This window comes from Triticum urartu, chromosome 7 (genome assembly GCF_003073215.2).
Source record: "Triticum urartu cultivar G1812 chromosome 7, Tu2.1, whole genome shotgun sequence".
NCBI lineage: Eukaryota > Viridiplantae > Streptophyta > Magnoliopsida > Poales > Poaceae > Triticum > Triticum urartu.
This window is the reverse complement of record NC_053028.1, coordinates 163,107,501-163,179,589: the sequence shown is the minus strand read 5'-3', so window position 1 is coordinate 163,179,589 and position 72,089 is coordinate 163,107,501. Positions and strand designations below refer to the sequence as shown.

General features: G+C 47.4%; 2 protein-coding genes across 5 annotated transcripts; one reads left to right on the top strand and one right to left on the bottom strand.

The window, feature by feature from the left end:
• Nucleotides 1-33,711: 33,711 nt before the first annotated feature.
• Nucleotides 33,712-37,125, top strand: LOC125523423. 4 transcript variants are annotated; one of them, XM_048688459.1, is made up of 5 exons: nucleotides 33,713-34,279; nucleotides 34,389-34,413; nucleotides 34,546-34,632; nucleotides 34,738-34,766; nucleotides 35,188-37,125. In XM_048688459.1, exon 5 carries the CDS (start codon nucleotides 35,508-35,510, stop codon nucleotides 36,945-36,947), a length of 1,440 nt encoding a protein of 479 aa, XP_048544416.1. In that variant the 5' UTR covers nucleotides 33,713-34,279; nucleotides 34,389-34,413; nucleotides 34,546-34,632; nucleotides 34,738-34,766; nucleotides 35,188-35,507; the 3' UTR covers nucleotides 36,948-37,125. The 4 variants fall into 4 exon arrangements, with proteins under 4 accessions (XP_048544417.1, XP_048544416.1, XP_048544418.1 ...); XM_048688461.1 differs by having other exon boundaries at nucleotides 34,389-34,475; XM_048688460.1 differs by having other exon boundaries at nucleotides 33,712-34,475.
• A 1,489-nt stretch (nucleotides 37,126-38,614) lies between these two features.
• Nucleotides 38,615-43,662, bottom strand: LOC125523422. The gene is made up of 6 exons (XM_048688457.1): nucleotides 42,979-43,662; nucleotides 42,548-42,883; nucleotides 41,593-41,651; nucleotides 41,372-41,500; nucleotides 40,228-40,363; nucleotides 38,615-39,179 (listed from the first exon to the last, which is right to left on the bottom strand). Exons 1-6 carry the CDS (start codon nucleotides 43,342-43,344, stop codon nucleotides 38,859-38,861), a joined length of 1,347 nt encoding a protein of 448 aa, XP_048544414.1. The 5' UTR covers nucleotides 43,345-43,662; the 3' UTR covers nucleotides 38,615-38,858.
• Nucleotides 43,663-72,089: the final 28,427 nt, after the last annotated feature.

Sequence of the window (72,089 nt, the reverse complement as noted above, 5' to 3'; positions counted from 1 at the left end):
AGCGGCAGCCTACGGTCTCTCGTTCCAGTGCTGAGGCTGAGTATCGTGCGGTCGCCAACGTCGTCGCCGAGTGTTCGTGGCTTCGCCAGCTGCTTTAGGAGCTCTCTTGCCCTGTTGACCGTGCCACAGTGGTCTACTGCGATAATGTCTCAGCGGTCTACCTCTCCGCTAACCCGGTGCATCATCGATGGACCAAGCACATTGAGTAGGATATTCATTTTGTTCGGGAACAGGTGGCCCTTGGTCATATTCGTGTTTTACACGTCCCTACTTCCCAACAATTTGCCGATATCATGACCAAGGGCTTGCCTACGGCGTCATTTGAGGAGTTCTGGACCAGTCTTTGCGTCAGCCGCGGTGCCGCTTCGACTGCGGGGGGGTGTTGAGTATATGTGTTATGTGCATATTGTGTATTGGGCCCGCCCCCTAGTTTCTTGTATAGTGGAGGTCCGTGGCCCACCTTTGTACATCATATATACGTGCCTATGCACGAAGATCAATACGTCGTGCAATTCACATATTCTACACGAAAGAGGCACACCCGTGCCTCTCGCGAAATCAAACCCGTGCCTCTCGTGGAAGCAAACTGTGACCCTCGTGGAAGGAAAAAAACAAAAAACATGTTTTTTTTCGTTTCCGAGAGGCACGGCCGTGACTCTCATGAAAGCACAACCGTGCCTCTCACGGAAGCAAAACCGTGACTCTCATGAAAGAAAGAAAAACAGAAAACGCGTATTTTTCCCCTTTCTAAGAGGCACGACCGTGACTCTCGCGAAAGCACAACTGTGCCTCTCGCGGAAGCAAAACCGTAACTCTCACGAAAGAAAAAAAACAGAAAATGCGTTTTGTTTTTCCCTTTCTGAGAGGCACGGCCGTGACTCTCGCGAAAGCACAACTGTGCCTCTCGCGGAAGCAAAACCGTGACTCTCGTGAAAGAAAAAAAACAGAAAATGTGTTTTTTCGTTTCCGAAAGGCACGGTCGTGACTCTCGCTAAAGCACAAGCGTGCCTCTCGCGGAAATAAACTGTGACTTTCGCGAAAGAAAACGCGTTTTTTTCGCGCAATTTTTTTTTATTTTCAATGTTTTTTATCGAAAAGCTAAGGAAGACAGGAGGAAAACCAAAACGTCAAAAAACCGGAAAAACCATTTAAAAAGACGAAAACGCGTGCGGAAAAATAAAAAAATAAAATCCAGAGGGAGCGTCCAGAGCGCGACACGTGGCGAATGGCTGAGAGCGCGCCAAGTGGCACTGATCGTTGCGGGGCTCCCGAAGGAGCTCTCATTAACTAGTTGCTCCCCGATAATCCCTATTTGGGAACACGCTCAAGGTTTAAAATAGACTGGGGTTAAAGAGTTCGATGTGCTGATTTTCGGTATTAAGAGTTCAGGGTTCGGATGAGCTTCCATCTACAAGTTTAAGGTTTATTTTAGCTTTTTTTGCCTTTTTTAGATCTACAGGTAGAGCTGCCTGGCTTCCATTTCCTCCAGCTGCTTTTCTCTACAAGGTCTTCACAAGTGGAGTAACTCAAAAAAACTACCACATTAAGGTTCGCGTCTCACTGAACTATCACTTTCAAAAAAGTGACCAGAAACTATCAAAATTTTAAATTTTGTGACTAAAAACTATCACTTTCAGACAATGACCAATTTAGATGATTTAAACATGTTTATGACATATGGGACACACTGGTCAGTGTTGATGTAGCGGCAAAGTCAACTCCATTTATTTTGACTTTTATTATTGATGGGGCCCACGCGTCATTCTTTCGACAAGAGGAGCGATGTCACCGCCGCCTCCATCGTCGAGCTCGAGCTCCTCTAGGGGTCCGGGCAAAGGCAGCATCAGCGTGGGGTCGCCGGCAACTGGTGGTGTCGTTCGAGCATGCATGTCAGGTGCGGCCATGGGCGCCGCCACAGGAGCGAGCGCCACCGCGGCCATTGGCGCGGTGCTCCCCTAGACCACGAGCTGGAGTAGCATCCCATGGTCGGTGTAACGCCCACAATGCGGCTATATCTCCCACGTGTCGAAGCACGACCTAGAGGCATAACCGCATTGTAAGCAATGTCGCAAGAGGGGTAATCTTAACACATCCCATGTAATGAAAAAGAAAAGAGGTACATAGTTGGCTTACAATCGCCACTTCACACAATATCATAAATATAACATTACAATCATCCAGATACAATCACGGTCCGACTACGGAACCAAAATAAAGACAACCCCAAATGCATAATGTCCCCGATTGTCCCAACTGGGCTCCACTACTGATCGTCTGGAAAGGAAACGTAGTATCGTCCTGAGTCCTCATCGAACTCCCACTTGAGCTCAGTCGCATCTCCTGGAACGGTATCATCGGTCCCTGCATCTGGTTTTGGAAGTAATCTGTGAGTCACGGGGACTCAGAAATCTCACACCCTCACGATCAAGACTATTTAAGCTTATAGGTAGCGTAAAAGGTATGAGGTGGAGCTGCAGCAAGCACTAGCATATATGGTGGCTAACATACGCAAATGAGAGCGAGAAGAGAAAGGCAAGGCACGATCGAGAATCTATGATCAAGAAGTGATCCTAGAACAACCTACGTTCAAGCATAACACGAGACCGTGTTCTCTTCCCGGACTCCGCCGAAAAGAGACCATCACGGCTACACACGCTGTTGATTCATTTTAATTAAGTTAAGTTTCAGGTTTTCTACAACCGGACATTAACAAATTCGCATCTGCCCATAACCGCGGGCACGGCTTTCGAAAGTTCAAATCCCTGCAGGGGTGACCCAACTTAGCCCATCACAAGCTCTCACGGTCAAAGAAGGATATTCCTTCTCTCAGGACGGCCCGATCAGACTCGGAATCCCGGTTTTAAGACATCTTGACAATGGTAAAACTAAACTAGCAAAACCGCCCGAATGTGCTGACAAATCCTGATAGGAGCTGCACATATCTCGTTCTCAAGGCACACTCGGATGATACATCCTACGAGTAAAACCAACCCTCAAGTTGCCCCGAGGTGGCCCCGCAGTCTACTCGGTTCGGACCAACACTCAGAGGAGCACTGGCCTAGGGGGGTTTAAAATAAAGATGACCCTTGAGTCTGCGGAACCCAAGGGAAAAAGAGGCTAGGTGGCGAATGGTAAAACCAAGGTTGGGCTTTGCTGGAGGAGTTTTATTCAAGGCAAACTCTCAAGGGGTTCTCATTATAACCCAACCGTGTAAGGAACGCAAAAATCAAGGAACATAACACCGGTATGACGGAAACTAGGGCAGCAACAGTGGAATAAAACACCAGGCATAAGGCCGAGCCTTCCACCCTTTACCAAGTGTATAGATGCATTAAAGTAGACAAGATATAATAATGATATCCCAAAAATAAACATGTTCCAACAAGGAACAAACTCCAATCTTCACCTGCAACTAGCAACGCTATAAGAGGGGCTAAGCAAAGCGGTAACATAGCCAAACAACGGTTTGCTAGGACAAGGTGGGTTAGAGGTTTGACATGGAAATATGGGAGGCATGATAAGGCATGTGGTAGGTATCGTAGCATAGGCATAGCAAAAGAGCGAGCATCTAGCAAGCAAAGATAGAAGTGATTTCGAGGGTATGGTCATCTTGCCTGCAAAGTTCTCCGAGTTGACGTTAGCTTGATCCTCGTAAGTGTACTCAACTGGTTCCTCGATCATGTAATCATCTCTTGGATCTACCCAAAGCAAGAACACAAGCAAAGGAAGACACAATCAACCACGGTGCAATGTGCAAGCAACATGATGCAAAACATGGCATGATATGCGGGATGTAATATGCAATGCATATGCATGTTTCGAAAAGGAAAGATTGAACCAGGCCTCAACTTGGAAAACCAAGAGTGCCGCTGGAAAGATGAGTTGATTTTGGTCGAAATCGATATAAAGATCACCGGAATCGGATGCACGGTTTGCAAATGACAAGCAAAACGATAATGGCACCAAGCTGCGATTAACAGCACGAGGTCATCTAAATGCATCAAGAACAACAAGCTACTGCACTCTAACATAACAACAAAGCACGTGGCAGTGATCCACTCAAGATGCTTGAAAAAAGATGAACACTGAGCTATGGCTAAATCACTCGATAGCAGGTTCAAACAAGCATGGCAAAAGTGCAAAAGATATCAGGTTACAGACTTAGTAAAAATAACATGCCGGGAATTTAACATCAGGAAGCAATGTTTAGAGCAAGATATCAACATGCTACATGAACATATCATAGCAAAGCAAAGCATGGCATGAAGCTACTCAAAGCATACAACAAAATTCCCTTACAGACCATAAGCCAAAAGGGATCAGAAAATACAATGGCAACCATTTGAACATAGCAAGTTTCGTTAACAGATTCAGACTTAGCAGAAAACTGGAACATGGCAAAACAGATTCACGTAGGCATGTTTACGAGCTCGATGCACTCACCACAAGGCATTGCATGACAAACTAAGCATACACCCAGCAAGTAGACATGAAGGATAAGCTAACCATGGCAAGAACACTCTCATAGCATGCACGGATAAACTATAACAACCTCGGCAAAATTGCTTAACATGTAAATAATCTGCCAGGAACATTTTATAGCAAAAGTAGAGAATGATTGATTCATGCTAGGGTGCTCCATAATTGGAAACAAAGACATGGATGGATAGAGCATAATAATATCTCAAAATCATCCTTACTGAACATGGTCAAAAGAGGCATGGATCACTCTGTAGCAATAAGAATACATGGATAAAAATATTATCAGGGAAAAGACTTGGAAGATTTCAAAGTCCCTGAAATCAGCAACATCACGAGAGCTACTTTGCATGCTTGTGCTAGTCACCACAAAGATCAGAAAAATACATGGCATACACCCCTGTAAAGATGGCATGGCATACTTCAAAACTCATGTAGGGCTCAAGATCATAGGAGGCACACATTAAACATGGCAAAAATGACAAATGTCCAATATCTGATAAGAATCTGAAACTAACATTGCATAGCACTCTTGCAACAGCATTTAGGGCATCAAGATGAACTCAAATGAACACGGTGCAATGGAATGAAATGAAGTACACATCAAGGCGAACAATTTGATTTGCTAAACGCCCAAAACGGAGCCACGGATGCAAAGTTATGGCATGATGAAATATGCTAAAAATATGAAAACTTAGGGAAAAAGTCAACCCTAATCTCAGATCCAGATCGGGGCATGCGAACCGAGGACGACCGAAGCTCTCACCGGAGTGGAGGGGAGGAGGCGGATCCGGCCGGGGAAGTCGTCGTCGAGGACGGGGAGCGGCGAGGCGGCGCCGGTCGGCGACGGGGTGGCGAGCGGGCGGCGGGGCAGACGCAAGGCGGTGCGGGCGCGGCGAGGCGGCGGCCGAGGAGGCGGCGGTCGCCGGCGAGGGTGGCAGGCAGCGGCGCGGCGGCTGAAGGCGGCGGGGTCGATGCGCGGGCGAGCGAAGGCGGCGGCGGGCGCGCGGGCCAGGGAGGGCCCGACGTGGGCTCGGCGGGCCAGCGATGTGGGGCGCAAGCGGCGGCGAATGGGGAGGTGCCATGTGGCGGCGGCAGCGCGGGTCTGACACGTTCGGCCGGCTGATTTTCGTCCGGCGGCACGAGGAGGGGGAGAGGTTAGGGTTTCATCCGGAATTTGGAATGGGGAGGACCTATTTATAGGTAGAGGGAGCTAGGAGGCTCCAAATTGAGCATGGTTTTCGGCCACGCGATCGTGATCGAACGACCGAGATGATGGAGGGGGGTTTTGGTGGGTTTTGGTCCACTTTGGAGAGGTGTTGGGCTGCAACACACACGAGGCCTTCACGGTTCCTCGGTTAACCGTTGGAGTATCAAATGAAGTCCAAATGGCACGAAACTTGACAGGCGATCTACCGGTAGTATACCAAGGCCGCTTGGCAAGTCTCGGTCCAATCCGAGAATGTTTAGCACCCGCACACGAAAAGAGGTAAAAGGGGACACAAGAGGACATAGGAGCGCTGGAATGCAAAACGGAGAACGGGGAAAATGCTCGGATGCATGAGACGAACACGTATGCAAATGTGATGCACATGATGACATGATATGCGATGCATGACAAAGACAAAAGCAACACGGAGACAAAACCCAACAACGAGGAATCTCATAACTTAGTGCCGAAAATGTCAAGAGTTGGAATACAAATATGGCAGGTTACATACGGGGCGTTACAACACTCCACCACTACGAAAGGATCTCGTCCCGAGATCTAGGACTGGAAAACCTCCAGGTATTCAGAACGGAGGTGGTCCTCGCGTTCCCTAGTGGCTTCACGGTCGGAATGATGTGACCACTTCACTTTCAGGAATTTGATAGACTTGTTGCGAGTCTTGTGCTCAGTTTGTTCAAGAATAGCAACGGGGTGCTCATGATAAGACAGGTCTTCTTGGAGGTCAAACTCTTCAAAGTTGATGGTGCGGTCAGGAGTCTTGAAACACTTGTGAAGCTGAGACACATGAAACACGTCGTGCACGTTGGCACAGTTGGATGGAAGCTCAAGTTGATAGGCGAGATCGCCTCTTTTGCCAATGATCTTGAAAGGACCCACGTATCTAGGGGCAAGCTTCCGTTTGATACTGAAGCGACAAGTACCTTTCATTGGAGAGACGCAGAGGTAGACATGGTCTCCGATCTCGAAAGCCAAGTCATGATGCTTGCTATCATAGTAACTCTTCTAGCGCGATTGCGCGGCTTTGAGATTTTCACAAATGACTTTGCACATTTCTTCAGCCTCTATGATCAAGTCATTGCCAAGAAGTTGGCGTTCACCAGTCTCTGACCAGTTAAGAGGAGTACGGCACTTCCTGCCATAGAGAAACTCGAATGGGGCCTTGCCCGAACTCGCTTGGAAGCTGTTGTTGTAGGAGAACTCGGCATATGGAAGACAATCTTCCCACTTCATACCGAAAGAAATGACACATACCCTGAGCATATCTTCAAGAATTTGATTGACTCGCTCGACTTGGCCACTAGTTTGAGGATGAAAAGCTGTGCTGAAGCGAATGTTGGTGCCCATGGCCTTCTGAAAAGAATCCCAGAACTTAGAGGTGAAGATGCTTCCACGATCTGAAGATATCAACTGCGGAATGCCGTGCAGAGAGACAATCCTGGAGGTATATAGCTCTGCCAACTGAGCTGCTGTGATAGATTCTTTGATAGGAAGAAAATGAGCCACTTTGGTGAGCTTGTCAATGACAACGAAGATAGCATCATTGCCACACTTGGACTTTGGAAATCCCATCACGAAGTCCATCTCAATATGGTCAAACTTCCATTCTAGAATGGCAAGAGGTTGGAGGAGACCAGCTGGTCGTTGGTGTTCTGCTTTCACTCTTCTGCAGACATCACATTCATTCACGAACTGAGCAATCTCGCGCTTCATTCGAGTCCACCAATACGACTGCTTGAGGTCATGGTACATCTTTGTACTTCCAGGGTGAATAGAGAGGAGTGAATTGTGAGCCTCGTTCATACTGACTTTACGAAGGTCACCTTTAGGAACAACAATGCGATCCTCGAAGAATAGAGTATCCTTGTCATCAAGGCGATAGCACTTGTACTTGGGTTGACTCTTGGCAATCCCAATCTTCACATTCTTCACCATAGCATCAAGAAGTTGAGCCTCACGAATCTGATCTTCCAAAGTAGGAGAGACTTGGAGGTTGGCAAGGAATCCTTGAGGAACAACTTGGAGATTAAGCTTGCGGAAAGCTTCACAAAGCTCTGGTTGGTAGGGCTTGATAATCAAACTGTTGCAGTAAGCCTTCCTGCTCAATGCGTCAGCAATGACATTGGCCTTGCCTGGAGTATATTCAATACTCAGATTATACTCTTGAATCATTTCGACCCAACGAGTCTGCCTGAGGTTGAGGTTGGGCTGAGTGAAGATGTACTTGAGACTCTTATGATCAGTGAAGATATCCACTTTCCTTCCCAACAAGAGATGTCTCCATGTTAAAAGAGCATGGACAACTGCCGCCAACTCGAGGTCATGAGTGGGATATGTTGGAGATATGCCCTAGAGGCAATCATGTATGATGATATTTCCTATGTGTTTATGAATAAAGATAGTCCTTGGACATTATCAATGATATGTATCAGCAAGTACGTGACTTGTTTGTGGGACTATGCATTGTATGATGACTGTCCTAAAAGGTCCCTAGTCGAAAGGGCTGTGTGGACGCGCAGCCAACTAGACTAGCATATGACACGGTCGATGGCTTGGTCTCACTAGCCATGGAGCATTGGATGCTAACCGGATAATATGGACTTCAAAGGATCTGGTCAGATTCGACGTAGTCGGATCCGAGTCGAGATAAGGTCTGAGTCAGACAGGCCCAACTATGAGACGCAACGATATGTCATCTGTGAGTCTCTAGTACAACATATGTTCTATGTCCTAAGACCTGAGCTGACGCATGTACTCGGGATGGTGACAGACTTGCTTTGGGCCGACCAAACGCTACTCCATAACTGGGTAGTTATAAAGGTAGGTTTCGGGTTTGTCCAGAACCATGATGCGAGACGTGGTCGAGCAAGATGGGATTTACCCCTCCGATCAGGAGAGATGTACTCTGGGCCCCTCGTGTGATCCGACCAGGATAAGCATGGCCATGCGACAAGGATTGTGAGACAATCTGGTTTGTGGTCGGCATCACTGGAACGAGAAAGAGGTTGGGCTAGCACAAGGATGACAGACTCGCCTTGAGCTCGACAACATATATCATGTGGCAAAAGGAATGGAAGTATGATGTACAGGTTCACTAACCAGCTTCATAGTCTGCTTGGTGTTCGGCATGCCTTGCTAGAGGCCGCTACCAACCATGCAGTTCGGAGGTGATTCGATCTGCGACCAAGCCGACTTGAACCTAAGGGGTCGCGCGCTTAACGGAAGGAACCTATGAGGTCGGATCCGAGGACACTGGTCGGATGTGATCCAAACTGTATTCGGATTGTGACCGAGTAGACATATGGGCTTTAGGGTCCGTGCGAAGCCCAAGTGTTGAGCCAGCGACGGACGCCTATATGTAGTGGAGGTGCCGCACACTCATGCAACTGATCGCTTCGGCGTTGTCACTAGGGTTTGCATGTGTTGCGAATAGACACCTCCACTCGTCGCCAGTTGTGTGATCGGACCTAGCAGTCCACTGCACGACGTTCCTCCTGCATGCGCGGATACCGTTAGAGGCGGTGCACTTGCGCCGCTCCGGCGAACCTGTACGTGGGAACCAATCACCGGTTGTACGAGGGAGATCGGACGAGGAGGAGACGATCCACGCGGGCGCGCTGCCTCAACTTCCGCTGCACGGCACTGCGCGTCTAGTGGTAAGAACTGTGATCCATCTCCCATAGCATGTTCTTGGTTGTTCTGCGCATAGGAAATTTTAATTTGCAGTCGACACACCCTACCGTAGATCCCAATAGTGGTATCAGAGCCTCTGCTATAGGATTTCGATTCGGATCGTATGCATATTAGATATGTGGAGGCAATTGATGAGATCTGTTGTCATTGATAACATTGGCTGTGTGCACGGTTGATGAGATCAACTGCACATGGGGATCGATGTGGCTATGTTTTCTGTTGATTGGGATCGATGAGGTCGTGACAAGATCTACCCCTACCGGTCGGTTATCCGCCATCGGGGTTAACAGTGAAACGTAAATCCGAATCGAATTCACGATGATCGATGAGATCGGTCAGATCAGAGAATTCAGCGTGATCGGAGTTCAGATGTGATCTGTAATTTCCGAAAACGTCAGGCGCTGCCCGCACCCGCGAGGGGCGCTGCCCCTTCGAACCCCACCTGCTAACCGGCTAGTAGGACCGCCGTGTGCGTTGCGCCTTGTATTTCGTACACGATCACTCAAACCGGTAGAATACGATTCTATGCATAACTTTATTTTGCAGGGTTTGATGTGAATAGTATGGCTCATGTGTATGTGATGCATGTGTGTAAATTATACATGGCCTGCGTGTCATGTTTGGCAGCCGGCAGGAGCCAAAGTGTTGTCATTATAATTGTATAACAACCTGCGTGTCGACTTGTGACTCTATGTAAAATTCATTACTAGATGTAGTAGTTGGATAATAGAGATCAGGTTGGTGGCTTGGCGTCCCGGCGTGACAAACAAGATGGAGTTCCTAGATGGTCATCGGAGTCGGAGCCAACCTGGAAGAACATCCATGAAGGAGCCATACTATTTCAAAATATGTGTTTATTTGTGATTGTTATGCTTCCTTGTTTTCTATGCATGTTAGAATGGTAGAAAGATCCCTCATGGATATCAAGCAAATTGCCATCCCCGATGTTGCACCTTCGCACGTCAAGTACGTCTAGTAGTGGGCTCATAAAATTGGGGTGCTGCTAGGTGTCCTTGAACTGAAGGGTTCGTGTCGGACACAGACATGCACTGCATTAGGTTGACTTGACAAGGCTATCAAAATGGTTTTGGGCCTTGTGGCAAAAGCGGTCGGGAACCGGGGTATGAGATACCTACCCAACCGACAGGAGTTGTATAGAGATACGATTAGCAAGGAGTTGCTTACCGGATAGGCATGTTGTCTAGCAGTGATGCTAAAGCTCACTAGTCGCATGTGCTAGTAGGATCCTGAATCACTGAGAGTTTGCGGAGGGATGCTGACTTCAGTGGGAGTATTTCTGTTTAAGGCTAGAATTACTCTACATAAACACATTGCTTAGTGATTGCATATTTTTCTGTTGTAGATCAATGGCACCACCCGCTCAACCCAACTTTGCATTGAAATCAATTCTGGAAAAGGATAAACTGAATGGAACAAACTTTACTACCTAGTATAGAAATTTGAGAATTGTTCTCAAGCATGATAAAAAGGAACAAGTTCTAGAGGATCCGCTTCCAGAGGAACCTGCCGATAATTCTAGTACCACAACCAAGAATGCCTACCAAAAACTCGTTGATGAATCAAACGAGATTAGCTGCCTCATGCTGGCTTGTATGGAGCCCGATTTGCAGCAGCATTTCGAAGATGTTGGGGCTTTCGATATGATCGAGAGTCTCAAGAGCATGTTTCAGGTGCAGGCTAGGACCGAAAGGTTCAACGTCTGGCGATCCTTGGTGGATTGTAAGCTGAAGGAAGGTGATCCACTGAGCCCGCATGTGATCAAGATGATCAGATATGTTCAAGCTTTGGATCGGTTAGGCTTCCCGCTCTTGGATGAGCTGGCTACTGATGCAGTTCTGGGTTCTCTTCCGCCCAGCTATGGGACGTTCATCTCGAACTATCATATGCATGGCATGGATAAGAAGCTCCCTGAATTGCACGGGATGCTCAAAGTGGCAGAGCAGGATATTAAGAATGGCACGCATCAAGTGTTGATGGTGCAGAAATCGGTTAAGTTCAAGAAGAGTTGGTCTAAGAAGAAGGCTAAGGCAAAGGGCACGGAGATGGTAACCTCCGCCGCTGCGCCGAAGTCTGGACCGGACTCAAAGACCATTTGCTATCATTGCAAGGAAACTGGTCACTGGAAGAGGAACTGTAGCAAGTGGCTTGCAGAGCATGGCAAGAAGGCCGGGAATGCTGCTTCAGGCAAAGGTACACTTGTTGCATATGTTATAGACATTTACCTTGCTGACATACCTAGTAGCTCTTGGGTATTTGATACCGGATCGGTTGTTCATATTTGCAACTCGATGCAGGGGCTGGTAAGAACTAGGCGTGTGGCACAAGGGGAGATTGATATCAGGGTCGGCAACAAAGCAAGAGTTGCTGCGTTAGAGGTCGGCACGATGCAGCTCCAGCTTCCTTCTGGATTTATTTTGGAATTGAATAATTGTCATTACATTCCTACACTTAGTCGGAACATTATTTCTGCCTCATGCTTGATGAGTCAGGGTTATGAATTCAATTTAAAGGACAATGTTTGTTCGATTTATTTGAATGGTATGTTCCACGACTATGCACCCATTGTTGATGGGTTATTTATATTGAATCTAGAACAGGAACCGGTCTATAACGTGAATGTCAAGAGGCATAAGCCTAATGAGATAAATCCGACATACTTCTGGCATTGCCGGCTTGGACACATTAGTCTGAAACGCATGAAGAAGCTCCATGATGACGGACTCCTAACTTCGACCGACTTTGGGTCGTTCGAGACATGCGAATCATGCTTGCTCAGCAAGATGACTAAGTCTCCTTTCGCAAAGAGTTGCGAGAGGGCATCCGAGTTGTTGGAACTGATACACAGTGATGTGTGTGGACCAATGAGCACAACTGCCAGAGGTGGCTATCAGTACTTCATGACTTTTACCGACGACTTGAGTAGATATGGATATATCTATTTGATGAGGCACAAGTCAGAGACTTTTGAAAAGTTCAAAGAGTTTCAAAACGAGGTGGAGAATCATCTTGGCAAGACTATAAAACTTCTACGATCTTATCATGGAGGTGAGTACATGAGCCAGGAGTTTGATGATCATCTGAAAAGCAGAGGTATAGTACCTCAGCTCACACCTCCGGGTACGCCACAGAGAAATGGTGTATCAGAACGGAGGAATCGCACCTTGTTGGACATGGTTCGATCTACGATGAGCAAGTCGGATTTACCCTTGTCATTCTGGGGATACGCTCTAGAAACTGCAGCTTTCACACTTAACAGGGTACCATCAAAATCTGTAGACAAGACACCACATGAGATGTGGACTGAGAAGAGTCCCAGTTTGTCTTTTCTAAAGATTTGGGGTTGTGAAGCATTTGTCAAGAAACTTATGTCAGACAAGCTTACACCCAAGTCAGATAAATGCATATTCATGGGATATCCGAGGGAAACCTTGGGATATAACTTCTACAACCGGGAAGAGAACAAAGTGTTTGTTGCTCAGAACGGGGTTTTCCTTGAAAAAGAGTTTCTCAGTCGAAAGGCCAGTGGGAGGACGGTCCGACTCGAAGAAATTCGAGGACCACTCAGGGACGGCTCGGCTAGTGATGAGATCATACCGGAGTCAGTCAGGGAACCCGTAGTGGAAGCGGCACCGGAACCACGGAGGTCGGAAAGATTGCGCAGAGTGCGCGATGTATTGTTGCTAGAAAGCGACGAGTCAGCTACATATGCAGAAGCGATGGTGAGCCCAGATTCCGAGGCATGGCTGGAGGCCATGAGATCCGAGTTGAAGTCCATGGATAAGAATCAAGTTTGGGACTTGGTTGATCCGCCGCCTGGCGTAACGGCCATTGGTTGCAAATGGGTCTTTAAGAATAAAACTGATGTGGATGGAAATGTTCAGATCCACAAAGCTCGGCTTGTCGCTAAGGGTTATGGACAAGTTCAAGGAATTGACTACGATGAGACTTACTCGCCGGTAGCGATGCTGAAGTCGGTGAGGATCATACTAGCTATAGCTGCATATTTTGATTACGAGATATGGCAGATGGATGTCAAGACGGCTTTCCTTCATGGAAATTTAACCGAGGACGTGTATATGATACAGCCCGAGGGTTTTGTCGATCCGACTAGCACTAGTAAGGTATGCAAGCTCAAGAGATCCATTTATGGGTTGAGGCAAGCATCTCGGAGCTGGAACATTTGTTTTGATGAGGTCGTCACTGGTTTCGGCTTCATCAAAAGCGAAGAGGACTCTTGTTTATACAAGAAGTTAAGTGGGAGCTCGATAGTGTTTTTGATCTTGTATGTGGATGACATACTACTGATCGGAAATGATATTTCGATGCTGAACTCGGTCAAGGAGTCATTGAATGGCAAGTTTTCGATGAAGGACCTTGGTGAGGCAATGTACATTTTAGGCATTAAGATCTATAGATATAGATCAAGGAGGCTGCTCGGCTTAAGCCAGAGCACGTACATAGATAAAGTGTTGAAGAGGTTCAACATGAGTGAGGCAAAGAAAGGGTTCTTGCCACTCTCACATGGTATAAGGCTAAGCGAGACTCAGAGTCCTTCGACATCTGATGAGCGAAGCAGGATGAGTAGGATTCCATATGCCTCGGCAATCGGATCCATCATGTATGCCATGATATGTACGTGGCCCGATGTTGCTTTTGCAATAAGCCTAACAAGTAGATACCAGGCCAACCCAGGTGAGAGTCACTGGGCAGTGGTAAAGACTATTTTGAAGTACCTGAAAAGGACTAAAGAGATGTTCCTAGTTTATGGATGTGAGGAAGAGCTCGTCGTAAGGGGTTACGCCGATGCTAGTTTCCAAACCGACAGAGATGATTGTCGATCACAGTCCGGATTCGTGTACGTCATGAATGGAGGAGCAGTGAGCTGGATGAGTTCCAAGCAAGATACGGTGGCCGATTCTACTACAGAAGCCGAATACATTGCAGCTTGTGAAGCTGCAAAGGAAGGTGTTTGGATATGGAACTTTCTGGATGGTCTTGGTATTTTCACAGCCTCGGTAAAACCGTTGGACCTTTATTGTGATAATTTTGGTGCCATCGCACAAGCCAAGGAGTCGAGGAATCACCACAAGGTCAGACACATAGATCGGAAATATCACCTGATACGAACGATCGTAAAGAGTGGTGATGTAGAGTTATGCAAAATTCACACAGATGCAAATGTTGCGGATCCGTTGACTAAGCCGCTTCCACAACCCAAGCATGAGGGGCACGTTAGAGCTATGGGCATTCGATGTCTATTTGATTGACTCTAGTGCAAGTGGGAGACTGTTGGAGATATGCCCTAGAGGCAATCATGTATGATGATATTTCCTATGTGTTTATGAATAAAGATAGTCCTTGGACATTATCAATGATGTGTATCAGCAAGTACGTAACTTGTTTGTGGGACTATGCATTGTATGATGACTGTCCTAAAAGGTTCCTGATCGAAAGGGCTGTGTGGACGCGCAGCCAACTAGACTAGCATATGACACGGTCGATGGCTTGGTCTCACTAGCCATGGAGCATTGGATGCTAACCGGATAATATGGACTTCGAAGGATCTGGTCGGATTCGACGTAGTCGGATCCGAGTCGAGATAAGGTCTGAGTCAGACAGACCCAACTATGAGACGCAGCGATATGTCATCTGTGAGTCTCTAGTACAACATATGTTCTATGTCCTAAGACCTGAGCTGACGCATGTACTCGGGATGGTAACAGACTTGCTTTGGGCCGACCAAACGCTACTCCGTAACTGGGTAGTTATAAAGGTAGGTTTCGGGTTTTTCCAGAACCATGCTGCGAGACGTGGTTGAGCAAGATGGGATTTGCCCCTCCGATCAGGAGAGATATACTCTGGGCCCCTCATGTGATCCGACCAGGATAAGCATGGCCATGCAACAAGGATTATGAGATAATCCGGTTTGTGGTCGGCATCACTGGAACGAGAAAGAGGTTGGGCTAGCACAAGGATGACAGACTCGCCTTGAGCTCGACAACATATATCGTGTGGCAAAAGGAATGGAAGTATGATGTATAGGTTCGCTAACCAGCTTCATAGTCTTCTTGGTGTTCGGCATGCCTTGCTAGAGGCCGCTACCAACCGTGCAGTTCGGAGGTGATCCGATCTGCGACCAAGCCGACTTGAACCTAAGGGGTCGCGCGCTTAAGGGAAGGAACCTATGAGGTCGGATCCGAGGACACTGGTCAGATGTGATCCGAACTGTATTCGGATTGTGGCCGAGTAGACTTATGGGCTTTAGGGTCCGTGCGAAGCCCAAGTGTTGATCCCACGATGGACGCCTATATGTAGTGGAGGTGTCGCACACTCACGCAACTGATCTCTTCGGCGTTGTCACTAGGGTTTGCATGTGTTGCGAATAGACACCTCCACTCGTCGCCAGTTGTGTGTTCGGACCTAGCAGTCCGCCGCACGACGTTCCTCCTGCACGCGCGGATACCGTTAGAGGCGGTGCACTTGCGCTGCTCCGGCAAACCTGTACGTGGGAACCAATCACCGGTTGTACGAGGGAGATCGGACGAGGAGGAGACGATCCACGCGGGCGCGCTGCCTCAACTTCTGCTGCACGGCACTGCGCGTCTAGTGGTAACGAACTGTGATCCATCTCCCGTAGCATGTTCTTGGTTGTTCTGCGCGTAGGAAATTTTAATTTGCAGTCGACACACCCTACCGTAGATCCCAACAGGGTAGTTCTTTTCGTTGGGCTTCAACTTGCGAGAGGTATAGGCCACAACTTTCTTCTCTTGCATCAACACTGCATCGAGACCTTGAAGGGAAGCATCACAGAAAACCTCAAATGGTTTGGATTCATCAGGAGGAGTCAGCACTGGAGCAGTGACTAACTTCTCTTTGAGGGTGTTGAAAGCGATGTCACATTCAGGCGACCAGACATACTTCACATGCTTCTAGAGAAGGTTGTAAAGAGGCTTCGCGATCTTAGAGAAGTTCTCAACGAACCTTCGACAATAGCTTGTGAGCCCAAGGAAGCTGCGGAGTTGCTTCACATTCTGAGGCGGTTCCCAATTCACAATTGCAGACACCTTCTTAGGATTAACAACTATGCCCTTGGCGGAGATGATATGCCCAAGGTAGAGAACCTCATCAAGCCAAAACTCGCACTTTGAAAACTTCGCATAGGACTGATGTTCTCTGAGTTTATCCAGCACCAATCTCAAGTGCTTGGCATGATCCTCTTTGTTCTTGGAAAAGACCAAAATGTCATCGAGATAGACCAAAACGAAGTCATTTGTGTATGGGTTGAAGATGAAGTTCATCATGCGGGAGAATGTTGGAGGAGCATTGACAAGGCTGAAAGGCATGACAGTGTATTCATATGAACCATAGCTTGTTCTGAATGCTATCTTGGGGATATCTTCTTCACGAATGCGAATCTGATGATAGCCCATACGGCGGTCCAGCTTGGAGAATACTTGAGCACCTTTGAGTTGTTCGAAAAGCTCATTGATGTTGGGAAGTGGGTACTTGTTCTTTATGGTCTTCTTGTTCAATGGACGGTAGTCGACACAAAGTCGGTCCGTTCCATCCTTCTTCTTGACAAAAAGAACACCACAACCCCATGGAGAAGAACTTGGTCGGATGAGACCCATACGCTCTTGAATATCGAGTTGTTTCTTCAGCTCCTTCAACTCTTCCGGTCCACGCTTGTAAGGACGTTTGCAAACAGGTTCCGTGCCAGGCTCAAGATCGATGACGAATTCAACTGGCCGGTGAGGAGGCATTCCTGGAAGCTCTTCTAGAAAGACGTCTTGATATTCACAAATGACTGGAATATGAGAGATGGCATCCAGCTCGCCCTTCTCATTGAGAGAAAACAGTCGAATGGTATCATCACGAGCGGCAAAGACGATTACATCCTTAGACGAATGTGTTAATTGAATCTGGCTGGCAGCACAATCGAGCTGAGCCTTGTGCTTAGAAAGCCAGTCCATTCTGAGAATAAGATCAATATCCGAGTTACCAAGGACCACTAGAGAGGACAGAAACTTATAGTCGCCCAACATGATAGAGACATCGGGAGCAACCAAACTAGAAGTCATAAGCTTTCCGGGAGAAACAACTTGCATGACTTTGGGCAAAACCTCTGTGTCAACATTGTGCTTCGATGCAAAAGGGAATGACAAGAAAGAATGCGATGCACCAGTATCAAAAAGAACTCTTGCAGGAATATCGTTAACAGGAAGGTTACCCATGATCACATCTGACGAGTCCTCTGCCTGAGTTGCGTTCATCATGTTGACCTTTGCAAACTTGGGATTATGCTTGACCACTGCGGTGCTAGCAGATCCACAGGAGGAGGAGGAAGACGCATCTGATTGAAGCATTTGTTTGCATAGTGACCCTTTTGCTGACACTTGTTGCACGTGACCTCTGAAAGCGGACGGTGATACAGAGCACTTGATCTTGGAGCATGAGACGAAGTCTTGTTCTGAAAACCTAGGTTGGGTGGGTGGGAAGATCCATTGCCACCTTTGCTCTTCTGCTGATAAGGCTGACGGAATGGAGGAGGAGGAGGCAACCAATACTTTTGCTGCTTAGTTACCACTTGAGTTGAGGAAGAAGGAGTTGCATCCCTGACTCGTTTCTTGGAAGCATCGCACTTGAGCTGAGCAGTCTCTTGTTTCAGTGCCATATTTTAAAACTCACCGTATTTCTTCAGCTCAAAAAGCACGAGAGCTAGTTGGAGATCTTCTCTGAGGCCTCCTCTGAAATGATAAATCATGCTCTTCTCGTCAGGGACGTCTTGCTTAGCGAAACGAGTGAGCTTCTGGAAAATGATGTTATACTGGTAAACAGACAAGCTGCCTTGCTTCAGGTTGCGGAACTCCTCACGCTTGCTCTCAAAAACACTCTGAGGAATGTGGTGAGCTTTGAAGTCTTGGCGGAATTCATCCCATGTAATCACACGACCTCCTCTGGAATCTTTGTATTGCTGATACCACTCTGCAGCTTGGTCTTTGAGTTGGAACGAAGCAAACTTGGCAAAGTCCTCAGGCCTGACGTTGCTGCACTCGAAATGTTTGCAGATATCCACGAGCCAATCATCAGCGTCTGTTGCCTCGACACAGTTACTGAAGGTCTTTGGCTGGTTTGCGAGGAACTGGTTGAGTGTAGCAAACTGATTCTGATTGTTGCCATGGCCTTGATTTCCTTGGTTTCGCTCTTGCAAGAGTTGCATAAGCATCTGCGTGTTGGCATTGGTAGCGGCCATCACAGCTTGCCATGTCTCCGGAGGTGGAGGTGCTGGTGGCGGTTTAGGATTCTGACGCATTGGAGGAGCCATCCTGAAGAGGGTGACATCCGTTAGCATCTTGACAGACATATATTCAAGCTGAATCAAATGGATCGAAATTGCAACATATAGTCTCAACATTCGAACAAAAATGAACGAATGCAATCCAAATTAAATGGTCACACTTCCATAAATTGAGAAGCCACTTAGATAGAGGTAGATGAATAAAACAACAAGGTACGGACATGAACAAATACTTGGTGAGGATTACCCAATCACAAACCAAATATCTGCGGAAGAAATACTAGAGCTACATGAATTCCCACCTATGAAACTCCCGAATTTTCCTACTTATGCAATCAGGTGTTGGGGATACAGGGGAAGCAAAATATCTCACCCAAAGCTAGCAAATCCTACATCCAGCTGTATCCATCCTTCAACACATAACCAAGAAACCATCGGAAATCATTTACCTCAACCTTCGAAAAGCATCTGTTATACAAGTTATGGCAATACTCCCAAACTCCCGCCCCAGTACTGGGTGGCGTCGAGGTTATCTCACCAACAACTGCATAAAAGAGATTTTCGATGTCGGCGAAACTCAGGTATTCTAGAACTGCAACGATAAAATTGTGACGACAACACCTCGGAGCTCAACTCCCCGGGACATTGCCTCAACCCCTAAATGTCAGGAGGCACCAAGAACAATGTTCTCGTCACAAAACCATCGGAACGATTCCAAGATACCCGTGTGATCCTAAAAAAAATTTAGTGAAATTTGAGAAGAGAAGAGTCAAAACTCTACGTCAGAATGCCTCACCAGAGTGACAAAGGTACCGAGGAGTAAAAAGAATCCTACTCTCCGATATATATAAATCCTAAAAGACTCAAAACATTTTTCTAGACTCAACAACGCCAACGATTCGATCAAGCAGGGGGCTCCTAAGTCGGGGAAGGCTCTGATTACCAACTTGTAACGCCCACGATGCGGCTATATCTCCCACGTGTCGAAGCACGACTTAGAGGCATAACCGCATTGTAAGCAATGTCGCAAGAGGGGTAATCTTAACACATCCCATGTAATGAAAAAGAAAAGGGGTACATAGTTGGCTTACAATCGCCACTTCACACAATAGCACAAATATAACATTACAATCATCCAGATACAATCAAGGTCCGACTACAGAACCAAAATAAAGACAACCCCAAATGCATAATTGTTGGGGAACGTAGTAATTTCAAAAAAATTCCTATGCACACGCAAGATCATGTGATGCATAGCAACGAGGGGATAGTATGATCTACGTACCTTGTAGATCGACAACGGAAGCGTTTGGTTGATGTAGTCGAACGTCTCCACGGCCCGACTGATCAAGCACCGAAACTACGGCACCTCCGAGTTCTAGCACACGTTCAGCTCGATGACGATCCCCGGACTCCGATCCAGCAAAGTGTCGGGGAAGAGTTCCGTCAGCACGACGGCGTGGTGACAATCTTGATGTACTACTGCAGCAGGGCTTCGCCTAAACTCCGCTACAATATTATCGAGGACTATGGTGGAAGGGGGCACCGCACACGGCTAAGAATATGATCACGTGGATCAACTTGTGTCTCTAGGGGTGCCCCTGCCTCTGTATATAAAGGCTCAAAGGGGGGAGGCCGGCCGGCCAGGAGAGGCGCGCCAGGAGGAGTCCTACTCCCTCCGGGAGTAGGACTTCTCCCCCAATCCTAGTTGGAATAGATTCATGAGGTGGAAAAGAGAGAGAGAGAAGGAGGAGGGCCGGCCCCTCTCTCCTTGTCCTATTCGGACTAGGGGGGAGGGGCGCGCGCCCAAGCCCTGGCTGCCTCTCCTCTTCTTCCACTATGGCCCATTAAGGCCCATATAGCTCCCGGGGGGTTCCGGTAACCTCCCGGTACTCCGGTAAAATCCCGATTTCACCCGGAACACTTCCGATATCCAAACATAGGCTTCCAATATATCAATCTTTATGTCTCGACCATTTCGAGACTTCTCGTCATGTCCGTGATCACATCCGGGACTCCGAACAAACTTTGGGGTACATCAAAACATATAAACTCATAATATAACCGTCATCGTAACGTTAAGCGTGCGGACCCTACGGGTTCGAGAACTATGTAGACATGACCGAGACACGTCTCCGGTCAATAACCAATAGCGGAACCTGGATGCTCATATTGGCTCCCACATATTCTACGAAGATCTTTATCGGTCAAACCGCATAACAACATACGTTGTTCCCTTTGCCATCGGTATGTTACTTGCCCGAGATTCGATCGTCGGTATCTCAATACCTAGTTCAATCTCGTTACCGGAAAGTCTCTTTACTCATTCCGTAATACATCATCCCGCAACTAACTCATTAGTTGCAATGCTTGCAAGGCTTAAGTGATGTGCATTACCGAGAGGGCCCAGAGATACCTCTCCGACAATCGGAGTGACAAATCCTAATCTCGAAATACGCCAACCCAACAAGTACCTTTGGAGACACCTGTAGAGCACCTTTATAGTCACCCAGTTATGTTGTGATGTTTGATAGCACACAAAGTGTTCCTCCGGTAAACGGGAGTTGCATAATCTCATAGTTATAGGAACATGTATAAGTCATGAAGAAAGCAATAGCAGAATACTAAACGATCATGTGCTAAGCTAACGGAATGGGTCATGTCAATCACATCATTCTCCTAATGATGTGACCCCATTAATCAAATGACAACTCATGTCTATGGTTAGGAAACATAACCATCTTTGATTAACGAGCTAGTCAAGTAGAGGCATACTAGTGACACTTTGTTTGTCTATGTATTCACACATGTATTATGTTTCCGGTTAATACAATTCTAGCATGAATAATAAACATTTATCATGATATAAGGAAATAAATAATAACTTTATTATTGCCTCTAGGGCATATTTCCTTCAGTCTCCCACTTGCACTAGAGTCAATAATCTAGATTACACAGTAATGATTCTAACACCCATGGAGCCTTGGTGCTGATCATGTTTTGCTCGTGGAAGAGGCTTAGTCAACGGGTCTGCAACATTCAGATCCGTATGTATCTTGCAAATCTCTATGTCTCCCACCTGGACTAGATCCCGGATGGAATTGAAGCGTCTCTTGATGTGCTTGGTTCTCTTGTGAAATCTAGATTCCTTCGCCAAGGCAATTGCACCAGTATTGTCACAAAAGATTTTCATTGGACCCGATGCACTAGGTATGACACCTAGATCGGATATGAACTCCTTCATCCAGACTCCTTCATTTGCTGCTTCCGAAGCAGCTATGTACTCCACTTCACATGTAGATCCCGCCACAATGCTTTGTTTAAAACTGCACCAACTGACAGCTCCACCATTTAATGTAAACACATATCCAGTTTGCGATTTAGAATCGTCCAGATCAGTGTCAAAGCTTGCATCAACGTAACCGTTTACGATGAGCTCTTTGTCACCTCCATAAACGAGAAACATATCCTTAGTCCTTTTCAGGTATTTCAGGATGTTCTTGACCGCTGTCAAGTGATCCACTCCTGGATTACTTTGGTACCTCCCTGCTAGACTTATAGCAAGGCACACATCAGGTCTGGTACACAGCATTGCATACATGATAGAGCCTATGGCTGAAGCATAGGGAACATCTTTCATCTTCTCTCTATCTTCTGCAGTAGTCGGGCATTGAGTCTTACTCAACTTCACACCTTGTAACACAGGCAAGAACCCTTTCTTTGCTTGATCCATTTTGAACTTCTTCAAAACTTTGTCAAGGTATGTGCTTTGTGAAAGTCCAATTAAGCATCTTGATCTATCTCTATAGATCTTAATGCCCAATATGTAAGCAGCTTCACCGAGATCTTTCATTGAAAAACTCTTATTCAAGTATCCCTTTATGCTATCCAGAAATTCTACATCATTTCCAATTAGCAATATGTCATCCACATATAATATCAGAAATGCTACAGAGCTCCCACTCACTTTCTTGTAAATACAGGCTTCTCCAAAAGTCTGTATAAAACCAAATGCTTTGATCACACTATCAAAACGTTTATTCCAACTCCGAGAGGCTTGCACCAGTCCATAAATGAATCGCTGGAGCTTGCACACTTTGTTAGCTCCCTTTGGATCGACAAAACCTTCTGGTTGCATCATATACAACTCTTCTTCCAGAAATCCATTCAGCAATGCAGTTTTGACACCCATCTGCCAAATTTCATAATCATAAAATGCGGCAATTGCTAACATGATTCGGACAGACTTAAGCATCGCTACGGGTGAGAAGGTCTCATCATAGTCAATCCCTTGAACTTGCCGAAAACCTTTTGCAAAAAGTCGAGCTTTATAGACAGTAACATTACCGTCAGCGTCAGTCTTCTTCTTGAAGATCCATTTATTCTCAATTGCTTGCCGATCATCGGGCAAGTCAACCAAAGTCCATACTTTGTTCTCATACATGGATCCCATCTCAGATTTCATGGCTTCAAGCCACTTTGCGGAATCTGGGCTCACCATCGCTTCTTCATAGTTCGTAGGTTCATCATGATCTAGTAGCATGACTTCCAGAACAGGATTACCGTACCACTCTGGCGCAGATCTTACTCTGGTTGATCTACGAGGTTCAGTAGTAACTTGATCTGAAGTTCCATGATCATCATCATTAACTTCCTCACTAACTGGTGTAGGCGTCACAGAAACAGTTTTTGTGATGAACTACTTTCCAATAGGGAGCAGGTACAGTTACCTCATCAAGTTCCACTTTCCTCCCACTCACTTCTTTCGAGAGAAACTCCTTATCTACAAAGATTCAAACTTAGCAACGAAGTCTTGCCTTCGGATCTGTGATAGAAGGTATACCCAACAGTCTCCTTTGGATATCCTATGAAGACACATTTCTCCGATTTGGGTTCGAGCTTATCAGGTTGAAGCTTTTTCACATAAGCATCGCAGCCCCAAACTTTCAGAAACGACAACTTTGGTTTCTTGCCAAACCACAGTTCATAAGGCGTCGTCTCAACGGATTTCAATGGTGCCCTATTTAACGTGAATGTGGCCGTCTCTAAAGCATAACCCCAAAATGATAGCGGTAAATCTGTAAGAGACATCATAGATCACACCATATCTAGTAAAGTACGATTACGACGTTCGGACACGCCATTATGCTGTGGTGTTCCGGGTGGCGTGAGTTGCGAAACTATTCCGCATTGTTTCAAATGTAGACCAAACTCGTAACTCAAATATTCTCCTTCACGATCAGATCGTAGAAACTTTATTTTCTTGTTACGATGATTTTCAATTTCACTCTGAAATTCTTTGAACTTTTCAAATGTTTCAGACTTATGCTTCATTAAGTAGATACACCCATATCTGCTTAAATCATCTGTGAAGGTGAGAAAATAACGATATCCGCCACGAGCCTCAACATTCATCGGACCACATACATCTGTATGTATGATTTCCAACAAATCTGTTGTTCTCTCCATAGTACCGGAGAACGGCGTTTTAGTCATCTTGCCCATGAGGCATGGTTCGCAAGTACCAAGTGGTTCCAAAAGTCCATCAGTATGGAGTTTCTTCATGCGCTTTATACCGATATGACCTAAACGACAGTGCCACAAATAAGTTGCACTATCATTATCAACTATGCATCTTTTGGCTTCAACATTATGAATATGTGTATCACTACTATCGAGATTCATCAAAAATAGGCCACTCTTCAAGGGTGCATGACCATAAAAGATATTACTCATATAGATAGAACAACCATTATTCTCTGATTTAAATGAATAACCGTCTCGCATCAAACAAGATCCAGATATAATGTTCATGCTCAATGCTGGCACCAAATAACAATTATATAGGTCTAATACTAATCCCGAAGGTAGATGTAGAGGTAGCGTGCCGACTGCGATCACATTGACTTTGGAACCATTTCCCGCGCGCATCGTTACCTCGTCCTTTGCCAGTGTTCGCTTAATCCGTAGTCCCTGTTTCGAGTTGCAAATATTAGCAACAGAACCAGTATCAAATACCCAGGTGCTACTGCGAGCTCTAGTAAGGTACACATTAATAACATGTATATCACATATACCTTTGTTCACCTTGCCATCCTTCTTATCCGCCAAATACTTGGGGCAGTTCCACTTCCAGTGACCAGTCTGCTTGCAGTAGAAGCACTCAGTCTCAGGCTTAGGTCCAGACTTGGGTTTCTTCTCCTGAGCAGCAACTTGCTTGCTATTCTTCTTGAAGTTCCCCTTCTTCTTCTTCCCTTTACCCTTTTTCTTGAAACTGGTGGTCTTATTGACCATCAACACTTGATGCTCCTTCTTGATTTCTACCTCCCCAGCTTTTAGCATTGCGAAGAGCTCGGGAATTGTCTTATTCATCCCTTGCATATTATAGTTCATCACGAAGCTTTTGTAGCTTGGTGGCAGTGATTGAAGAACTCTGTCAATGACACTATCAACCGGAAGATTAACTCCCAGCTGAGTCAAGTGATTATGGTACCCCGACATTCTGAGTATATGCTCACTGACAAAACTATTCTCCTCCATCTTGTAGCTGTAGAACTTATTGGAGACTTCATATCTCTCAATCCGGGCATTTGCTTGAAATATTAACTTCAACTCCTGGAACATCTCATATGCTCCATGACGTTCAAAACGTCGTTGAAGTCCCGGTTCTAAGCCGTAAAGCATGGCACACTGAACTATCGAGTAGTCCTCAGCTTTGCTCTGCCAGGCGTTCTTAACGTCTGCAGTTGCATCAGAAGCAGGCCTGGCACTCAGCGGTGCTTCCAGGACGTAATTCTTCTGAGCAGCAATGAGGATAATCATCAAGTTACGGACCCAGTCCGTGTAATTGCTACCATCATCTTTCAACTTTGCTTTCTCAAGGAACGCATTAAAATTCAACGGAACAATAGCACGGGCCACGGGCCATCTATCTACAATCAAACATAGACAAGTAAGATACTATCAAGTACTAAGTTCATGATAAATTTAAGTTCAATTAATCATATTACTTAAGAACTCCCACTTAGAAAGACATCCCTCTAATCTTCTAAGTGAACACGTGATCCAAATCAACTGAACCATAACCGACCATCACGTGAAATGGAGTAGTTTTCAATGGTGAACATCAATATGTTGATCATATCTACTATATGATTCACGCTCGACCTTTCGATCTCATGTTCCGAGGCCATATCTGTATATGCTAGGCTCGTCAAGTATAACCTGAGTATTCTGCGAGTGCAACTGGGTTGCACCCGTTGTAGATGAACGTAGAGCCGATCACACCCGATCATCACGTGGTGTCTCAGCACGAAGAACTTTCGCAACGGTGCATACTCAGGGAGAACACTTCTTGATAATTAGTGAGAGATCATCTTATAATGCTACCGTCAATCAAAGAAAGATAAGATGCATAAAAGATAAACATCACATGCAATCAATATAAGTGATATGATATGGCCATCATCATCTTGTGCTTGTGATCTCCATCTTCGAAGCACCGTCATCATCACCATCGTCACCGGCGCGACACCTTGATCTCCATCGTAGCATCGTTGTCGTCTCGCCAATCTTATGCTTCCACGACTATCGCTACCGCTTAGTGATAAAGTAAAGCATCACAGCGCGATTGCATTGCATACAATAAAGCGACAACCATATGGCTCCTGCCAGTTGCCGATAACTCGGTTACAAAACATGATCATCTCATACAATAAAATTTAGCATCATGTCTTGACCATATCACATCACAACATGCCCTGCAAAAACAAGTTAGACGTCCTCTACTTTGTTGTTGCAAGTTTTACGTGGCTGCTACGGGCTTAGCAAGAACCAATCTTACCTACGCATCAAAACCACAACGATAGTTTGTCAAGTTGGTGCTGTTTTAACCTTCGCAAGGACCGGGCGTAGCCACACTTGGTTCAACTAAAGTTGGAGAAACTGTCACCCGCAAGCCACCTATGTGCAAAGCACGTCGGGAGAACCGGTCTCGCGTAAGCGTACGCGTAATGTCGGTCTGGGCCGCTTCGTCCAACAATACCGCCGAACCAAAGTATGACATGCTGGTAAGCAGTATGACTTATATCGCCCACAACTCACTTGTGTTCTACTCGTGCATATAACATCAACATATAAAACCTAGGCTCGGATGCCACTGTTGGGGAACGTAGTATTTCAAAAAAATTCCTACGCACACGCAAGATCATGTGATGCATAGCAACGAGGGGAGAGTATGATCTACGTACCTTGTAGATCGACAACGGAAGCGTTTGGTTGATGTAGTCGTACGTCTCCACGGCCCGACCGATCAAGCACCGAAACTACGGCACCTCCGAGTTCTAGCACACGTTCAGCTCGATGACGATCCCCGGACTCCGATCCAGCAAAGTGTCGGAGAAGAGTTCCGTCAGCACGACGGCGTGGTGACGATCTTGATGTACTACTGCAGCAGGGCTTCGCCTAAACTCCGCTACAATATTATCGAGGACTATGGTGGAAGGGGGCACCGCACACGGCTAAGAATATGATCACGTGGATCAACTTGTGTCTCTAGGGGTGCCCCTGCCTCTGTATATAAAGGCTCAAAGGGGGGAGGCCGGCCGGCCAGGAGAGGCGCGCCAGGAGGAGTCCTACTCCCGGACCTCCGGGAGTAGGACTTCTCCCCCAATCCTAGTTGGAATAGGATTCATGAGGTGGAAAAGAGAGAGAGAGAAGGAGGAGGGCGCCGGCCCCCTCTCTCCTTGTCATATTCGGACTAGGGGGGAGGGGCGCGCGGCCCAAGCCCTGGCTGCCTCTCCTCTTCTTCCACTATGGCCCATTAAGGCCCATATAGCTCCCGGGGGGTTCCGGTAACCTCCCGGTACTCCGGTAAAATCCCGATTTCACCCGGAACACTTCCGATATCCAAACATAGGCTTCCAATATATCAATCTTTATGTCTCGCCATTTCGAGACTCCTCGTCATGTCCGTGATCACATCCGGGACTCCGAACAACCTTCGGTACATCAAAATGCATAAACTCATAATATAACTGTCATCGTAACCTTAAGCGTGCGGACCCTACGGGTTCGAGAACAATGTAGACATGACCGAGACACGTCTCAGGTCAATAACCAATAGCGGAACCTGGATGCTCATATTGGCTCCTACATATTCTACGAAGATCTTTTATCGGTCAGACCGCATAACAACATACGTTGTTCCCTTTGTCATCGGTATGTTAGTTGCCCGAGATTCGATCGTCGGTATTCCAATACCTAGTTCAATCTCGTTACCGGCAAGTCTCTTTACTCGTTCTGTAATACATCATCCCGCAACTAACTCATTTGTTGCAATGCTTGCAAGGCTTTAAGTGATGTGCATTTCCGAGAGGGCCCAGAGATACCTCTCCGACAATCGGAGTGACAAATCCTAATCTCGAAATACGCCAACCCAACATGTACCTTTGGAGACACCTGTAGAGCTCCTTTATAATCACCCAGTTACGTTGTGACGTTTGGTAGCACACAAAGTGTTCCTCCGGCAAACGGGAGTTGCATAATCTCATAGTCATAGGAACATGTATAAGTCATGAAGAAAGCAATAGCAACATACTAAACGATCGGGTGCTAAGCTAATGGAATGGGTCATGTCAATCAGATCATTCACTTAATGATGTGATCCCGTTAATCAAATAACAACTCATTGTTCATGGTTAGGAAACACAACCATCTTTGATTAACGGGCTAGTCAAGTAGAGGCATACTAGTGACACTTTGTTTGTCTATGTATTCACACATGTATTATGTTTCCGGTTAATACAATTCTAGCATGAATAATAAACATTTATCATGATATAAGGAAATAAATAATAACTTTATTATTGCCTCTAGGGCATATTTCCTTCAATAATGTCCCCGATCGCCCCAACTGGGCTCCACTACTGATCGTCTGGAAACGAAACGTAGTATCATCCTGAGTCCTCATCGAACTCCCACTTGAGCTCAGTCGCATCTCCTGGAACGGTATCATCGGTCCCTGCATCTGGTTTTGGAAGTAATTTGTGAGTCACGGGGACTCAGAAATCTCACACCCTCGCGATCAAGACTATTTAAGCTTATAGGTAGGGTAAAAGGTATGAGGTGGAGCTGCAGCAAGCACTAGCATATATGGTGGCTAACATACGCAAATGAGAGCAAGAAGAGAAAGGCAAGGCACAGTCGAGAATCTATGATCAAGAAGTGATCCTAGAACAACCTACGTTCAAGCATAACACGAGACCGTGTTCTCTTCCCAGACTCCGCCGAAAAGAGACCATCACGGCTACACACGCTGTTGATTCATTTTAATTAAGTTGAGTTTCAGGTTTTCTACAACCGGACATTAACAAATTCGCATCTGCCCATAACCGCGGGCACGGCTTTCGAAAGTTCAAATCCCTGCAGGGGTGACCCAACTTAGCCCATCACAAGCTCTCACGGTCAAAAAAGGATATTCCTTCTCCCAGGACGGCCCGATCAGACTCGGAATCCCGGTTTCAAGACATCTTGACAATGGTAAAACTAAACCAGCAAAACCGCCCGAATGTGACGACAAATCCCGATAGGAGCTGCACATATCTCGTTCTCAGGGCACACTCGGATGAGATATTCTACGAGTAAAACCAACCCTCAAGTTGCCCCGAGGTGGCCCCGCAGTCTACTCGGTTCGGACCAACACTCAAAGGTGCACAGGCCCAGGGGGGTTTAAAATAAAGATGACCCTTGAGGAGCATACAACAAAAGTCCCTTACAGACCATAAGCCAAAAGGGATCAGAAAATACAATGGCAACCATGTGAACATAGCAAGTTTCGTTAAAAGATTCAGACTTAGCAGAAAACTGGAACATGGCAAAACAGATTCACGTTGGCATGTTTACGAGCTCGATGCACTCACCACAAGTCATTGCATGAAAAACTAAGCATACACCCAGCAAGTAGACATGAAGGATAAGCTAACCATGGCACGAACACTCTCATAGCATGCACGGATAAACTATAACAACCTCGGCAAAATTGCTTAACATGTAAACAATCTGCCAGGAACATTTTATAGCAAAAGTAGAGCATGATTGAGTCATGCTACGGTGCTTCATAATTGCAAACAAAGACATGGATGGATAGAGCATAACAATATCTCAAAATCATTCTTAGTGAACATGGTCAAAAGAGGCATGGATCACTCTGTAGCAACAAGAATACATGGCATAAAAATATTATCAGGGAAAAGACTTAGAAGATTTCAAAGTCGCTAAAATCAGCAACATCACGAGAGCTACTTTGCATGCTCGTGCTATTCACCACAAAGATCACAAAAATACATGGCATACACCCTTGTAAATATGGCATGGCATACTTCAAAACTCATGTAGGGCTCAAGATCATAGGAGGCACACATTAAACATGGCAAAAATGACAAATGTCCAATATCTGATAAGAATCTGAAACTAACATTGCATAGCACTTTTGCAACAGTATTTAGGGTATCAAGATGAACTCAAATGAACATGGTGCAATGGAATGAAATAAAGTACACATCAAGGTGAACAATTTGATATGCTACACGCCCAAAACGGAGCCACGGATGAAAAGTTATGGCATGATGAAATATGCTAAAAATATGAAAACTTAGGGCAAAAGTCAACCCTAATCTCAGATCCAGATCGGGGCACGCGAACCGAGGACGACCGGAGCTCTCGCCGGAGTGGAGGGGAGGAGGCGGATCCGGCCGGGGAAGTCGCCGGCGAGGACGGGGAGCGGCGAGGCGGCGCCGGTCGGTGACGGGGTGGCGAGCGGGCGGCGGGGCCGACGTAGGGCGGCGCGGGCGCGGCGAGGCGGCGGTCGCCAGCGAGGGCGGCAGGCGGCGGCGCGGCGGCTGAAGGCGGCGGGGTCGATGCGCGGGCGAGCGAAGGCGGCGGCGGGCGCGCGGGCCAGGGAGGGCCCGACGCGGGCTCGACGGGCCGGCGATGTGGGGTGCGAGCGGCGGCGAATGGGGAGGTGCCACATGGCGGCGGCGGCGCGGGTCGGACACGTCCGGCCGGCTGATTTTTGTCCGGCGGCGCGAGGAGGGGGAGAGGTTAGGGTTTCATCCGGAATTTGGAATGGGGAGGACATATTTATAGGTAGAGGGAGCTAGGAGGCTCCAAATTGAGCACGGTTTTCGGCCACGCGATCGTGATCGAACGACCGAGATGATGGAGGGGGTTTAGGTGGGTTTTGGGCCACTTTGGAGAGATGTTGGGCTGCAACACACACGAGGCCTTCACGGTTCCTCGGTTAACCGTTGGAGTATCAAACGAAGTCCAAATGACACGAAACTTGACAGGCGGTCTACCGGTAGTATACCAAGGCCGCTTGGCAAGTCTCGGTCCAATCCGAGAACGTTTAGCACCCGCACACGAAAAGAGATAAAAGGGGACACCGGAGGACATAGGAGCGCCGGAATGCAAAACGGACAACGGGGAAAATGCTCGGATGCATGAGACGAACCCGTATGCAAATGCGATGCACATGATGACATGACATGAGATGCATGACAAAGACAAAAGCAACACGGAGACAAAATCCAACAACGAGGAATCTCATAACTTAGTGCCGAAAATGGCAAGAGTTGGAATACAAATATGTCAGGTTACATACGGGGCGTTACAGTCGGGCAGGGCGCCGCCGCTCCTCCACCGTCGTATCCACCCAGCCCATCGCCGGAGTGGTCTGGCCACGCCCAAGACCTCCTCCTTCGCACGAAAGGCGTTGACGCCTCCTCGTGCTACTCCACGCGCGGCACGCCGGAGCTCGCGGCGCTCGCGACTAGGCTCATCAGGGGGTTGCACTAGAAGATTCCTTATGGTGGGGACCACTTTGAAGCATGACTAAGCTTGCAGACAAGGCCATCGTGACGCGGTAGGGCTAGCTCCGCATCCTCGACGGCGCGCGCATACTCTATTTCACCACGCGGGCACGAACACTAGGTGTTCGTTGAAATGCCTAACATAGAAAAAGGACCGGGAAGAGATGCTGACATGTGGGACCCACCTATAATAACTGTCAATTTAACTGTAAAAATAAACAGGGTTGACTTTGCTGCAACGTCATACCTGACACGTGCGTCTCGCATGTCATAAATAGGTTTAAAATTGTAAAAACGATGATCAACACGACCTGGTAGTTTTTTGTCATAAAATTAGTACTAAACTAGAGTTTTCGGTTTTTCAAAAGTGGTAGTTTAGTGGGACACATACGCCAAATTAAGTACTTATTTTCTATACATTCAATTTGGAAGAATAACTAATTAGCAGAATAATTTTTCTTTCCCCCTTACAAACGACTAGAGAAAGCCTTGCTCCCCTTGATCTTCACCGGCGAGCCTGTGGATTCGCCCCCCTCCGCCTGCCGCTCCGGCGGCCGGTGGCGGGGAGGAGATTTCTGGTGCCATGTCGTGCGTCCGAAACGGTGATATTTGGTGTCAAATTCTTCAGATCGATTCAAGAATTCAACGGCGACGACTGCGGCTTCGGAACGCTGATCCTTAGGGGCACGGGCATGAAGACTTCCTGGCTGTCATCTACAAGGTCAGGCCGGCTCCGGCATGGAGTGGCGACAGCGACAGCGGCGCGTCGGCGACTTGTTCTGGCGACAACAATTGTCGTTCGGTGGTCCATGAACCTCGATATAATTTTTATTATATTTGAGGTGTTTTGTATTTCCGATGAATCTTTATAATAGATTTGATTTCTTTCGATTTTTTTGGAAGAATAACAACCTGTCGTTGTTTGGAAACAACCCGTACACAAGGTAAACCACCACCTGGCCGTACCCAATCAATAACATTTTCTTTAGAAAAAAAAGAAGTGAAATTACTGCAGAGTGCTTGCCTGCTTCCATCCATGCTCCTTTCCATCAATTTTTATCCAACGGTTTTTTCCTTTTCGTATAGTAATATGTGCCTTCTTTATATCATAAAGATAGTACAAATCACATTGACACTAACATGACAAAATAGAAAAAAGACAATATATTGTAGGCTTTACATAAAGGAGCACCAATCAAGAACGAATAATCCCCGAAACTTGACATCATTGCTCGTTACCTGCCTCTGGCATCATCAAATCAGCCACCAAAGAAAAAAGGAACACCAATCAAGAAAAAAAATTACAACTAAGAACGAATAATCCTTAAGCTTGACACCATCGCCAGTTACCTGTCTCTGGCATCATCAAATTAGTCACCAAAGAAAAAATTAATAGATCACCACCTCACCCGAGCTCGACACGGCTCCATCGCTGATATGCAGCTTTGTAGACCTCCAAGGTGGCTCACCATAGGCAAATCCATTGTCGTTGAATGAATCACACCATGGCAACACCGCGGACACATCATCAAACACCATATCTGGCACCCCTGCACGACTAAAACGCCGGAGGAAGAAATCATACCTGCCAACCACCAACCACAAACCCAACACACGATCCATCTTCCAGATGTTGTTCATGCAGACTAAAATCTACATCCGCCCTCGACTACCTCCAAACTCCGCGTCGACGCTGAACCAGGCGTCGTCGCAATGGCGGAGACCGAGGACACAAATCCGCCATAAAGATGCCGCCGCCGGGACATCCCCTCTTGGACAGGCTAGTTCCCAAATCCATCACCGACCATAGAGCTAATCGCCATGTCAGGAAGGAATTGGAGCTTTTTTATTCAACGTCGCCGCCTCCGCTGAAGCCAAGATGCCGAACGACCCGAAACCTAAGCTATTAGGGCCTTGAAATCTAAAGCTACGTGGTCCGCACACGAGGGATCTGGCGACCCCCTCACTTCTGATGAGACCGTTAGTGAAGGGGAGCCACTGGAGGATGGCGCCGGAAGATTGGCCTCTCTTGATAGCGGCTAGGATTCCACTCGCCTGGCTCCCGAGAGGAAAATAATATATATATTTTTCATCTAAGGAAAAGTTTGAACTTTGTTCATCCAAACAGCCGCAAACTTTTCTTTCCCCGGCGTCTCTTTTCTTCCAAAAACAAATCACGGTCTCTTTTCCCTTCTCTGACAGCCGACCATGGGGAGCGGAGCGGTGGCATCCTGTGTACCAGCCACGGCCATGTCGCCTTGATCTCGGTCTGCACCCGTCGCCGCCCCTTCTCCTTTCCCCTCGCCAGCCACTTCTCCCCGCCGCCAAACCAGGCTGACGTAGCACGAGCTCGGGATTGAATCGGACCAGACCCGGGTCGCGTCCTCGAGCAGGAGGTCGACGTGAGGGACGAGCCGCCCCGTCGCACTGCTGGCCTGCGGAGGTGGTGCCGCCCCCATCCCGGATACCGAGAATGCCGGGTCCTGGAGTTGCCTGCGATGGGGGCGTGGATGGTGGATCTCGGCGGCCGCGGGGACAGTGGAGGTGGGGGCGAGGGAGGCCGTGCCGCCGGCCAAGAGGAGGCAGGTGGTGGCCGTGCCGTCCTTGAAGACCGCGACGGCGGCGGAGGCCATCCAGCGGCTCTTCAAGCTGTGCCGCGCCGTATTCACGGCCCTGGTCCGCGCATGCTCGGTACCATAGCTCACCCTGCCGGAAATGGGAATGGCCTGCACAAAATTGATGTCGTGTATTTGGTTGAATCGACTGAATTTTAATTAGCTCATGGTGGTGATTTTTGCAGACATGATGAGGCCACCAGGAATTCTGTAAGTTCAAACATGGAACATACTAGAGTATTCTGACATTTATCATAGTCACCAGGAATTCTGTAAGTTGTATTGTGTAATGACTATGATATGTAAATACTGAACAACACTCAATGTCCATTACTGTTACAGGCCTAGGCACACACAAAAAGGCTCCACAAAAGTGGCTTTACTGTGATGAGCCTTGCAGCTCTGAGCAGCTTGCAAACACCAGTAACAGTAAGCACCTCCAGCTCCAGGACGAGCTATAATTTGTTCCAGTACGAAGGATTCCTTTTGTACAATTTCTGAATGCATGATATACTTATCTACTTTAAATTGCAGGCTGAGGCCAGCACAATGGAAAAGAGCAGGTCAGTGGCTGATATAAAGAGCTCTATTTTGATATGTCTAGTTACTTCATGTACCAGGCGTAAGGCTAGTAGAACTAAATGATTCATAAGCTCTATCATAGTATCGTAAACGAAGCAATCGATTTGACAAGCAATGAAAGGAGATCATGAAGAGTAAGTATACTTTTGGTCCTTGAGATTCATCACAGACGTCATGGTTCCCAGGACAAATGTTTGGAGAAGCCATGTAGGAAACAAAATGCCCGTCTCCTTCGGCCCCTAGGTCGCTTGATACTTGCTTTTTGCCTCTGCCTGATGTCCGTTTGTGGATTAGCAGAGGTTTTTGTGTTCAGCCAAAACCTGTATTTTCCGTGTTGGCGTCAAAATAGTGAGATTGGCGTCCTTTTTTTCGTCAGGATTTAATGTGGCGCCAATATTGCAGGGCATTTCTTTGGCTGGAAAAGGGATGAAAAGAACTGCTTTAATTTCAGAAATCAGAAAATTAAAGCAAGTTTCAGAAAATTGGCGGGGAATTGGGGACCGAATCGGATTCAGAAAAAGGAAACCGTCCGTGTCTCTATTTGGAAATTTGACGCGTCCTCCGTCGCCTGCAAGTCCATCGCCTATAAATATCAGCACATCCTCGCCTCCACACCACCTTTCTCTATCCCAGATCCCAATCGCCTGCCCTGCCCTCGATCGGCATCAACCCTTCCTAGCTAGAAGCAGCAGCAGATAGGGCAGCCGCCGGCCAGCTGCAGGATGGAAGGGCTCGACGTCTTCCAGCACTACCGTCTGAATCCTACGGATGTGGACGCCGTGACTTACTACCTCCCACGCCTCATCGCCGGCCAGCCGCATGGCGCCGAGAAATTCATCCACCACGTCGACATCTACAGCTGCGAGCCCAAGGATCTCGCCGCCAAGATTGCGCCCGTGCCGCAAGCCGCGAGCAGCGGCGACCGCTTCTTCTTCACCACGCGCAAGAGCAAGAACGGAAGCAAAACCCAGAGCGTGCGCACCGCCGGCGGCGGCACCTGGACCGTCAACGCCACCACGGCCGTCAAGCACGCGGGGGTCGAGGTCGGTGAGAGGAAGAACCTGTCCTTCAGGAAGAAGGGCAAGTCCACCGGCTGGGTCATGGAGGAGTACCGATGCTTGCTGCCAGAGGCCACTGTCGCCGACGGGGTGAAGGTGTTTTGCAAGATCCACTTGGCTCAGCATCCTCCTGACGCGGCCCGTCAAGAATCGGCCGCGTACATGCTTCAAGAACCGCAACGAGAGCCCGTGACTGTGAGCACGCACGCACAGAAGAGGCCAGCAACGGCTGCCACCGCCGATCCTCATCCGTCGCGCCCGAACAAGAGGATGCGAGGAGCAGTCCCCGTCCCGGCACCTGCCACACCGTCGTTCTTGATGTATGATGAGGCAGCCAGAGCAATGTATGGCCCGCTGGCTCGTACCAACTTCCCTGTTCAGGATGCTGTGGCTGTACCAGTGGCAATCGAAGGTGCTTCAGCATCATGCGAGTTCACTACAACATCCTACCACTCGGACGTCGCTTCTTCCTCACATGATATGCAGCGACAAGCTCAAGCTCCTGCTATTTCGTCTCAGTCAGATGTGCTGGAGTCTGTCAAGCATTACAGCCAACAACAGATGATTGTTCCTGAGGCTGGCTCAAGCATTGCAAGGAGCACATCTGAAGAGGATGTCTTTGAGCCATTGGAGCCTGTTTCCAATTTGCTGGATGAGGAGGCAGATGGTTTTGACCTTGAAGAACTAATGAGAATGATGGAAGACGACCCAACTGAAGTTGAGCCGGTCACTGGAGCCAGCACTGGCGTGGAGATGGGCCAACAGGAACCTCTGTACCTGGATACCTTGGACCAAGGCAGGCTGGAGGACATGCTGCAGTCCGATTGCCCTTACCCAATGTGGTGGAGATCAGAGGACGGGGCCATGCACAACCCAGCCTCCCATGATGCTGACAAGGAGAAGAGGTACAATGCCGCGTCGGATCTTGACGCTCCATCGCTTCAGGGACACGACCACTTGTTCAAACCGCGGCCGTGCTTCTTCGATCCATTTGAAGCAGCGTTGAAGGCCGAAGAGGCGCTCGAGAAGGAGAAGAGGGACAATCTTCACGCTGGACCGCTTGGAGGGCACAACAACTTCTTCTCGTCTGCAAGTGTCCATTAAGTCCGATGTTGAAATTGTTTTCAAAGTGTATATGAGGATACTCGTTGGCTGATATGTTAGTTCGTCCTTGTACGATCGCCACAGATGTACCTCTGAGCAATTTGCTCCACTTGTTCATGCAAGCTAAAACTGTTGTTGTTCTTCTTTTTGCTCCTGTGATGGATTTTTTTCTTCTGAACCTTGTGTTCGCTCCTGCGCTAGTACTACTTCATTTGCTCTGTTTCCTGTGATGGAAAATGTTAAGGCCTCTTTTGGTTCATAGGATAGGATTATCATAGGAATAGGAATCTTGTAGGAAATGAGATGACATGTATCTCAAATCCTATGAGTAGGAATAGAAAATAAGATGTCATTTGGTTGACACCAAAGGAATTTTTCCATTGAGTCTAGGCTCTTTTTTATTTTCCTATGAAATGTGGAGGATAGGAACCAATCCTATGTAGGAATAGGAATCCATTCCTATAAACCAAAGGGCTCTAAAGGAAAAAATCCTATAAGAATCCTATCCTCTAGAATTCCTATGAAATTCCTCTAAACCAAAGGAGGCCTTAAAAAGTGCTCTTATCTCTTTGTATTAGGCTCAGATAAGCAAGCATGATGCAGTTATGATCTGGGCAACCGCAGATAAGTAGTACTCCCTCCGTCCGGAAATACTTGTCATTAAAATGAATAAAAGGGGATGTATCTGGATGTATTTTAGTTCTAGATACATCTCTTTTTATCCATTTTGATGACAGGTATTTTCGGACGGAGGGAGTAGTAACTTTGTTTGTAAATCAAAACTGTTTCACTGCTCGTGATAATCTGCAGAACAACTTCAAGTTCATAAGTCGCAGAGCAAATTCAAGTTGTGGCAAAAGAAAATGTTATGTCTATTTTGCATTGCTGAATTCATGTCTTTTATTATCAAGTATCAACTAACAAAGCCTGGTCCTTCTGGGAGATGCAATGTATTTAAAAAGTTCACTGAATCATCAAAATATTTCTGGTCAAACAATCCTTATTTGGCAGCCTGCCAGTTGAAACATATACAGACCTCAAGGCAGCAACTGACGCATGTCCATGTCTGAAGTCTGAACCGTGTTGCTTTCAGAAATGTTACAGTGAATGGACTTTGAGTTTAAGCTCCTTATCCCACTGGTCTAGAGCTCTAGTCCAATTAGCTTGTTTAGACTCCTCAAATGCAGAATTCAGGTCAGGCAAGTGCACGTAATTACTATAGTACTGTACAAGTTTAGACCATCTTGTGTACGGTCAGTTCCATTGTGGTCCGTTGTGTTTGTTGTTCGGTTCGGTTTGGTTTGGTTTCGGCTTGGTGATTCCTTGTTAACCCAGGACAAGAAGTCGCTTCCGTACTAGTACTTCTTCTGCTCTGTTTCCAGATGGATATATGCATTACCTTTTCCCGAAGAAATCAGGAAAGTTGGTCGAAAATCGAAAATTTCTTGTTGACCCAGGACAAAATCTGTGCAAGGTCCAGTTCTTCAGGCCAAGCGAGAAGCATGCAAGATCACTTTTTAGTGACCTAGTACATCTTAGGTTTGTTTACAAAAGGGGGTAGAAGTTTATAAGAGTACATCATCCCATGGTCTCTAGAAGAGAACATCTTTCATCGACAAATGAATAGCCAGAGTGGATCGCCAAAGCCCAAAGGCAACGCAAACAAATCTAATAATATCCAACTCTCAACCCAGAGACGATATACAATACTTGCATTAACCAACGTACATGACATTTCAGACTCAAGAATACGCAGATGAAATCTACATATGCACAAGCGCTAGGGCATTTGGACTGCTTTTCTCTAAGTCGCCAAAAAAAATAAAATTCCGCGAGGGTAAAAACATGATTTACCACTATACACTCTTGCATAAGGCTGGCGAAAAGAATGAGTAGCCATGGGACCCGTCACTACTCGATAACAACGTCCCTCGCCACCATGTCCCTGTTCACGATAAGCTTCCCATCTTCATCCCTGGTGAAAAGCTTGTCAACCAGCTCATCCCAGCTGGTCCTTCCTGCAGATTTTGGTTCTGATGAAGTCGCCTCGCTGTGAGTATCGGAAGATGAAGCGCCCTCATGGGTTTCCTCTTCAGAGATGTCTATCGCATGAGGAACATCCAAGGTTTTCGCCCTGTGGAGCGCATTCTTGTGTTCTTCCTTGAAACTTTGCAATCTCTCCATCTTTTGTTCAGCAGGTGGAGTTGTTGCCTTCTCTTTTTCCTTCATTAGCTGCACAAAGACATAGCTATAATCATAAATAAAGAAATAAATATCGCCTCTGAAATGGAAGAAATCGATGCTCCAACCAACAATTGCAAGTTCTAACGAATCGTATTACTATGTTTCAGCCAATGGAAACAAGCTACAAATACCAAGAAATAACGGTTAATTTGGCACGCCAATATGCATCAACAGTGTTGCACATAAAGAGCTTGTTTACCATGTATGTCTAAACAATTCGGTCAATTGTTCCATTCTATTCCATGGATGATGTGCATTATGTCCTACAGAAAACCATGACGCTAACTCGAATTTAATTTATCTCTCACTGAAACCAAGTGTGCAGAAGAAAAGGTAATATAAGAAAAATAGAAAGGAAAAGGATAAGGTTAGTTTGGTTTGTACCCATACCCTACCAACTTTCTGGTCTGGTTTTTGGCAACTCCCATGCCCCTTTGGCCACTTCCAATGCAATCTGCTGACATAGTTGACCAAAACATGGGCAGCCAAAACCTTTGCTAGCCAAAATTTTGGAGGGATTGGCCTGGGCACCACCAAAACACACCCTAAATTTAGAAGGCTCTGAACATGTACAGTCAACTTCCAGTTACCCATTCAAAACCTAAATGTGGAAGGCTCTCAAACATGTACGCCCAACTACAAGTTAACAATTCCAAACTTAAGTGCAGAAGGCGTCAGAAATCCATAGATCATTATTTATTTGTATACCGTCACTTGGAGAAGCAAGGAAAATCACTTGGTGCCCGGCCATTGTTTTTGTGTATGGAAAACCTATTAGTTGAAGCCTAAAACATAGCACTTAGGTTAACCCTTTTGTGCTTAAGCTAAGACGAAAGCCCAATGTGAGGGTGGCGGGCAGGGGGAACACATGTTAGGACGCATACCCACGCATGTAATCCATAATATCACTAAAAAGGCCCAAGCATAATACATATTGCATAATATCACATTGACATGCAAGACTGGATTTAGAAACCAAATAATTATGCCATCACTCTGAAGCTCATGGTTCACAAGCTGTGACAAGTGCACGTACCTCTAAAGCCAAGGCTGATTCTCGCTCAATCCAAATAATGCCATGATCAGCAGTGGTACTGCACGATAACACAATATGCTCAAACCGTCCTTCCACTGGAATAGCAGTTCTCACCTCAGGTGGGTATCTTGCACAGCTACAAATTAGTAATAGTTATGTTATCATATTCTCCAAGTGTGACAGTTATTAGAAATCTCTTAAACTTTCACTATTTTATAATCTTCGTATGTAAAGAGTACAGAAACAAAAAAAAAATCGCTCACAAAGAAATTTATCGGTCATGCAAATATTACAGACTGTAACGGGATCATCTCTTTGATTTGCATGATACCTCAAAACACAATTTATTTTTAAATGTAGGATTGACATGAATCCTATAGGATTGAATACCACATGACTTTGCACACGAATGGTATCTTTTCAAGAGGTATTAGTCAGTATAATTTTTCATATGAATATGGTGCAAAGAAACTCTTAGGAAAAAAATCATAGGGTACAATCTTTTAAGTTATAAATGAAACTACCACGTAGGAGAAGTTCTTGAGGATGAGAATCCTCCGAAAGTCCTCAAAGAGGCCTGGCATGATTACTTTTCCATATAAAACTGATTTTCTAACTAATGTGATGAAAAAGATAGTCACCTTTGTCATATGAATTTTGAAATGTTTGTCGTGGACCATGCTTCAGCATTCTATACTTCTTTTTTCAACTGTTATACCTTTATTTTATTATGTTCATAGTTTACGAAATTCATTTCACTGACCTGGAAGGCTACACAAAATGAATCTGAGGAATCTTGCTTTGCTTAGTCTAAACAATCAACGTAAAAGCATACACCGATATATATATATTTTTTTTTCATCATTTTAAAAATGTGTGGAATAAAACAGCAGTGGGCGAAACCATTAACGGCTAGAACTTCCTAGCTCTGGAAGAACAAAGTGCTGAAACTTTGTTGCTTGCTTTTCCAAAAATCATGATGACTGAATCCTTTTTCTATAGTATAAAAAGGCTTAATGAACCAGCACACACAGCCTGAAACTTCCTTGTGCTAGACAAACAGTGAATAACAGGTTCATCGTTTACAGCATACCAACATGACTTAACTAATAACTAGCAGCAACTATCCAAGCGCATCAATTACCTGCAAAATTTCCTCTCGACGATATGATACATCCGACCAGGAGCATACAATCTTCTTGGATCTTTAAACTTTTTCTTGTCTTGTTTAAATGTATCTCTCAAGCAAAATAGGAATAACAAGCAGGGCAAGCTGTCCAAAGCAATTATGAAAAATTCCATTATTCCATACTATTTTACTGGCGGAAAGTTGAACTACATGGAGAAAGTTAACAGGGGACTTACCAGAATATAGAGCCGAAAATATATTCCAATGGTGTTGGTGTTCTTGGCAAAAAATCATCCTGGCAAAAGACATTGTATGGTGATAAAATGAGTATCCGATGGTACTACTATGTGATTAGTGCCACAGATGGTAACTTCTGAGGTTACAACAACTAGATAGGATCGGTTTTTGAAAGTCAGCATTTTATTGATTAAGCAATAAAGTCATACAAGGTCTCCCGGATACAATCTGGAACAGAATGAAAAACACACAACAAAACCAGAATTCAGTTAAGTTCACGAGCTATTCACCTGTTCGGAATCAACGAATTTCACAAAGGAAATAGTACCACATCCAATAAATCAATTTCAACATATAGCAGTGGGACAAGTTCAAGCACCACAAATACCACATTATGTGGTCAGGCGTGCGATCCAAATTTCCATTTCCAGACATACACCTTGTACCAATTACAGATTATCATGTTGAATTAATTGATTTTTCAAAAAATAATGTAGAATGAGTCGAATTCACCCAACAACATGTCAAACAGTTAACTTAGTTGATCTCCATATCAGTCATAAGCCGATATCAGTTAACCTCATATGAGCTACCTTTCTTAAGTACAGCGGTTAAAGGATATTTTACTGTAAACTGTCAGCTAGCTTTTAGAAGAACAACAGTAGGAAAGGGTACTCTGCTGTATAATCTTATTCTATCAGCGGGAGTACCTTTCTTCACAACACAATTCCCGCTGCCTAATTCCTAACGTTCGGCACAATCAAACTAGTTAAGCTTTCACAGACATTCCAAGCACGCCACAAGCAAAGCACATTTGACCAAATCGTTCCCCCTCCTCTCACCCCAACAATTCTAATTTCCAATTGTCCGGCTCGAAATTTTCCAATAGTCAAAATATTCAGAGGCAGCAAAATTGAACAGGTAGGTAATGGTTGACCACGGGGCAGCTGGTACCTGCAACACGATAGAGTAGATCACGTCGGCGTACTTGACGGCGAGGTTGAGCGACATGCACCGGGCCGGCGCGAGCGCGTAGCAGCGTATGTGGCTCCTGGGAATATTGCCGAACGCCTTGCGGTTGTTGACCACCAGCACCGTCATGAGCGCGGCGATTCCGGAGCCGAGCGAGTGCCCAGCGAAGATGAGCTTGCAGTCGGGCCCCTGCTGGCGCAGCAGCTCCCGCAGCGTCTCCGTCTCCCTCTCCAGTATGAACTGGGCCGCCTTGAGCAGGCCGTGGTGCACGTAGCCGCCGTCGAACATCTGCATCCCGAGCTTGTTGTCCATCAAGACCTGCAACGAACGGGCGAATCGAACGGGTTCACATTCCGTTCCCGCGGAGATGAAATTCACCCTGGGCTGCTGGAATCGGGGATGCGAAGCGGGACCTTGTAGTCGGCGTTGCGGACGAGGTTGAGGCCGCGGACGGCGAGGACGACCTCGTTGCGGCGGCGGTCGACGTAGACGAGGTAGGGCGGGCAGGCGGTGCCGACCTCGTCGTAGGTGGTGCGCTTGTGGACGCCGGCGCCGTCGATCTGGGTGTAGCCGCGGGTGGCCGGCATGAGCTTGGGGTTGTCGAGGTCGTCGGAGATGGCCATGATGATCTGGCAGATGCGCGGGACGGGCTCGAAGTCGTCGGGCGAGGCGGGCGGCCAGGTCTCGCTGTCGTAGGCGCCGATGTAGGTGAGGCGCTTCCACGCCCAGCGCACGCACCCCACGCACAGCACGCACTCCAGCCCGCACGACACCGACATGGCTAGCCGCCTCCCCGCGGCGCGCCGGCGCTAGGCCTCGGAGGAAGGCGCGCTCGAGCTGCTGGCTCTGCTTGGCGGGGCGCCTCCACGGCGCGGCGCGGTCTATGTGGTGGTCGCCTCGTCTCCCTCCGCCAGCCGAGCCGCCGCTGTTTTTCTATTGGATTGCTTGCCTTGGTTGTTCCGGAAGCGACGAGGTTGAGCTGGAGCGGTGGCGGTGGGCCGGTGGCGATGGTGGTGGGGTGGGGTGGGGGAGGAGTGATGTGAGATGCCGCTGCGCTGTGCGCGCACTTGGGGCGGGGGGTCGGGTTTTGGTCGCCTTTTCAACGCGGCTGCGCCAGCGCTCCGCGGGCGAGGCCGAGGACCGCCGAGGATTGGTCATTGGTCTAAAACGGCAGGAGGAGACGACCAGCTGGCGTTGCTTCTCCGAAACTTCTGGCTCACCTTCTCACCCGTGTCCATTCGCATTTACACAGGAGGCTGGATTTCTCCGATGGGAGGATGTCGTAATTTCGTGGTAGTGTATGGGATATAGGGCCAGTTCTTTTCGCCCTATAATTCTAGAGAATTACGATTCTCAAAACTGCCCATAGAATTGTCTGTTCAGTTCTTTTCTGTAATTCCAACTTGTAATTGTTGTATGAAGTCGCTCGGTCGAGCTGGCCGAGTGACATATTGGCTGTAATTTGAGTCCCCAATAGGGGTAGCAGTTCAAACCGAACAGTTTTCTTTTGAGGGCCCGGCTAGAATTGCCAGAATTGCCGAGTTTTCACGATTCTCAAATACACTAGCGATTCTGATAATTCTCGGATGATTCCTGGGGAAGAAACGAGTTCTTTTGCGATTGTGATTCTCCGGGCAGTAATTCTTCAGAATTGAGCCGAAAGAACTGGGCCATAAGACGGAAGTTGACTAGGAGCACTCGGCGACGCAGCTCTCCGAAATCTGTATGTCCATTATTATCTCGGAATGGATGTACTTAATGCAATTTACTTTTGATTCTAACCAATACGAGAAGTATACAACGTAGGAACAATGAATCACATTTATTTCGGCCCCACAACTCTACCATGGGCTCATGACACATGCGAGGAAGCTCGGGCTAAGATGGAATAGAGTAAGTTTGTGACAATTAAGTGGGAACAGGTTGACGAACGTCAACCATGCACAAAGCACATGTCAAGGACGAAGGCCAAAAGCATGAAGCTCACGACCTCAACAAGGAGGACGACGCAGGAAGCGGCCAGCTTCATGCTTGGATGCAGTACCGCTGGCTGTAGGATTGAAGGCCATGGTGCCAACGGCCTGGGAAGACGTGGTGTCACTGACCCGATAAGCTAGACCAGCGACTGCATCAATTTTCTCATCATCAACGGCATAATCTTACACTGGCTTTTTTCTCACACATTTCTCGCTGGTCGCGGGACACAAGACTCAGCGGCTAGGGCAGACATCGTGTCATTGGTCGTGTCCACATGGTGCGCGGCAAGCTCGAGTGACTACCTAGTTCGTCCTCAACGTTGTTCCTCGCCGGCGGCATGGTGTTCCTTGTTTCTCCTGGCTTTTTCCCACATCCACATTGTTGAAGGAGGAGATTAGGAGCAAAAAGAGAAGAGGGAAAAGTAGAAACAGGAAGAAGGACATGTGCAGTGTCACTTATGGTGGAGAAGAAAGGGCGTCCGGGGGAAGATGGCTTCATGAAAAGAGGAAGGGACGTGGGCGCATTGATTAGGTTGTTGGGCGTTGGTGGTTGAGGTATGTGCTCACTGACAACGTTAGTCTGAAAAGAACATCCAATACAAGCTTGTACTATATGAGATACATAGTTCAAAATCTCCTAATACAGACTATCTAACATAGCAGCGTGAGTCCCGAGGCAAATGAATGGGGCAGATTCCAGTGGGTGTAGTCGTCGTGTGCTCCAATGCAATTTCGATATAAGAGCATCTATAGCTGGACCTCTTAAACACGTTACGTTGGGGCGGGCCATTCGGTCACTATTCACTAACCAATCAGAAAAACCTGACTCAATCGAAACTCTCAAAATATAGACAAACGTCCGGACTGACCGGCATCCCTCATATCCAGCCCAAATATAGAGCAGATATGAGGCGACCCGGACGCGTCCGTCACGTCAGCCTGGCCCACCGCTGGCCCACCCTGACACCACAAAATCCCCCTCCAAAGCAAACCCTAGCTCACTTCACTCCGCTCCGCTCCCTGATGCTCCCCTTTCCTCAATCCGCCCAATCCTTAGCGTCGACGAGCATGTCAAGCACCGGCAGCCACTCCGACAGCAACTCCGGAGACGGGTACGAGCTAGCGCTCCGTATCGCGCTCGAGCGGTCGCGGGTCGATACAGGCGGCAGCTCCTGGTCCGGTGTGACGCCTCCTGCCGCCCGTCGCCGCCACGCCGACCCTTCCCGCCCCATGCGTGGATCTGCCCGGACTACCCAATCTTCTCTGCCCGCTCGACGGCCTCCTCTACCTACAGTAGTTGCTCCACGCGGGCAGCGGTGGGTTCTAGTGCCCGCTTCGCCGGTGCTGCGGATGCGGACTCTAGAGTCGGAGGCATGCGTCGCCCGCCGCGAGAGGCTGGGGGCGGGTCCAACGTGGCTGTGCAGTCCTTCTGCCGCCGTCGTGGCATGCCAGTGCCCAACGAGGAGGAGCGTCTCCTCCAGTGGGTGTACCGCCAGTCACTTATAACGGCGGATACGGACGCTTGGCAGCTCCGGAGGATCAACCAAGTAGCTCCGGCTCGGCATTGAGCAATCTGAGCGGGAGGCGGCGACGGCAGCGGCAGAGGCGGTGAGGGTGGCCAAGCTCAAGCGCAAGCAAGACCGCATCGTCCGGCGCTTGCAAGGTTACATCCTCATCTTCGATTCCTCCTCCTCCGACGGGTCCGACTCCGACGGCTCCACGTCGACCCACCTCTTGCTGCGGACGCCTATAGCAGCACCGGCGACCGGAAAGGCAAAGGGCCGGCAAGGAAGTGGTGAAGCTCGCCCTCTCCTTTTATATAATCGGGTTCTAGTATGTAGTTAGAATATGTCGGATCATTGAACTGTGTGAACTATGCCCGTTTGGTGATCTTTTGGTGATGTTTATGTGAATTATGCCCGTTTGGTATTGGTTTATATGTTCGTTTCCTGTCGATTTTGATCGTTTGGTGATCTACGTACTACGTTGCATGAATTTGTATGGATATAGGGTGTCGGGTATGAGATACGCTAGTGTGGAGGCGCGGATTTAGAGAGTGCCCAGTCAGTGTCTGTGGACGCGCCCGGCGTGTGGGCGTTTAAGGGGTCGGATTCGCAAAGTCCGGCTGTAGATACTTTAAGTTTAGCATTTTTTGATAGCTCAAATGCTGTTGTGATCCGTGAGATTTTCCAAGATATCAAGAAATTATTGCAGATTTAAGTGGTCGACTAGCACATATACCCGTGTGTTGCAACGGGAGAAATAATTAACGTGTTCTCCACAACAACGCGGGATAATTATAGCTGAATGGTGCCACCCAACGGGGGGCAGCGAGACGAATGCTACCAAAAATGCCTATAGGTCGTACATTAAAAACCATTATGTATGATATTTTTGGTATGATATTTGTACAAGTGCTCTTGTTATTTAAAAGGCCTAATTTTCAAATCCTACACACCAAGGCATTATTTGAAAGTTGGAGCAATTTTTTGGAATTCGCATGGAGTCGTAAAGAAATCTTGCTAAATGCGTTTTAGCCCATCTCACCTCCCAAATCCATTATCATGTCGTGCCCTCCTACCTCGTATGATTCCATTGCGTTATTACTCCACACGCTTGTGTCATTTTTATTTGTTCTGTAGGAATCTATGCCGTGCCCCCTCACATCTTTGGATATTTAATTCCTAGGTATTAATTTATGTTTCCTTTTATGCCCACTGGATGAATGAGACACACACATCATCCTTTTTGTGTTCTTATTCTCGAGGCACGTATATAAATCTGTAAAATTTGGTATAAAAGGCGAGGTGGTACTATTTAATCGGGCAGCGAACCCAACTACTTAATCGAGGTGGTATAAAAGGCCCACTCAGCCCACGTTTTTTAGGCAGGCTCTGCCATCGATTATTACCGTGGATTGGGTAAAAAGGGCATCATTGTCTTAAAAAAGGTAAAAAGGTCATCATATCAAGTTTCTTCACCTGACAATTCAAAATAGCAAGTTTCTACACATACATGTTTTTGTAAGGGCATATTTATCCTTAAGTGTTTTGGTGATTGATGACAACGCATTTGCGGACTAATCGTGTGCCTTGAGTATTCCAGACACTTCATTGCTAGGCACAAGACGATTGGGTGCCCCTCGAAGACTGATGAAGACGGCGTCTTTTCTACGTTTCTTTTTGGTGGATTTGAGTCGTAGGAAAGCCGTACTATTAAGAGGGGGTCCGCGTTGGAAAGGTTTGGATGGAATCATCACGTACACGTCTCCTTCTTGTCCCCTCCTTTTTCCTTGGAACTTCCTTCATTTTCTTGCCTCCCTTGTCTGGCTGCTGTGGTTGGTCGCGGTAGTACTGCTTCTAGGAAAACGGTAGTACCGTAGGCATCCGCGGTAGTACCACGCGGTGGCGCGGTAGTACCGTAGGTGCCCACGGTAGTACCGCTCCCCTGGAGCCGCACTACCGCTGCCCACCAGGCTAGTGCCGCCCCTTTGCGGTAGTAGGGGCGGATGTAATTTTTTACATCCGCACCTACCGCGGTAGTACCGTTTTCGCCGAGCGGTAGTACCGTGCTATGCAGTCAGGCAGTAGTACCGTCCCTCGGTAGTACTACTGTGTCGGGTTTTTGCTACTTCCGTTTCTTTGCGGAAGTAGGCACGGAAGTTCCTTTCCCCTGGCTGGGGGTTTTTGCCTTGCGGTAGTACCGCATGGGGGGCGCGGTAGTACCGCGCGTGCGGAAGTACCGCCCCCAGCTCCTGCGCGTCTGTTTTTTTTTCTGTCGCTGGGGTTGCGGCAGTACCATGGGTCGGTACGGTAGTACCACACAGCCGTGCGGTAGTACCGCTTGGTGGCAAGCAGTAGTACCGCGCGGCCTTGTGGTAGTACCGCTGGTCAGGCGCGGTAGTACCGCTGACCGCGGGCTGGTTGGTGGGTAACGGTTGGATCCTTTTCCCACACTATATAAGGGGTCCACTTCTTCCCCGTTGACTCACCTCTTCCACCCCTAAGCTCCATTATTGCTCTAAGCTCCATTTTCGCCCGATCTCACTCCCTAGCCGACCAAACTTGTTGATTTGCTCGGGAGTGGTTGAGAAGGCCTCGATCTACACTTCCACCAAGAGATATTTGATTCCCCCCACTAATCCCTTGCGAATCTTGTTACTCTTGGATGTTTGAGCATCCTAGACGGTTGAGGTCACCGCGAAGCCATAGTTCGTTGTGGTGAAGCTTCGTGGTGTCGTTGGGAGCCTCCAATTGAGTTGTGGAGATTGCCGCAACCTAGTTTGTAAAGGTTCGGTCGCTGATGAAGCTATGTACCTAGGGTAGGGTCATGGACCTGTCCTAACTGCCCTACCCAAGGACATCTCTAGAAGAAATCATCTTTCAATCGACTTGGAGGTGTTCCACTCGACAGACTCGAAGACACTCGACCAAGAAGCAATCACTCGACCAAGATCCAACCACTCGACGGCCAGGAGACCTAAAGTCACTCCGCACGCTAACGGTCGGTCATTAAGTAGCTTTTATGGTCATCATAGCACTTTATTAGGGGCGTTACCAGTAACGCCCGACCTTAATGTATTTGAAACCCTGCATAACTGAGGGCCGGAGGGGTCTGGCGAACTCTATATAAGCCACCCCCTCCTCGGTGTAAAGGGTTCGCACCCCTGTAATTCATACACACATAATTCAGTCGACCGCCTCCGGGCTCCGAGACGTAGGGCTATTACTTCCTCCGAGAAGGGCCTGAACTCGTAAACCTCGTGTGCTTACAACTACTCCATAGCTAAGATCTTGCCTCTCCATACCTACCCCCCTACATTACTGTCAGACTTAGAACCACGACAGTTGGCGCCCACCTTGGAGTGGTGTCTTAGCGATTTGTTGGAGGAGTTGCAATCTTTTCTGATCCAAATCATCATGGTTTCTGACGGAGTTTGGTGGAGGGCCGCGAGATCCGTCTCAGCGCGCTCACGTTCATCGCCGACGACTCCGCTTGGCTTCAGGAGGCTCCGCTCGACGTCGACGCACTCCCTGTCCGCGGGGCAACACACTTTCGCGCGTGCGTTCACGGCGTCCTCTTGCGGCAACCGTCGACCCATTATCGGTCGGCCCCTGTGTTGTCCTCCCTCCCTGTTTCTCGCCGGCGCAAGCGCTCCGGTCCGTCGAGACTTCAGCGGTGTGTGAGACACGCAGTGGCACGCCAGTCGGCCACCCTTCAAGTCACGGCGATCGAGCCCGGTGAATCCCTCTACGGCCTGTTCGACTTGTCGACTGGCTTCGCAGAGACCGCATCCGAGTGTGACAGCAGTGATCCGGCGGTGGAGGTTCTGATGGTCGATGGATCGCGCAGTCCTCCCGGTTTTCCCCGCATCGACGGAGGTGCAGGTGGAGGCGACCCGGCGCATCCCCATGAGGAATATCTCCCCGAGCCTCTCACGTCGCTGCAGAGAGAAGAACTTCGTCGCCGGAACATGGATGCACTGCACACTCCTATCGTTGGAGAAACCCCCGAGGCTCGTGCCTTGGAGGACGCGCGCCTGGCAAACTTGGCTGAGCGCACTCGACTGGAGAACCTCCAGCGAGCACTCGACGATTGTGCGCGACAACGGGTTCCAGAATCTAGTCGACGTCAGTTCTTTCCGCCCCCGCAGGTATATCGAACTCCGATTCAGAATTTAGCAGCTACAGCCCGTATAGCAGAGTCGATTCAGCCTTCCCAGTCAGAGGCTGGAAGAGGCTTGCTGCAGATCAGAGCGTTACTCCGGGCAGCAGGAGACCAGAATTCCGCTGTTTCTCAGTCGCGGAACAGGATTCATAGCAGATCCATTGCTACAGACACAGTCCAGTCGGCTCATAGCCCAAGATCGCCCCCAAGGCGTGAGGGACGTAGGGACCGGCATGATCAGTACGGAAACCGTGAGCAGTATGATCACCGATTCGATCATGACGATCGACGTCGAGTGCCCACCCCTCCCCTGAGGAGTGGATCGTATGTGCCTCGACAGCAGGATGACAGGCGCCCTCATAGTGTTGGGCGAAGGATTCCAGTCGACCCCAGGGAACCAGGCTTTGATGCGAGATCCATTCTCGTTCAAGGTTTGGTCGATAGGAACAGAGCTCACCGAGAAGGTCACGACAGAGATGCACCTACCAGCAGCAGAGTACATGTTTCGGGGCGAGAGTGCTTTAGTAGAGCCATCAGGGCCGCTGTGATTCCTCCCAACTTCAGGTTGGCGACTGGAGTCAGTAAGTTCACTGGTGAGTCCAAGCCCAATACTTGGCTTGAAGACTACCGAGTGGCTGTCCAGATTGGCGGTGGCAATGATGAAGTGGCCATGAAGCACCTGCCTCTCATGTTGGAGGGCTCAGCCAGAGCGTGGCTGAATCAGTTAGCACCCAGCAACATTTACACTTGGGAAGATCTCGCCCGAGTGTTTGTCACCACATTTGAAGGAACATGCAAGCGACCGGCAGGGCTGACGGAGCTGCGGTCTTGCGTGCAGAAGCCGAATGAAACTTTGAGGGATTACATCCAGAGATGGATCACGTTACATCACACGGTAGAGAATGTGCCTGATCACCAAGCAGTCTGTGCCTTCAAAGAAGGCGTCAAGTACAAAGAACTGAATCTGAAATTCGGTCGAACCGGAGACATGTCTCTGAATCAGATGATGGATATTGCCACCAAGTATGCTAATGGTGAAGATGAGGATCGACTTCGGAGTGGCAAGCACAAGTCAGTCGCCCAAGAAATCGGAGGAGGAAATTCCAATCGGAAACAGAAGCGGAAAGCCGAGCCAGCTGCTCCTGGAGAAGCCTTGGTTGTAACTCAAGGAAAGTTTAAGGGGAAACCCAAAGGGCCTTGGAACCCCAAGAAAGTTAAAGACCAAGACGGAAATGATGTGTTGGATTTGCCATGTCACATACACACCAAGAAAGATGAAGAGGGTAAGCTCATTTACTCGAAACATACCACTCGACAGTGTCGGCTCTTGATCCAGCAGTTCCAGGGCAAACAGCCCAAAGATAAGGAAAAGGAGTCGGGCAAAGTTGAGGACAAGGAAGACAGTGATGATGGATATCCCCAGGTCAATTCCACCTTGATGATTTTTGCTGATGTTGAAAGCAAAAGTCGACTGAAAGTTATCAACCATGAGGTGAATATGGTTGCTCCGGCAACACCCAGTTATCTGAAGTGGTCTCAGACTGCCATCACATTCGACCAGTCCGATCACCCAACGCACATTTCCATCCCTGGGAGGCAAGCTTTGGTGGTCGACCCAGTTGTTGAAGGCACTCGACTGACCAAAGTCTTGATGGATGGTGGCAGTGGTTTGAACATACTGTATGCTGAGACGTTGAAAGGGATGGGCATTCCGATGTCCAGACTCAATACCAGCAACATGAGTTTCCATGGAGTCATTCCTGGGAAGAAGGCTGAGTCACTCGGCCAAATTGCTCTTGATGTGGTTTTCGGTGATTCCAAGAATTACCGCAAAGAAAAGTTGACGTTCGAAGTCGTGGATTTCTAGAGTGCTTATCACGCTATTTTGGGCAGGCCAGCTTACGCACGCTTCATGGCTCGACCATGTTATGTGTATCTCAAATTGAAGATGCCTGGTCCCAAAGGTGTGATCACTGTTATGGGCAATCGGAAGAAAGCAGAAGAGTGTTTTCAGAAAGGCTCAAAGATCGCTGATGCTCAAATGGCAGTGGTGGAGTTGCAGGAGTACCAGAAGACTGCAGACCCGAGTGATTTGTTGCGAGCCAAGAAGCCCGCTACAGAATCAGCTTTTCAGTCGTCTGGTGAAACGAAGCCGGCTCACGTTCACCCGACTGATCCCAGTGCTGCTCCGACTCATATCTCAACAACACTCGACTCCAAATAGGAAGAAGCGCTCATCCAGTTCCTCCGTGAGAACTGGGACATCTTCGCATGGAAGCCTTCTGACATGCCGGGTGTTCCTAGGGGGCTGGCTGAGCACCGCCTACGAGTCGACTCAAAAGTGAAACCCGTCAAAGAACACCTCCGACGGTCCGCCGTCCAGAAGAGAAAGGCTATTGGTGAGGAGGTGGCTCGGCTCTTAGCAGCGGAGTTCATCCAAGAGATTTACCACTCCGAGTGGCTCGCCAATGTTGTCATGGTCCCCAAGAAGGAAAAGTCACTTCGCATGTGCATTGACTTTAAACATATCAATCGGAGTGCACATTCGGAGTTCCTGGCGGAAAGTTACTCGGTTTTCTCGTTTCCGAACGGGGAATCGACGCCAATCCAGAAAAAGTCGGTACTATACTCCAGATGAAACGTCCTGTGCGAGTGCACGACGTCCAGAAGCTTACTGGTTGCTTGGCCGCTTTAAGTCGATTCATCTCTCGTCTCGGTGAAAAGGCATTGCCTCTTTACCGATTGATGAAGAAGTTAGACAAGTTCGAGTGGACTCCTGAAGCTGATGCAGCGTTTGCAGAGCTCAAAGCTCTGCTCTCCACCCAGTCGGTGCTTGCTGCTCCAATCAGCAAAGAGCCTTTGCTGCTTTACATCGCAGGCACGGGACAAGTCGTTAGTACGGTACTTACGGTCGAGCGGGAAGAAGAAGGAAAAGCCTTCAAAGTTCAGCGCCCAGTATATTATGTTTCTGAAGTTTTGACCCCGTCGAAGCAAAGATATCCTCATTATCAGAAGCTTGTATATGGGATTTATATGACCACAAAGAAGGTTGCTCACTACTTCTCTGATCATTCCATTACGGTCGTCAGCGATGCTCCATTGTCAGATATCCTGCACAACAGAGATGCAACTGGTCGAGTGGCAAAATGGGCGATTGAACCCCTTCCTCTAGATATCAAGTTTGAGGCAAAAAAAGCTATCAAGTCCCAAGCAATAGCAGATTTCGTCGCCGAGTGGATTGAACAAAAACTGCCGACTCAGGTTCACTCGGAGCATTGGACCATGTTCTTCGACGGTTCCAAAATGCTGAATGGTTCCGGTGCCGGAGTAGTATTGGTCTCCCCCCGAGGAGATAAGCTCTGATATGTTCTTCAAATCCACTTTGATTCCTCCAATAACGAAGCAGAATACGAAGCACTTTTATATGGGTTGCGCATGGCCATTTCACTCGGCGTCCGTCGCCTCATGGTCTATGGCGACTCAGATTTGGTGGTTAATCAAGTGATGAAAGAGTGGGACGTCAGAAGTCCGGCCATGACTGGTTATTGCAATGCAGTGAGAAAGCTGGAGAAGAAATTTGAGGGGTTAGAACTTCATCACATACCCCGACTGAAAAATCAAGCAGCTGGTGATTTGGCGAAAATAGGTTCCAAAAGAGAAGCCATTCCCAGCAATGTGTTTTTGGAACACATCCACACACCATCAGTTCAGGAGGATCCCTTCACTGAAGAAGCCCCGCAGCCAAAAAGTGCCACGGATCCGATTGAAGTTGAAGTTCCAACTGTGGTCGACCTGATCATGGAAGTTTTGGTCATCACTCCCGACTGGACGGTACCATACATCACGTACATCCTAAGGAAAGAACTCCCAGAGGACGAAGAAGAGGCTCGACAGATCGTCCGTCGATCCAAGGCCTTTACAGTCATAAAGGGACAGTTGTATAGAGAAAGCGCGACTGGAGTCAGTCAGAAGTGTATAACACCAGAAGAAGGTCAGATAATCCTTGATGATATCCACTCGGGGACCTGTGGTCATCATGCGTCCTCTCGAACCATTGTGGCTAAAGCATACCGAGCGGGATTCTACTGGCCAAGAGCGAATGAAATGGCGAAAGAGATAGTCGAAAAATGTGAAGGATGTCAGTTTTACTCCAATATGTCACACAAACCCGCGTCAGCCCTGAAAACCATTCCACTCGTCTGGCCCTTCGCTGTTTGAGGACTGGACATGGTTGGACCACTGAGAACGGGCAGGAGCGGCTTCACTCATGTGCTAGTAGCAGTCGACAAGTTCACCAAATGGATTGAAGCTAAGCCTATCAAGAATCTTGATGCTTGCACTGCTATTAGTTTCATCAGAGAGTTGATATTCAGATATGGAGTTCCGCACAACATCATCACTGACAATGGGGCAAACTTCGATTCCGACAAATTCAGAGCCTTTTGCGCCTCTCAAGGCACACGAGTCGACTACGCTTCAGTCGCTCACCCCCAGTGGAATGGACAAGCGGAAAGAGCAAACGGCTTAATTCTCAAAGGACTGAAACCCCGACTGATGCGCGATCTCAAGCACGCAACAGGTGCATGGGTCGACGAGCTTCCATCAGTTCTTTGGGGATTGAGGACAACCCCGAACCGATCGACTGGAAGAACCCCATTATTTCTGGTCTATGGAGCCGAAGCAGTTTTGCCGAGTGACCTGCTTCACAACGCACCCCGAGTCAAGCTCTACTCTGAAGATGAAGCAGAACAAGCCCGGCAGGACGCAGTCGACCTCCTGGAAGAAGAGAGAGAAATGGCCATGATCCGATCGACCATCTATCAGCAAGACTTGCGTCGATTCCATGCCAGAAATGTGAAGAGTCGAGCCTTCCAAGAAGGAGACTTGGTCCTTCGAGTGGATCAACAGAAACCACACAAACTCGCTCCTACTTGGGAAGGTCCCTTCATAGTCACCAGAGTCCTCCACAATGGAGCGTACCACCTTTATAATGTCGATCGCCAGATTGATGAGCCACGAGCCTGGAATGCGGAGCTGCTCCGCCTCTTTTATACTTGAATTCTCACTCGGATGAGATGTAATAAGAAAAACTTTTGTAGTTTATTTATCAAAGACAAGAGCGTTACAATTTTCCCAGTGATTGTTATTGTTTTTGTTTGCGTGAGAAATACCCCAGTGGGTGGCTTAGCCGCGAATCCGTTTCGCCTAAGTTTGTAAAAATAATTTCCTACCGAGTGGTGAGCCAGCCTCCCACTCGGGGGCTTAGCTGCGAACCCATTTCGCCTAAGTGTTTGAAAATCCTACCGAGTGGAGAGCCAGCCTCCCACTCGGGGGCTTAGCTGTAGTCCAGTACTCGCCTAAGTATTTGAAAATCCTACCGAGTGGAGAGCCAGCCTCCCACTCGGGGGCTTAGCTGCAGTCCAGTACTCGCCTAAGTATTTGAAAATCCTACCGAGTGGTGACCAGCCTCCCACTCAGGGGCTTAGCTGCAGTCCAGTACTCGCCTAAGTATTTGAAAATCCTATCGAGTGGTGAGCCAGCCTCCCACTCGGGGGCTTAGCTGCAGTCTAGTACTCGCCTAAGTATTTGAAAATCCTACCGAGTGGTGAGCCAGCCTCCCACTCGGGGGCTTAGCTGCAGTCCAGTACTCGCCTAAGTATTTGAAAATCCTACCGAGTGGAGAGCGACCCTCCCACTCGGGGGCTTAGCTGCAGTCCAGTACTCGCCTAAGTTTGAAAAATCCTACCGAGTGGAGAGCGACCCTCCCACTTGGGGGCTTAGCTACAGTCCAGTACTCGCCTAAGTTTGAAAAATCCTACCGAGTGGAGAGCGACCCTCCCACTCAGGGGCTTAGCTGCAGTCCAGTACTCGCCTAAGTTTGAAAAATCCTATCGAGTGGAGAGCGACCCTCTCACTCGGGGGCTTAGCTGCAGTCCAGTACTCGCCTAAGTTTGAAAAATCCTACCGAGTGGAGAGCGACCCTCTCACTCGGGGGCTTAGCTGCAGTCCAATACTCGCCTAAGTTTGAAAAATCCTACCGAGTGGAGAGGGACCCTCCCACTCGGGGGCTTAGCTGCAGTCCAGTACTCGCCTAAGTTTGAAAAATCCTACCGAGTGGAGAGCGACCCTCCCACTCGGGGGCTTAGCTGCAGCCCAGTACTCGCCTAAGTTTAAAAAATCCTACTGAGTGGAGAGCAACCCTCCCACTCGAGGGGCTTAGCTGCAGTCCAGTACTCGCCTAAGTTCGAAAAATCCTACCGAGTGGAGAGCGACCCTCCCACTCGGAGGCTTAGCTGCATTCCAGTACTCACCTAAGTACGAAACACATCCCGATCCGCAAGGATGACAAGGTGCAGGTCGACTGCCACCTTCTCCTTGGGAGCTTCGCCATAAATACAACGTGCACTCCATCCCAATCCGCAAGGATGACGAGGTGCAGGTCGACTGCCACCTTCTCCTTGGGAGCTTCGCCACAAATACAACATGCGCTCCATCCCGACCCGCAAGGACAACGAGGTGCAGGTCGACTGCTACCTTCTCCTTCGGAGCTGCGCCACAAATACAAAAGTTGTCTCGAGTGAAGAACGAGTTCCACTCGATGGAGAATTCATGAAGATATTCAACGATAAACCAAGTTTAGATAAATCCTAAAGGTTCCAGACCGCAGATCGAAGTGCTCGGGCATTCAGCCCGAAAGAGTTCAACGGTTACAAAAACCACTCGGCATTCCGAGGCAAATTTAAGGTGGGGCATAAAAGTTTGTTCACTCCGCAGGAGGAGGACTGGAAGGCTCGACGAACTCGTCCAGGTCGACACCGTCGGCGATCCGAGTGGCTGCAGCAATAAAAGTCTCCATAAAAGATCGGAATTCATGCCTCTGGGTGTTGGCGACCTTGATTGATGCCAGCTTATCTTGTCGCACCTCCTTGCAGTGGACACGAACCAAAGACAGAGCCACATCAGCACCACACCGGGCAGAAGATTTCTTCCACTCCTGCACTCGACCAGGGATCTCGTTAAGTCGAGTCATCAGAGACTCGAGATCATTCTGGAGCGTGGCCCCTGGCCAAAGTATCGTGTCGATCCGTGACGTGGCGACCTTCAGTCGAGCCAAGTAGTCCACAACACCGTCGATGCGGGATTCCAGTCGGAGCAGAATCATGGCAGTTTCATCTTTCACGGGAGAGTTGATGGGGTCCAAACCTGGCTCAATCCGCCCAGTCTCCTCCTCGAAGTTCTGGCATAACTCTGCATTCGTGATCCAAGGATAAGTCAATTTTCGTATGCTGAGTCAAAAAAACATCAGTCAGAACAAAATGTATACCTTCAAGCTTGATGAACAACTTCTTGGCAAGGCTCCTCAGATAGCTCTCCAGGTCGTCCCTCCTGCGAGCGATGCCTTCCATCTTCTCGTACAGGTTGAGATTGTCCTTCTTCAAGCGCGTGCACTCCTTGTTGGCTTCGTTCAGGGCAGATTTCATCTTGGCGTTCTCTTCTTCCAATTGGCCGACTGAAGCCAGTTTCTGTTCAGCCAGCGCGGTTCTGTCGTCAGCTTTCTTTTGAGCAGCACCCAAATCCTGATCCTTCTTCGCCAGAGTTTCGTTCAGTTTTTTTGCAAAGAAATGGTGCTTGATTCAGAAAGAGCAGAAGGGTACTCAAGCCTAAGACAAACTAGTCGACAAGCTCGTCTTACCATTGGCGTCGTCCTTGGCCTTTTGCAGCTCTGTCTTGGCCAATTCCAAGTCAAGGTTTAACTGGATCTGCTGTTTCTCCAAGTCAACAAAGCGAGCTCCAAGATCGCAAGATTTCTGCAAACAGGGAGGGGAAGTTATTTTATAGCAAAAAATGACAAAGACAATCAATACTAAGACTACGGTCGACTGCTCGCAGTCCACCATAGTCTCGGGGACTACACCCAGTGGGTGCACTTTGCGTGCCCCCACCGGTTCGGTTTACACTCGACACGGCCAGACCAGATCGAGCGAAAGAATCAAAATACACAGACTACAGTCGACTGCCAGCAGTCCACCATAGTCTCGGGGACTACACCCAGTGGGTGCACTTTGCGTGTCCCCACCGGTTCGGTTTACACTCGACACGGCCAGACCAGATCGAGCGAAAGAATCAAAATACAAAGACTATAGTCGACTACTAGCAGTCCACCGTAGTCTCGGGGACTACACCCAGTGGGTGCACTTTGCGTGCCCCCATCGGTTCGGTTTACACTCGACACGGCCAGACCAGATCGAGCGAAAGAATCAAAATACACAGACTACAGTCGACTGCCAGCAGTCCACCGTAGTCTCGGGGACTACACCCAGTGGGTGCACTCAGCGTGCCCCCACTAGTCCAAAAATTCAATCGACGCGCCCAGTGGGTGTACAGATGCAAAGATTTTCAGAAAGAGAGTCTCTAGATAGCATATCCTAACAGAACAAGCGGTGACCAGCTAACCTGAACATTGCTTTGGAGAGCCGAGCTGGCGTCATAGGCGGCCTGACTGGCGTCCCACACCATCTTCACCTTCTCCATCATAATGCCCGCCTGGCGTATGGCTTCCTTGGCAGCATTCACTTCGTCCTCTGGGACATGATGGACCGCAAAAACTGAAGGTGGGTCGGCAGGAGCTTGAGCAGTCGACGAAGAAGGCAGGGCACTCGACAATGGTACGGCGAAGGTAATAGAACCCCGATTGGCATCACCAGCGTCCTGAACGACTGGTTCCGCCATCGGCATCGACTATGGCACCTTGCTTGTAGGAGCTTTCCTATTTTTCCTCGTCAAAGGCCTCTCAGGCTCTTCATCATCATCATCGGGGAGGTCAATAATGTTAGGAGCTGTTCAAAGATCAATCGCCAAAATCACATCACCCAATGGTACACATTGCAGTTGAGTCGACCAAATAAAGACAGAATGACAAAAATCATACCCAGATTGGAAGTGAATGCATCCCCCATTACCTTATCCTCATCTCTGTAAGCTAAGGTCCCGGAAGTAGCAGCGCTTCCAGTTCCACAGTCGTCTGGTTAAATCAAGAAAAAATAAACAACACGGAGCGTCGAGTGAATACAAAGGGAGACACTCATGCAGAAGCGACAGGGATGTCGATCTTAATCTTCGGCAATGCCTTCCGAGGCTTTTGCTCTGCAACTTTGAGATGCTTCGACACTTTTTCAGTTGGGGTTGGTGAAGATGTCCGAGGACGCTTTGAAGACTGACCAGTCTGAGCAATCGCCTTTTCACGGGCGCTCGGTCATTCTTGGTCAAGCTTGGATCGCCTCTCCCTGCGAGGAGGCGACTCGACTTCTTCTTCGTCACTTGAGTCATCACTTTCTTCGTCCTCTTCTCCGTCAGAATGCCATTCACCACTGCCGCCGCCGCTCGCCTCTCCTTCCAGATCTTGCTCTTGCTCTTCGTTGGGCACAGAGTACATTTTGATAAGGGCCTGAAAGAAAGCAGGAAGAATAAAGTCAGTCGACGCAGTATAGACAGTTGCGCGAGTGAATTCAGATTATAATCAAAAGCTCAGAATCAGACCTTTTCTGGTTCGTGGGACTGGTCGAATGGAGGAACTCTCCTGGCTCCCCTGGGGTTGTCCTTGTTTCCGGTGATGCCCGACAGCCACCCCTCTAGTGTGTCGTCATCGGCCTCCTCCGGGTGAATCCGAGTGGTGTCGTCAAGACCCGAATACATCCACATCGGATGGTCTCGAGCTTGAAGAGGCTGGATGCGCCGCCGAAGGAAAACTTCCAAGAGATCCATACCAGTGACCCCGTCACGGATAAGCTGGACCACTCGTTCGACCAACACCCTAACTTGCGCCTTCTCCTCCGGGAGCACCTTCAAAGAGGAGGGTTTCCTCACTCGATCCATGGTAAAAGGAGGGAGGCCAGTCGACTGCCCTGGCGTCGGCTGGTCTTTGCAGTAAAACCAGGTCGACTGCCATCCGCGGACCGAGTCGGGAAGAATCATGGCTGGAAAGGAACTTTTCCCTCTCATCTGAACACCAAGACCCCCACACATCTGAATCACTTGTGTTCTCTCATCACTCGGATTGGCCTTTTTCACCGTCTGAGAACGACAGGTGAAAATGTGCTTGAAAAGACCCCAGTGAGGCCGACAACCCAAGAAATTCTCGCACAAAGACACGAAAGCAGCGAGATACACGATTGTGTTGGGAGTGAAGTGGTGGAGTTGTGCCCCAAAGAAATTCAGAAATCCCTGGAAGAAAGGGTGAGGAGGCAAGGAAAATCCACGGTCGACGTGGGTGGCAAGGAGAACGCGCTCACCCTCCCGAGGTTGCGGCTCGGATTCCTTCCCCGGAAGCCGTGACGATCCATGGGGGATCAGTCCTCCGTCGGCTACGTTGTCAAGGTCTTCTTGGCGGATCGCCGAGCGGATCCAGTCGCCCTGGATCCAGCCCTTCGGCAGGCCGGCTCGTGAGGAAGATCCACCCCGACTGGTCGCCTTCCCCTTCGCCTTTGCCGTCGCCTTCTTCGCCCGCTCCAGAGCCGCCGTCTTCTCCTTCCCCATCGTCGCCGGCGAGACGCGTACGGAGCGGCGGCGCTGGGGCGAGGGCGAGCGCGACGAAGAAGCCTGAAGAGGAGAAGAGGAAATGAGAACACACTGTTCAAGAAACCCCAGTCCGACGCCTTATATGAGGTCGCTTCCGAGTGTCTGACTAGTAGGCCCGGACGATCCTGTCAAATCCTATAACAATCACGCACGCGATACATGGCGAAAAAGGTGGCACGGAGATCGAGGCGGCTCCACCCTATCCCATCCGATTACTGCGGCCTCCCCCGTCCTGTGCGCTTCCCAAAATTCGAATCCCGCAAAATCTGCGGGCAGCAGAACAACTTGTCAGACGGAAGATCTCCTCCACACCGTCACTCGAAGCTTTTCAAGTAAAGAAACTCACTCGACAAAAAACTAAGAATGGATCAAGGCGACTGAAAAGGAAGTTGCGGTCATCACTCAGGTTCATTGATCCGAAACAAGATATGCTCATGGCATGAAAAATGAGTCGGAGAAGTTCTCAACTCCTTCCCCACTCAAACCTCGATCCATTCGGGGGCTAATGATGAAGCTACGTACCTAGGGTAGGGTCATGGACCTGTCCTAACTGCCCTACCCAAGGACATCTCTAGAAGAAATCACCTTTCAATCGACTTGGAGGTGTTCCACTCGACAGACTCGAAGACACTCGACCAAGAAGCAATCACTCGACCAAGATCCAACCACTCGACGGCCAGGAGATCTAAAGTCACTCCGCACGCTAACGGTCGGTCATTAAGTAGCTTTTATGGTCATCATAGCACTTTATCAGGGGCGTTACCAGTAACGCCTGACCTTAATGTATTTGAAACCCTACATAACTGAGGGCCAGAGGGGTCTGGCGAACTCTATATAAGCCACCCCCTCCTCAGTGTAAAGGGTTCGCACCCCTGTAATTCATACACACATAATCCAGTCGACCGCCTCCGGGCTCCGAGACGTAGGGCTATTACTTCCTCCGAGAAGGGCCTGAACTCATAAACCTCGTGTGCTTACAACTACTCCATAGCTAAGATCTTGCCTCTCCATACCTACCCCCCTACATTACTGTCAGACTTAGAACCACGACAGTCGCCGCCTCCAAGGGCACCAATAGTGGAATCACGGCATCTCGCATTGTGTGAGGGCGTGAGGAGAATAGGGTGGCCCTAGTGGCTTCTTGGGGAGCATTGTGCCTCCACACCGCTCCAACAGAGACGTACTTCCTCTCAAAGGGAAGGAACTTCGGCAACACATCCTCGTCTCCACCGTCTCCACTCTTGGTTATCTCGTTCCTTTACTTGTGCAAGCTTATTTGTTTCATATATCTTGCTTGCTTGTGTTCCTATCCTTATTGCATCATATAGGTTGCTCACCTAGTTGCATATCTAGACAACCTACTTTGATGCAAAGTTTAAATTGTTAAAGAAAAGCTAAAAATTGTTAGTTGCCTATTCACCCCCCCAGTCAACCATATCGATCCTTTAAGTTTTCTTTTCGAGAATCTACCCTTAGACGTTATTTTACGGATCCAGACATTGTTTTTTCTCAACATGCACTGAGAATCTGGCCTACATAACTTGGTCAAAAGTAATGTATAAAAGAGAAGAACCAGTGAAAATTTAGAAGAGACAACTGGATAAGTTGGTTGAGAAGGTTGTTGTGTTTGTGTGTGGTTTCGAGTTCGACTCCAGCGCGAGCACCAATTCTTTTTGGCTTGCTCCAGCGAGCGTGAGCGAACAGCAGTTCAGCCAGCCGACGCAGGCCAGACTCGGCCCAGCACCGCTGGGACATATAGAAAATAGAGATATGGGCCGGCCGTTTCACTTTGTTTTTCGTTTCTTTTACACGTACGTCTCAGTTTCCAACTAAAACATAGCATATGTAAAATTATTCAAAACAGGACGAAACAAAGCAAAACCAAACCAAGAATACCTATTCCCTTCAATATTAGGTATATATTTACCGGAATTGATAGCTGGTAGAGAATAATTCCAGCCGTGGACCGATTCATGTTCTGAAGGTTCTTTTCACTCAAATAAAAAAATACTCTGAAGGTTCTTTCTTATGGATACGACCAAGTTAAACCTGGGCATGGGTAGCCTGGCCCGACGACCCAGCCCGAGCCCGGCACGAAAAACCCAGGCTGGGCCAAGCTTGACATTCGGGCTGGGTCGGGCTTTGTTTTCCAGCCCGAAAAATAGTTTGGGCCGGGCTCGGGCTTCAATTTTTTTGTATTTCAGGCCGGGCTTTCGGGCTTCGAGACAGCACATGCGCGTACTAAAAAACAGCATTCGGGCCGGGCTCGGGCTTAAAAATAGAGAGTATTTCGGGCTTTGGGCCGGGCTCGGGCTTGAGAAATGAAGGTCAGGCTTTTACAAGCCCGGCCCGACGTTTGCCCGGGTTTACGACCAACCTCATGGCTGAATTTTAATTGTCATGTGTCCTTAAAGAAACATCGAATAACCATTCGGCATGGGCGGTACGCTATTTCAAAAACTTATCAAAAAAAGAGACACGTCAAGTACTTTCGTCATTCTTAATATAATTTTATATTAAAGTTAGTATAAAGAAAGTATAACAATACCGATACATACATACTAATATATGCACACATTATATAGTGTTTACTCAAAATTGAAGCCGTAGAGCTTCGACATTGACAATGGCATTGTAGATGTCTCGCTAACGGCAAAGATATTACTCCTGCACTAAGAAAAATAGCCTCGCGACACGTGCATGATGCAAAACCGTGGTTTGCGGAATAGCAATATATATGACTTAGGGAGGAGAAGAAAAAGATATGCATAATTATCTTAGGATGAACGTGGAAAAAATATAAGGTTCTATTCAACAAATAAGGTCGACTAAAGACATCTCCAAGCATACATTTTAACTTAGGCGCTAGAGTCAAAAGTCTTAGCGGTTTAGCTTGTACATGATTTATTCCTAACTCTATTGCTTACTTTTGATATGGCATCCGAACTTTCCCTCTTTATCTCAGGGCACATTCGGAAATGTCAAACCTCCCAAGAGGCCACCTTGGTAGGCACTAGATTATGGACACAAGAGGTGCCATAAGACCTATGATGATGTGGCAATACATCTGGGTACGAAGATCGGCCCATATGGTGCAATTCTCGGCATCGCTAGACATCAAGACTTGGATATGGATGCCCGACGGCCCGTTCACTTCTAAGACTTGCAACAACATCCTATTTTAGGGGGGCAATGTGTGAAAGTCTTGAAGCTTAAATGAAAGTCATCCCTCCCCCCTATTTGGATCACCTCGCAAGACTGATGTTAGACCATTTACTGACTCCTAAGGCGTGAACTGTAGCATGCAACAACAAGTTGTGTGTTCTCTATTTTGGCATGAAGTATTCTCATGGACCACTCCTGTTGGTCACTGCCAACCCTATATATTATTTCCTTTTGAAAATAGTTTTTATAAAAACTTGTATACTTCTGAGGGTGTCTCAGCATGCGCGTGGTTCTTAACACGGTACCTACAAAGATGACTATTAACATGAATGAGATGGTGACAACTTCCTACTCCGAGGATGAAGTTAAACAAGCATAATTCCAAATGTGCCCGAACAAATGAGCCAGGGCCTGACGATTTTCCATCCCAGTTTTTTCAGTGTCATTGGAACATCCGTAGTGCTGAGGTAACTAAAGTTGTCCTCATAATTTTGAAGGGATGGAGAATGCCAAAAAAATTTAACAATTCTCTATTGGTTATAATCCCTAAGGTAAAGAATCCCACTTTAGTCTCTTAGTTTTGCCCAGTTAGCATGTACAATGTGCTTTATGAAATTGCCTCCAAAGTTTTCCCAATCGGTTGAAATTGGTGTTTCTTGAGAGTATTTTGGAAGAATAGTCTATTTTTGTTTCTGGTCGTCTAATTATATATATAATTATCTCGGCATATAAGTGTTTACATTTTATGAATAAATCTCAAGTGCATAGGGATGATGTGGAAAATTGGACATGACGAAGGCATGTTATCGCGTGGAATGGAGCTATTTGTCAACTATTATGTTAAAAATTGGTTTTGCTGGTCATTGTTATGGGGTTGGTTAGTTCTATCTCTTTCTCAATATTATTTAATGAATATAAGCTTGAGGAGTTTATAAGAGGAATACATCAGGGAGATCATACTTCACCTTGCTTGTTTTTGTTGCGGCAGGGGGCCTTTCGTGTCTTTTAAAATCCAGAGTTCAATCATTTTTTCTAAGTGACATCATCAGCACCACCGATAAACATTTTTTAGCCAATGACAACCTGTTGTTTTTCAAAGCAATGTGGAGGAGGGCGGAAGAAGTAATTTTTGTTGTTGGATTCTTGTGCTAAAGCTTCTGGTGAACGTATATATCGAGATACGTCATGTATTTTCTTTAGCAGGGGATGCCCAAATAACATTAAAGAGGAGGCAGAGATAATTCTCCATGTACCAAATGAACAAATCGGTGACAAGTACCTTGGCCTTATGTTTGATGTGGGTAACTCTAAGAATGAGACATTCAAATATATGAAAGATCGGTTGTTTAGAAAGGTGCAAGGATGAGTGGAAAAAACAAATATCATCGAAAGAAAAGGTTATTTTGATTAGAACAGTTGCACAAGTCATTCTAGTATATTCAATGTGATGCTTTTAATTTCCAAGGGGGCCATGTGAGCATCTAACATATATGATTCGGTCCTTCTGGTGGGGAAGTAAACAAGGTCAAAAGAAACCGAGTTAGGTTTCTTGGGAGAAAATGACCATGCCAAAGTTCATGGGTGGCCTCGGTTTTAGAGATTTTGAAATGTTCAACTTACCACTTCTTACAAGGAAAGCATGGAGGATTTTTGGAGAATCCAAAATCATGAAGTGTGAGAATCTTCAAGGCGTTCTATTTTACGGAATCATCTATAACTAATGCTCAAGTAGGGAACTGATACGTCTCCAACGTATCTATAATTTTTGATTGTTTCATGCTATTATATTGTCTGTTTTGGATGTCTTATATGCATCAATATGCTATTTTATATTATTTTTGGGACTAACCTATTAACCTAGAGCCCAGTGCCAGTTCCTATTTTTCCCTTGTTTTAGAGTTTCGTAGAAAAGGAATACCAAACGGAGTCCAAACGGAATGAAACTTTCGCGATGATTTTTCTTGGACCAAAAGACATCCAGAGGACTTGGAGTACACGTGAGGGAAGCCACTAGGCACCCACAAGGACAGAGGGCACGCCCCCACCCTTGTGGGCCCCTCGTGACTCCATCGACCTATTTCTTCCGCCTATATATTGTCAAATACCCCAAAACCTTCCGGGGGAGCCACGAAACCACTTTTCCACCACCGCAACCTTCTGTACCCGTGAGATCCCATCTAGGGGACTTCTCCGGCGTCCTGCCGGAGGGGAATTCGATCACGGAGGGCTTCTACATCAACACCATTGCCTCTCTGATGAAGCGTGAGTAGTTTACCACAGACCTACGGGTCCATAGCTAGTAGCTAGATGGCTTCTTATCTCTCTTTGATTCTCAATACCATCTTCTCCTCGATGCTCTTGGAGATCTATTCGATGTAATACTCGTTTGCGGTGTGTTTGCCGAGATCCGATGAATTGTGGATTTATGATCAGCTTACCTATGAATATTATTTGAATCATATATGAATTCTTTTATGCATGATTTGATATCTTTGCAAGTCTCTTCGAACTATAGGTTTGGTTTGGCCAACTAGATTGGTTTTTCTTGCAATGGGAGAAGTGCTTAGCTTTGGGTTCAATCTTGCGGTGCTCGATCCTAGTGATAGAAGGGGAACCGACACATATTGTATTGTTGCCATCAAGGATAACAAGATAGGGTTTTCATCATATTGCTCGAGTTTATCCCGCTACATCATGTCATATTACTTAATGTGTTACTCTGTTCTTATGAACTTAATACTCTAGATGCAGGCAGGAGTCGGTCGATGTGTGGAGTAATAGTAGTAGATGCACGCAGGAATCGGTCGATGTGTGGAGTAATAGTGGTAGATGCAGGCAGGAGTCGGTCTACTTGATATGGAAGTGATGCATATATTCATGATCATTGCCTTAGATATCGTCATAACTTTGTGCTTTTTTATCAATTGCTCGGCAATAATTTGTTCACCCATCGTAATATTTTCTATCTTGAGAGATGCCTCTAGTGAAACCTATGGCCCCCGAGTCTATTTTCCATCATATAATCTTCTATTTTCCATCATATAAGTTTCCTATCTACAATTTTAGTTTCCTATTTTCTTTCTTTGCAATCTTTTACTTTCCGATCTATAAACCAAAAATATTACTTTACCGATTATCCATCTATATCAAATCTCACTTTGCAAATAACCGTGAAGGGATTGACAACCCCTTTGTCGCGTTGGGTGCAAGTTGGTGTTTGTTTGTGCAGGTGTTCGATGGCTTGTGCGTTGTCTCCTACTGGATTGATACCTTGGTTCTCAAAAGCTAAGGGACTCTACTTTGTTGCATCACCGTTTCCTCTTCGAGAGGAAAACCAACGCAAGCTCAAGAGGTAGCAGGAACCATCCCTCGCAATTCGGAGAGTCGTTATAGAAGGAAAAGAGATGTGATGGTTTAGAGGGCTTATTTGGTGTATTGGGGGTGGGAAAAATGACTTATATTTGAACCAGAATTGGATACCTCTTAGGATGAGAATTGTAGTTTCTTTAGCCGAGAATCCCCCCCGGTGATGGTGTCTGAACTAATAGATCATATGATCGTGAGGCGAATAGGGAGTTGTTCGAGCAATTTTTTCTACCAATGGATGCATCTCTGACAATGCAACTGTCAATTTGCACAAGAAGTAGAAAGTATTTCTTGTCGTTGGGTTTTGAAAAACCATGGAGATCTAGCGAGTGATCAGCTTAACACATGCACACTCCTACTAAAAGGTGTCGCGAGGACTAGCTGGACGGGAGGGCCTGGTCACTGAGCAGCACAGTGGTAGAAGAGCAATCTTGGATGAGACTATGGAAGCCAACCGTTCCTAAGAAACTAAAGAATTTTCTTTGCCACCTCGCGTAAAAGTCTCTTCCCACAAAGGATATTTCCATGCATCGGAAGATGTCATCATCTAGTTGCTGCTCGGTCTATGGGATGGAGGACTCGTGTTGCCATTCACTAATTGAGTGCTCACTATCTTGTTGGGTATGAGAATTCGTGGATAAAGATTTGTTAGAGCACATGATGGCGACAAAGCCAAATGCAAAAGAGGCTCTTCTACATGCCAGAAGTATTAACGCATGCATTTTTCACTTTCTTTGTGTGGTTATCCTTTGGGCCATCTAGTCAGTGCGGCGGACATTACTTCTGTTGGGGAACGTAGTAATTTCAAAATTTTCCTACGCACACGCAAGATCATGGTGATGCATAGCAACGAGAGGGGAGAGTGTTGTCCACGTACCCTCGTAGACCGAAAGCGGAAGCGTTAGCACAACACGGTTGATGTAGTCGTACGTCTTCACGATCCGACCGATCAAGTACCGAACGTACGGCACCTCCGAGTTCAGCATACGTTCAGCCCGATGACGTCTCTCGAACTCCGATCTAGCCGAGTGTTGAGGGAGAGTTTCGTCAGCACGATGGCGTGGTGACGATGTTGATGTTCTACCGACGCAGGACTTCACCTAAGCACCGCTACAGTATTATCGAGGTGGACTGTGGTGGAGGGGGGCACCGCACACGGCTAAAAGATCAAACAGATCAATTGTTGTGGCTATGGGGTGCCCCCTGCTCCCGTATATAAAGGATCAAGGGGGGTGCGTCCGGCCAGGGAGAGGGCGCGCCAAGAGGAGTCCTACTCCCACTAGGAGTAGGACTCCCCCCCTTTCCTAGTTGGAATAGGATTCGGGAGAAGGAAAGAGAGAGGAGAAGAAGGAAAGAGGGGGCCGGCCCCTCTTGCCCTAAACCAATTCGGTTTGGGCCTTGGGGGGGGGGCGCCCCACACTCCCCTTGCTTCCCTCTATTTCCACAAAGGCCCATATAGGCCCATTAAGCTCCCGGGGGTTCCGGTAACCTCCTGGTACTCCGGTAAAATCCCGATTTCACCCGGAACACTTCTGACATCCAAACACAGGCTTCCAATATATCAATCTTCATGTCTCGACCATTTCGAGACTCCTCGTCATGTCCTTGATCACATCCGGGACTCCGAACAACCTACGGTACATCAAAACATATAAACTCATAATATAACCGTCATCGTAACGTTAAGCGTGCGGACCCTACGGGTTCGAGAACTATGTAGACATGACCGAGACACGTCTCCGGTCAATAACCAATAGCGGAACCTGGATGCTCATATTGGCTCCCACATATTCTACGAAGATCTTTATCGGTCAAACCGCATAACAACATACGTTGTTCCCTTTGCCATCGGTATGTTACTTGCCCGAGATTCGATCGTCGGTATCTCAATACCTAGTTCAATCTCGTTACCGGAAAGTCTCTTTACTCATTCCGTAATACATCATCCCGCAACTAACTCATTAGTTGCAATGCTTGCAAGGCTTAAGTGATGTGCATTACCGAGAGGGCCCAGAGATACCTCTCCGACAATCGGAGTGACAAATCCTAATCTCGAAATACGCCAACCCAACAAGTACCTTTGGAGACACCTGTAGAGCACCTTTATAGTCACCCAGTTATGTTGTGATGTTTGATAGCACACAAAGTGTTCCTCCGGTAAACGGGAGTTGCATAATCTCATAGTTATAGGAACATGTATAAGTCATGAAGAAAGCAATAGCAGAATACTAAACGATCATGTGCTAAGCTAACGGAATGGGTCATGTCAATCACATCATTCTCCTAATGATGTGACCCCATTAATCAAATGACAACTCATGTCTATGGTTAGGAAACATAACCATCTTTGATTAACGAGCTAGTCAAGTAGAGGCATACTAGTGACACTTTGTTTGTCTATGTATTCACACATGTATTATGTTTCCGGTTAATACAATTCTAGCATGAATAATAAACATTTATCATGATATAAGGAAATAAATAATAACTTTATTATTGCCTCTAGGGCATATTTCCTTCAGTCTCCCACTTGCACTAGAGTCAATAATCTAGATTACACAGTAATGATTCTAACACCCATGGAGCCTTGGTGCTGATCATGTTTTGCTCGTGGAAGAGGCTTAGTCAACGGGTCTGCAACATTCAGATCTGTATGTATCTTGCAAATTTCTATGTTTCCCACCTGGACTAAATCCCGGATGGAATTGAAGCGTCTCTTGATGTGTTTGGTTCTCTTGTGAAATCTAGATTCCTTCGCCAAGGCAATTGCACCAGTATTGTCACAAAAGATTTTCATTGGACCCGATGCACTAGGTATGACACCTAGATCGGATATGAACTCCTTCATCCAGACTCCTTCATTTGCTGCTTCTGAAGCGGCTATGTACTCCACTTCACATGTAGATCCCGCCACAATGCTTTGTTTAGAACTGCACCAACTGACAGCTCCACCGTTTAATGTAGACACATATCCGGTTTGCGATTTATAGTCGTCCGGATCAGTGTCAAAGCTTGCATCAACGTAATCGTTTACGATGAGCTCTTTTTCACCTCCATAAACGAGAAACATATCCTTAGTCCTTTTCAGGTATTTCAGGATGTTCTTGACCGCTGTCAAGTGATCCACTCCTGGATTACTTTGGTACCTCCCTGCTAGACTTATAGCAAGGCACACATCAGGTCTGGTACACAGCATTGCATACATGATAGAGCCTATGGCTGAAGCATAGGGAACATCTTTCATTTTCTCTCTATCTTCTGCAGTAGTCGGGCATTGAGTCTTACTCAACTTCACACCTTGTAACACGGGCAAGAACCCTTTCTTTGCTTGATCCATTTTGAACTTCTTCAAAACTTTGTCAAGGTATGTGCTTTGTGAAAGTCCAATTAAGCGTCTTGATCTATCTCTATAGATCTTGATGCCCAATATGTAAGCAGCTTCACCGAGATCTTTCATTGAAAAACTCTTATTCAAGTATCCCTTTATGCTATCCAGGAATTCTATATCATTTCCAATTAGCAATATGTCATCCGCATATAATATCAGAAATTCTACAGAGCTCCCACTCACTTTCTTGTAAATATAGGCTTCTCCAAAAGTCTGTATAAAACCAAATGCTTTGATCACACTATCAAAGCGTTTATTCCAACTCCGAGAGGCTTGCACCAGTCCATAAATGGATCGCTGGAGCTTGCACACTTTGTTAGCTCCCTTTGGATCGACAAAACCTTCTGGTTGCATCATATACAACTCTTCTTCTAGAAATCCATTCAGGAATGCAGTTTTTACACCCATGTGCCAAATTTCATAATCATAAAATGCGGCAATTGCTAACATGATTCGGACAGACTTAAGCATTGCTACGGGTGAGAAGGTCTCATCATAGTCAATCCCTTGAACTTGTCGAAAACCTTTTGCAACATGTCGGGCTTTATAGACAGTAACATTACCGTCAGCGTTAGTCTTCTTCTTGAAGATCCATTTATTCTCAATTGCTTGCCGATCATCGGGCAAGTCAACCAAAGTCCATACTTTGTTCTCATACATGGATCCCATCTCAGATTTCATGGCCTCAAGCCATTTTGCAGAATCTGGGCTCACCATCGCTTCTTCATAGTTCGTAGGTTCATCATGATCTAGTCGCATGACTTCCAGAACAGGATTACCGTACCACTCTGGTGCGGATCTTACTCTGGTTGATCTACGAGGTTCGGTAGTAACTTGATCTGAAGTTCCATGATCATCATTATTAACTTCCTCACTAATTGGTGTAGGCGTCACAGAAACCGGTTTTTGTGATGAACTACTTTCCAATAGTGGAGCGGGTATAGTTACCTCATCAAGTTCCACTTTCCTCCCACTCACTTCTTTCGAGAGAAACTCCTTATCTACAAAGGATTCATTCTTAGCAACGAATGTCTTGCCTTCGGATCTGTGATAGAAGGTATACCCAACAGTCTCCTTTGGGTATCCTATGAAGACACATTTCTCCGATTTGGGTTCGAGCTTATCAGGTTGAAGCTTTTTCACATAAGCATCGCAGCCCCAAACTTTCAGAAACGACAACTTTGGTTTCTTGCCAAACCACAGTTCATAAGGCGTCGTCTCAACGGATTTCAATGGTGCCCTATTTAACGTGAATGTGGCCGTCTCTAAAGCATAACCCCAAAATGATAGCGGTAAATCTGTAAGAGACATCATAGATCACACCATATCTAGTAAAGTACGATTACGACGTTCGGACACGCCATTATGCTGTGGTGTTCCGGGTGGC

Coding starts and splice junctions, on each gene's coding strand:
- LOC125523422 (XM_048688457.1), bottom strand. CDS start 43,344: ATGTCGGTGTCGTGCGGGCTGGAGTGCGTGCTGTGCGTGGGGTGCGTG. Junction 41,501..41,592: donor ATTTTCGGCTCTATATTCTG/GTAAGTCCCCTG, acceptor TGCTTTGGACAG/CTTGCCCTGCTTGTTATTCC. Junction 39,180..40,227: donor AATCAGCCTTGGCTTTAGAG/GTACGTGCACTT, acceptor GTCTTTGTGCAG/CTAATGAAGGAAAAAGAGAA.
- LOC125523423 (XM_048688460.1), top strand. CDS start 35,508: ATGGAAGGGCTCGACGTCTTCCAGCACTACCGTCTGAATCCTACGGAT.